General features: G+C 35.7%; 5 protein-coding genes across 5 annotated transcripts in view; all 5 read left to right on the plus strand.

The window, feature by feature from the left end:
• The first annotated feature begins 11,912 nt into the window (after positions 1-11,912).
• pla2g4f.1 (phospholipase A2, group IVF, tandem duplicate 1) lies at positions 11,913-24,486 on the plus strand. Its single transcript, XM_088421783.1, has 25 exons — positions 11,913-11,964; positions 12,489-12,561; positions 12,724-12,854; positions 13,573-13,701; positions 13,969-14,003; positions 14,115-14,157; positions 14,922-14,994; positions 15,097-15,233; positions 15,420-15,551; positions 16,103-16,143; positions 16,315-16,357; positions 17,062-17,116; positions 17,377-17,501; positions 17,760-17,849; positions 18,524-18,558; positions 18,714-18,852; positions 19,052-19,188; positions 19,371-19,593; positions 19,676-19,790; positions 19,982-20,119; positions 20,245-20,352; positions 21,815-21,994; positions 23,244-23,416; positions 23,495-23,681; positions 24,173-24,486. Exons 1-25 carry the CDS (start codon positions 11,956-11,958, stop codon positions 24,388-24,390), a joined length of 2,769 nt encoding a protein of 922 aa, XP_088277909.1. The 5' UTR covers positions 11,913-11,955; the 3' UTR covers positions 24,391-24,486.
• Positions 24,487-25,003: 517 nt separating this feature from the next.
• Positions 25,004-39,591, plus strand: LOC148420069 (cytosolic phospholipase A2 beta-like). The gene is made up of 26 exons (XM_088421985.1): positions 25,004-25,022; positions 25,124-25,188; positions 26,542-26,608; positions 26,718-26,848; positions 27,695-27,823; positions 28,110-28,144; positions 28,242-28,278; positions 28,846-28,918; positions 29,031-29,167; positions 29,330-29,461; positions 30,625-30,665; positions 30,785-30,827; positions 31,506-31,560; positions 31,657-31,781; positions 32,062-32,151; positions 32,939-32,973; positions 33,083-33,221; positions 33,566-33,702; positions 33,845-34,067; positions 34,165-34,279; positions 34,467-34,604; positions 36,248-36,340; positions 37,298-37,474; positions 37,864-38,036; positions 38,113-38,299; positions 39,191-39,591. The coding sequence occupies exons 1-26, from the start codon at positions 25,004-25,006 to the stop codon at positions 39,400-39,402; spliced, it is 2,808 nt and encodes a 935-aa protein (XP_088278111.1). The 3' UTR covers positions 39,403-39,591.
• A 1,249-nt stretch (positions 39,592-40,840) lies between these two features.
• On the plus strand, positions 40,841-53,149 carry LOC148420070 (cytosolic phospholipase A2 zeta-like). The gene is made up of 25 exons (XM_088421545.1): positions 40,841-40,985; positions 41,921-41,984; positions 42,114-42,241; positions 42,910-43,038; positions 43,631-43,665; positions 43,768-43,804; positions 44,040-44,112; positions 44,193-44,329; positions 44,489-44,620; positions 44,882-44,922; positions 45,018-45,060; positions 45,878-45,932; positions 46,289-46,413; positions 46,630-46,719; positions 46,796-46,830; positions 46,952-47,090; positions 47,473-47,609; positions 47,712-47,934; positions 48,045-48,156; positions 48,333-48,470; positions 49,051-49,143; positions 49,833-50,009; positions 51,173-51,345; positions 51,424-51,607; positions 52,544-53,149. Exons 1-25 carry the CDS (start codon positions 40,977-40,979, stop codon positions 52,753-52,755), a joined length of 2,721 nt encoding a protein of 906 aa, XP_088277671.1. The 5' UTR covers positions 40,841-40,976; the 3' UTR covers positions 52,756-53,149.
• A 4,532-nt stretch (positions 53,150-57,681) lies between these two features.
• On the plus strand, positions 57,682-63,087 carry kcnk18 (potassium channel, subfamily K, member 18). Its single transcript, XM_088421986.1, has 3 exons — positions 57,682-57,925; positions 58,119-58,265; positions 62,246-63,087. The coding sequence occupies exons 1-3, from the start codon at positions 57,697-57,699 to the stop codon at positions 63,085-63,087; spliced, it is 1,218 nt and encodes a 405-aa protein (XP_088278112.1). The 5' UTR covers positions 57,682-57,696.
• Positions 63,088-67,449: 4,362 nt separating this feature from the next.
• The window catches only part of slc18a2 (solute carrier family 18 member 2), an 18,517-nt gene continuing 13,877 nt past the window's right edge, over positions 67,450-72,089 (plus strand). Inside the window, exons 1-2 of the mRNA XM_088421386.1 lie at positions 67,450-67,556; positions 67,635-67,815. Coding sequence (XP_088277512.1) covers positions 67,683-67,815 — 133 coding nt within the window. The 5' untranslated portion in view covers positions 67,450-67,556; positions 67,635-67,682. The remainder of the gene's footprint in view (positions 67,557-67,634; positions 67,816-72,089) is intronic.

A 72,089-nucleotide genomic window follows, 5' to 3' on the forward strand; every position in this document is an offset into this window, starting at 1 on the left:
AAAAGACTAAAAATAAACATGTTTTCCATCGGTGGAGACGGTGGTGAAATTCTATATCAAAGGTAAAAAATGAGCTCATGATGCCGCTTAAACAAATCAGCTGTGCACGTTTTGCGCTATTAAAGGCTCCAGCCAAGGTTACGGTAGTATTGTAGTTCAAACAATTAATGTTACAGGTTAAGTGAGGTTTCAATTTTAAATCCGAAAACCAAGGACCTGACTGATTAGGATTATTTTTTTTAGCGTGATGCCAATTTTTGCAAAAACAAAAGATTATTGAATCAACTATATACAGTATATATATATATATATATATATATATATATATATATATATATATATATATATATATATATATATATATATATATATATATATATATATATATATATATATATATATATATATATATATATATATATATATATGCAATTCAATGAGATACTCAACACTTTTTTATGTTCCCAGATTTCATTAGGTGAAGGAAAGTTATGAGGACTTGCATCCATGTCAAACGTTTGTGTTACAAGTAGTTCAATGTGTGCCATATTAAATAACGATTAATGCTTGTTAAAAACAATTACGCTTAACTTATGTTGCGATAAATATGTTGCAAAAAACAAACAAAACATAAAAACTGGCATCCAGGTCATTGTAAAAATTAAGATTTGCTTAGTTTGGAAAATAAGATTCATAGATTCATAGTAATGTATGGTGACTTTCCCCCCAAAATTGACAATACAGTTTTTCACATATTTGCCAGAGTATATGCACTTATGAGCACAATTGAATGTGTTTAATTACAGTAGTAAAGACCTTTTTTTTATGAAAAAAACAAAAAACGTTGAATCTAAAGCAATCAAAGGAATAGCAGAAGTAAGATGGTTACTTCTGCTATTCATTTGATGGTGTCTTGTGGCGATGTATTATTCCATCTCTGTGCAACCTTGAAATCCAAAAGCACACTGAAAATTTAAGAATCCCTTCCTGTATGATTTTAGATGAGAGGTAGGATGAGCAGTTTGTGTAGCACACTATGAAAAATGACATGACTGTTTGCATCTCTGTGTACTCTGATTGCGAATTGTTATGAAAGAAAAAATATGTACATATGTAAAAAATATGTACACCTAGTATTACATTCTTGATAGACATAGCAGGCTCTTAACACAATACAGAAAAACGAACCAGTGTGGTCTCAATAACTTTAGTTATGTTTGACTCTTGAAGGTCCATTGGAATCAACAGAACTGTATAACATTGTTTGCATGTTTTTTTTTTCAACTACACGAACAAAAGAAAATCAATTTGTTCAACTTTACTGCTTTGTAAAGCAAACGTTGAGCTCATTAAAGCATCCATTGTTAATATGGCCACAGATTCTGCTTCACATTAACTCATTCAATCCCAATGACATATTTTTACATTTTTCAAAAGTCCAGACGTTCAGTCCTAGATTTTTTTTTTTTTTTCCCCCAAGTTTTTGGGTAAAAGAAGCTCCAAAACAGCTGGTACCAAATGAGGTATTAAAGTCATCAATTATTTTAGATCATTATTAAATTAATCGACCAAAAGTGATCCAATATGTTACTATAGGTCGTAATCATCTAAAGTTATTGATGACTTTAGTAAAAAGCTCATTTAGAAACCGGCCATTTTTTGACCCTTCTTTAGCCAAGCATCCAAAAAAACCTAAATGACTGTCTAAAAAAAAAAAAACAAACAAAAAACAAAAACGTAAAAATGTGTCTTTTGGATTGAATGAGTGAATGAAGATATCTTGAAGCGTGTGTCTCTTGAAAAAATAAATACAAAATCAAAAACTTGTGTCGGATAGAATAACTTTATTGTAATAGGAACCTAAAAATGTAAACCAAGGCAAAAATTTATACTGTGTGTTTATGTAGATCCTCACCTGATTTGTAGAGTTGTAACTGAGGGAACAACGAGTCGTTTCAGGATATGATCCATTGCTCACATTCACTCAAAAGATTCATATGTTTTAGATGAATCACTCACGTATAAATGCAAACTGTACATGGGGAAATTGTAAAGTAAGGCAGTGGACAACCTTGCCTCACCTCAAATTCCCCATTTACTAGATTGAGAAAGCTTGCTATTGCCTTCTGTCGCTCCACATCACCAGAATTCATTTTTCAGACAGTTTTAATATATGCTGTGCTCTAATCTTTTCTAGTTAGCCTAATGTAAATTGATAGGGTATTTGTGTGTTGCAGACACTATTTAGTTTTGCTGTGAGGGGGAAGGGCATACGTACATTTGGCTAATCAAGTAACACGTCATCTCCAGAGCATTTAAAATAAATTGTTTTAGTATTTTTATCATTTTATTTTGTTACTCTTGATTTAATAACTAATGAAAAAAGGCCCCCAAAAAACGATTAAAAATACAAATAAAATGTTTTCACTCTCCAATGTAGATCCACACACAATCCATCTGTCTTTCTTTCCTCAAGAGGACTTTAATGGCTCCGTTGAGCAATTTATTTGTGGGTTTGAGGTCCATCAGCAAGTCTCTTTCAATGGACAAGGAGGCTAATTTCTGAAAGCCACGCCTGTCCGCTCGTGTTTCTGCCATAAGTCTTAAGACACCTCCATGCCAAGAATGAACACTCAACAGGTGTCCCCAAATGTTTTTGAAAGTAGCATAGCTTTAGCTAGTGCCCAGCCAAAATTTGGTGTCTCCTTACAACTTTTCAAGTTGACAAATCTAGAATGGCTCGATCAGATGCAAACAACAGTCTTGTTCAGCAATTTCAATTGCAGCGTTTCTCAGAAGCCGCTAGCCACGGGTATTCACTATGAATGTTACCGTGTTACAATGAAAGAAAAATTATTGCTTTTATGACGGACAAAACCTTTTTCCTGGTGGGACAGACAAGCTATCACGGGAGTCAGCTGACCTGTGCTCACAATATCCACTATTTCTGAGAAGGTCTGTCTTGAAAATACCATGGCAAGTACATCTGCATTGTATATTCTGTATACTTTAAGTATATTCCGCCATCGTGGGTTAAAAAGAAACTGTGCAGCAAACAATCTTTTGTTTCAAATTCCTGGCATTTTGTGGCAAATTGACACCGTTGTACTCTTGGGAAAGTTTATCTGACCACAGGATATGTATGTATTGATTTCTATCTTGGCCTAGCTTGCTTGCTCTGAGGTCGGAGTCTTGTGAGATGATTGGTCTGAGCGCACTCAGTGAACAGGCTGTGTCCATTCACTTAGAGCTGACAGAACCGTTTTTTTTATTTTGGCAGATTTCAAACGAACCTGACAGCACTATATAGCTGAAAATGATTGAATAGAATGTTTTTATTCACATGTTAAATGAAAAACAAAAAGGCCTCAAGTAAGCACTATGGCTATATGTTATACAGAGAGCAGTTCAAGGTGAATAATTTTATTCAAAAATATTGATGAATAAATGTGCTTGTCTGAGTATGTTTAGGCCAGCAGAGAAGGCATTGCTGGCCCTCAGGGCCCAGCACTGGCTAATCACACCACATGTTACGGCAACCTATTGCTTGCTATTTCAATTTTTGGTTTAGGAGGTTTTAGCTGCATTTGTCTGATTTTATATAATCCATCTGGGACTTTGGAACAAAGTGCCACTACTGGGTTCTGCTTATTGCATTAAAGAGAAATGACTGTCCAATTTTTAGCACAAGGCAACAGCTAAAAGTTTGTTTGCCCCAGATTGGAAATATGTTGGAAATCAAACAAGGATAAACAAAATTGTCATCACCATCAGAAATATTGTGGTAAAATAACAGTTTCTGAAAAGTCATCTATTTTTCTCCCCTGCAATTACAGGTTTGGCCCTTGACTGTAAATTGTCAAATCCAAGAGTAAAGGGCAGTGGTTACAAATAACACCCTAATTCTAAAACAACCAACCGATGAAAACATGCACTCAAGCAAAAACATGAGTAATTATCTACCTTCATTTTGCACGATTGGACTTTGAATGCTAACTGGCTTAAGAATGACGAAAATGGTCCCTTTATTTAGCTCGTGCAAAAAGATGTGTTCGAAAACGTTCAATCCACGGTACAGAAAATTTCAACAATTTAGTAAAAGTGTGCAATACGGTCCTTTTATTATTTTGTGGGCTAATGGTAGTTTACCTTGTGATTGTGTTGCATACCAGTCGGTATTTTTAGTGGCTAAATCACTTTTATAGCATAAGCGTATGTGTGAGAATAATTAATGACATTTTCACCTGATGAGATCAAAAAGCTTTAATCTCAGTTGAAATTCACTCATACAATATGGTAGTACTGACTGTGCACATTCAGATTGGTATTAATTAAAAATATGTTCATTTTTGTGGTTGCAGTTTGGGGGCGGGGTGTATAACAACAGAATCATTCTAGTCTAAAATACCGATGAAAAATTTATTGTCAATAAATGTTTCCCAGTACAATTACCGTTCAAGATCATGAGGTTAATGTGTTGTGCTTCAACAAAGTTGTAACAACACAGAGCAGAAAATATAAATATATTTTTTCTGGCTGTTTTAATTTATCTATCTAGCAAGACGTTTCCCCAGTAATCGCACACTGTTCAATGGGCAGATAATTACCACCAGGGTGCTGAATACCCAGTATTAACATTCATTTTTTTTAAATTATGCCATTGGTGAAGGATGATTTGCAGCTATTTGTGTGCATAGGAACAAACACAACAGGATAAAATTATTCAACACTGGCTTGAAAAGGAGATTGTTAAGGAGAGAATATCTGTTTGTGTTGTAAGACCAGTTGTTTTTTTTTCCAACTTAAAAAAAAATTGAATGTACTGTGCTACAGTTAACGCATCATAAGAAGGCCCAAATGTTTAGCGCTAGTGTAATCCTTTGATATTGTCAACTTCAATAGAATAAGTTGGCTCTCTGTGCTTGTATTATTAAGGCTCAGAACTACTTAGTACTTTGTTGGAAAAGCCTTTTAGGTTCTCAAATACAAGGTAGGTTTCTGTGGAGAGTGCAGGCCTTGGAGAGCCGTGATGCCCGAGTGACAACATGGTAACTCAAGATGAATGGTTACATTCATAGCCCTTCTTTATGTTTAAAAATGTGCTGATTATGTTCCACGGTAAGAGAGCAAGCTGTTCTTGAACCCTCTAAATAGCTTGTTTTCAGCCATGGTGGAAGGCTACGCTGGCAGCTGAGCTCAGCTACAGCTCTGTGATGAAGGCTTTTATGGCTGTATGATTTTTTTTTTTTAAATATGAGTGTTAAAAAAAAAAAAAAAAAAGAAAAACATTTCTTTCACTCCAAAAATACAGCATTGAACCCGGAATCCATAAAACATTTTTGGATTTGATTAATATTTTTTAAAAATCAATCTGTCATTCCTCTTTGCAGTGACTTAAATTCTCAGCAGTTTTGACAGCTGAGTTAATCAGAAGATGCAACGAATATTTTGCAAATGAAAAATTTTGTCCAAAGATGGCAAAAAAATGCATTTTGGGTTTGGTATGAAAGACAATTAAAAGAAAAACAATAAGTCAGGGGCGGTATGGTGAAAAAGCAGCTTCAACACCCGCCTTGAGTTCAGAGTTCAGAGTTCAATTCCAGCTCTGTCATGAGTTTGCATGTTCTCCCTGTGGCTGCTTGGGTTCCCTCCCACATTCCAAAAACATGCATGCTAGGTACATTGAACACTCTAAAATGTCCTTAGGTGTGTTAGGGTGCGTGGATGACAGTTTGTCCCTGGGTGTGCAAAAGACTGGCAACCAGTTCAGGGTGTAGAAAGCCCATAGACACCTGGGATAGCCACCAGCAAGCCAGGCCCTCAAGTGAGGATAAGCGGCTATAGACAATGGATGGATGGAAGGCTAGACAATATGTCCGAAAATGGATGTTGCAATAACATAAAATCTATCAAGCATCTGTCTGAATTTCACTCAAACACACAGAAGGAGAAGTGTGTCATTTGGTAAAGCTTTTCAAAAAAAGAGCACCGCCAAGCTTCCACTTCTTTCCTGAGATTCCAGGTGAACCAAAATAAGACCGACCAAGGGACATGAACAACATCCCGTCCCACACCAGTACCGTGCTGCAAAGGCCAAATTCAAAACAAACATACCATATAAGACATGGGTGACAATGCAACACATGATAGTAGGCTTTTGTTTTGAAGTATACTTCCAAAACTATGTTAGCAGAGTGACTAGCTTGAGTTGCCTTTACACATACCAACATCAACACACCTCCATTAAAAACAATCGGATTTAATCGCTGATTAAGGATGCTGAGAAACCGCTAGTCAGTGACGCTGTCATTGCATGATATGGGAGAAGTATTAGCGCTAACCACTAACTATGAATGCAGTGCATGTGATGCATTCCAATACAATCGGATATAACAGACTCAGACAGAAAACAAATTCTGTCAATGCAGTAAAACGTTAATAACGGCAAATATCTAACTAATGTGTTTTTACTCTCAATGTATTAAAGCTGTATATCAAGAAGAATGATGGGGGTGAAATTACTTTGATATTTTACTTAATTGCAGTAAACGGTCAATCCAGTCAGTCATTTTTATCATTCCTAAAGAAATAACTTGGCTTCCGTCTCACATTCTAATGGTTGGTATGTTAATGAATCAAACCAGATAACAAAACTGCCCTTGTTATATAGAAATACAGAACCTCCAAATTGGTGCAAATTAAAATCAGTCCCTTTTAAACAGGTATAAGTAGAAAACAAGAAAAATATTGAGAGCCATACTGTACAGTATTATTCTGTTGTTCTCAAAAACTTACAGATCTGTGCAGGATACAAGTCAATGTGCAAGAATGTTTTTTTTTTCTTTTTTTTCTGTGTTTTGATTTTCAGCCATGCGTTTCTCATTTGCAGCTTTCGGTTTCAGCCAGATATTTTCTTTTAAGTGCATCGCTGCTAATAATCATTGTAAATTTTTGTGGATGTAAATTTAGGAACCTTAATTGATGTTGCTCTAGAAAACTCAATAAATTAGGTCTAAACGATACGAGCAATTCGTTTGACAAATGTGTTTACTTAGATGTGTGATATTGTACTGTGTATGATAAATACAAAATTGAAAATAAATAAAACCACCTTCTCAAAGTGCATTGGCTGACAGTAGGTTCCAATTGAAATGTCACTAATACGCAAATCTAAACTCTGTGTATGGCGTGTAGTGTGGCCATTGAAAGCATCTCAATGCTGTTGTACTAATCCGCTTTTGTCAAGAGCAGACAGCCTAAAAATCCACAACAAAGCCCGGACGGTAATTTATTTTTCTGTATGTTCTCCCTGAATAGTTTTAGGTGACGCTCTTTTGTCCCACAGATGGCGCCTTGCAGTAGTTATTGTCACAGGTGTAATTTGAGCACTTCTTTAATTGCTGCAACAGTTACATTGTCACTGGCAGTCATCTTAGCCTGACAGCAACAAAAGCAAGAATTATAAAAGCCGTGTAAATAAAGCTTTTTTGGGGGGAGAGCTTGTTTCGCTCTTTTACAGCTTAGCTCACTATTTGACAACCCACAATTTCTTTTAAACCCACAGCTGATGCATCCATTTTTGTTCATTTATCAGATTAGTTCTGCTGAAATCTTGCACACTACTGAGCTTTTCCTTTTATGTTTCTGTCTTGATTTCAAGCTCACAGACAAAAGCATCAAATGGTGCATTACATAGTAATTATCTATAAAACCATGTTTAAAAGCTAATTGAAAAAAAATGAAGCAGAAATATAGCATGCACAACCAATACAAAAGAAACTTAATGTAGGAATTCACTCAATTGAACTTGAGTGTTTACTCTCAATATTTTAGTATAATCATCTCAAACCCAGAGCTCGGGGACCATTTGTGGCCAACAGGATGATATTTTGGGCCCCCCTACTTGACATTACAGTTTAATTGTAGTGCAGCCCCACCAATAATGTCATGTCCAACACCTGTGGGCTACAATATGTCATTCTCGTGACAGCTTTTGGTAAAGTAATACATGCTTTCAAGTAAAACAACAGATAATTGTATAATTCTTTAAAAAAAAAAAAAATCTAACATTTCTTGAATTCACAGGGAAAGTTACATTGCTAAAGAAATTAAATATCTTTTTTTTTTTAATTGCAATTTTTGAGCTATTTCCCTGTATTGCATATAATTTTAGAGGGAATTTGGTGTAGAATTAGAGCAATTTTCAGAGACGTAAGTTTGATTTGGTGAAAATGCATCACATATATATATATATATATATATATATATATACATGTCCTTGGCTTTACTTGAATGAATGCTCTGGGAGTTAAGTGTTTTCATCAGTGGTCTTCATAGCAGGTCTTGCTTTTGGTTTGTCGAGAACAGATCATGATTTGAGAAATTTGCCAAGGATAGTTCATTTGTGAACAAGTGCACTGTGGACATAGACTTTTTTTTTTTGACCATCCTATTTTAGATAATTAGATATACACTCTCTCTCTCTCTCTCTCTCTCTCTCTCTCTCTCTCTCTCTCTCTCTACATATATATATATATATATATATATATATATATATATATATATATATATATATATATATATATATATATATATATATATATATATATATATATATATATATAAATATATATATATATATTTTTTTTTTCATTAATTCTTTCCTAAAACAGAAAAAAAACAGCATTTCTATTCTTCTGTGTTTCCTGGATATCGAACTTAGAGTATTGACAATAAAACATCCATGAATCCTCAGAGTCCTTGAAAAAATTGCTTCTACTGTGGTTGAGATGTTTTAACAGTTGTTGTACCAAACACATACGACAATTGTAAACATATAACAGTAACAATAAAAATAAAGAATCAATAATCCTACAAGGAAGTGTGCTGACTGAAGGAGACAGAACATAGCAAATAAATAATGTTGACCCACATGTAATCTTGACAGTGACTTCAGAAAAGAAACAGCCACTATCTATCTTCCATCTATGTTTGTCCATCCATCCATCTGTCCGTTCATCCATCCATCCATGGCAATACTGTATATCAGCACTATAATGTTCGTTGTCCTGATTCTATCTAAACATATGCACGCATTTATGTGCAATGTGCATCATTAAAATGTCACTGGAAAACATATTCTGAGTTTAATATGTTTTTAGAAGCACTGATATTAAATATACATTACAGTCCCACTGTAATGTTTCTGAAAATTGTTAAAAAAAAAAGGAAACTCAGAAAAAAATTCAATATATAACTATAAATATAACTACAAAAATATAAACATTTAATGTATTTATAAAACACGTTTATAAATTAATTGTTTTTTTTTTTATAAATACATTTATAAAATGATTCCATGAAAATATAATTAAAATGAAAAAACACAAAATAAAACACTTTCTATAGGTTGGCTCTGTGAATGTTTTGTTAATAATTTTACTGCATTTACTGCATTTACTGCGTTTACTGCGAATAACGCTTCAATTCTTTGATTTATGCATGAGATAGTTCTAAATGTTCTAAATGACACAGTGTTGAATAAACTTGCACTAATGTGAGCTGAAATTAATGAAAAAAAAGTGTTGCGATTTTTTTGTTGCTTTTTCCTTTTTATACTGGACTTGTACTGAACCGTAACCCCAAAACCCAGGTAAATAAAACTCTAAAGTTACAGCCCAAGTCACTATGTTTTGTTGTGACACCAAGCAGCTAACCCTTTAAGAAAAAAAAAGTCTAAATGGAGCAACACAAACAACATGGAGCAACACAAGTAACAATAACATCTAATCTGCACCATTGGCTCTATAATAACAACATTTGTTGTGCTTTTTATTATTTGCAGCCATGTTCATTAACAGTTTAATATTAAGGCAGTTTTTTTTAAAACATTTTTCCTCCAATGAACAAAATGTAATTCGTTATATATCCAACCCCGTTGAAAACTGGATGCACACTTGGCCAAAGTTAAATCATCCATGCATGGTAATTAAGCTATAATGTACTCAATACAGTGCACTGTACAGCGATGTTGATTTTCTAGCTGTGCTTAAGAAGCAGCCAGCGAGTTACATTATTTAGGTAAAAGTTGAACGGGTTTACTCATTTTCATACACCATAAACATCTGAATGTCACTGTGTGATAATCTTTCTAATTAAAACATCATTTCAATTGACTCTTGCTGTATGAAAAATGTCCTTGGGGCTACATTTACTTTCTTCCTTTCAAGAAAAATATGCGTACAAGTGTAATAAACCAAAGTGGGTATAAGGTCTAAGTATCTCTAATTGCTGAACCCTTGACACTATCTTTTTATTAGATATATGCATTGATGTGTGATGCCAGCGGTTTAAAAAGATTTACAAGGTACTGTAGCTCATGTCATTCCTCTTGATGGAAATGTTTTTTATGACCTAAATATCATTAGCCAAAGCTTTAAGGTGTTTTACCTAAGAGCAATTTCCTTGTCCCTGAAATCCCTCCAAAATTCTTAGATGATTTGTGTCTTGTTTGCAAAACAATAGTGAAAATAGTGAAAGTGCGGTTGGAGCTTCTTGAAGAAATGAAGAAACTCAAACCATCATTGAGTCACTTTGCCTGAATTGAAGCCAGGTGAGACATTAAACTATTGTGAGATTTGCTCTTCATCCCCCCTCATCTTTTTCTGTTTGACCAAAATATGGCTTTGTATTTAACCAGTATTATCATCGCTAAAAACAAACAAACAAACAAACAAAAAACGTGTCTTGGATATTTATCTGAAAGGGAAAAAAAACAACACTAATAGAGTGTTATTACACAAGCTTGTCATCAGTTCAGATTGAAGACGAGGCCATCACAAAAACCTTTCAAAATCCGAACAAAATGAATTAAAATCAAGCAAAATGGGATTAACTGTCAATTTTCATGCTCTTTTATCACATATTTTAATTCCATTTCTTAGGCATGACTGAAGAAAATTTATTTTTGAATTGACATGCTATAATGTTGTGATTCTATACTCTTCCAATGTACAATCCTAGTCACGGAGGCATTTTATTTATTTATTTATTTGTTTATTTTTACTGTTTAATACATAATTGCATGTGAAAGACCATTCCTGCTCCAAACAACAAAGTCAAGGTGCAGGAACATAATCAGTACGAAGAATTAAATTCAAAGTCTTTGGGGCCCTCATGTGGCCAAAGCAGTTGATCTTGTTTCACATTCTAATATTTGAGTCAAGGTTTAAAGCTCGTTTAGAAAGATCGATAGTGATATTACATTCTTAAGTTTATTTTGAGGTTATTTGTCAAAATTGCATCCCCCTTCTTATTCGAGATGTTGTAAAGGCATGTCCTGAATTTAAACTTGAGCTATACACGTCCTTGCAATGTGTTTTACATCAGTGCATGTTTCTGTAGTATCAGAAATTATTATTTGCGTTAAAAATTTGAAAGGGCTCACTCTTTAACTCTTTTAATCACAGTGTTATGTTCTGTGGTGTGTTTGTGTGTGTGTGTGTGTGTGTGTGTGTGTGTGTGTGTGTGTGTGTGTGTGTGTGTGTGTGTGTGTGTTTTGGTCAGTGTCTGGGTTTTCTGTTACTTTCTGTTCTGTTCTGGTTTTTTTTTGTTTTGTTTTGTTTTGTTTTGTTTTTCTGTTACTTTATTGGGCTCTGATTTGTCTTTGAACATTCTGACTTTTCTTTAGTGCTTCTTTAGTGTTCCAGGATGTAGTCTTAGATGTGTGTTACTTTAATTCACCCTGACACTGATTCAGTAGTGATGTCAACATGAAGGAATGTGCTGTTTTGCTGCAGGCAATCATTTGTCATCTTCTGAAAGCTCAGAAATAATCGTCCAAGAAACCCCCACTATATACACAGTACCTGCATGTATTATTTGCATCGTCAGTCATTTGAAGTCCATATGCAGCCCAGTGGAGACGTACAGTTGTTGTGAGCAGTAATATTCCCAATGGCAATGGTAAGTTCATTTAGTATCATTAAAGATATGCATAACAATAGTATTTTGATATGGTAATAAGTATACTGTCATTCAATTTTTTGTCAGTGTTGCCTCTTCTTACTGTATTGTACATCATTAAGTCACTTGAATTATTTACATCTTTTAATTGTTATTATTTTATTACTACATTCTCCTGCAAGTAATAAATATAAGTAAATTCATGCTGTTTTGTGCATATTATTATGGTAAGATTCATTTCATATTAAACTTTCCGTCTTGGTAATTATACTCGTATAGATTTTCTTGTACTGGTTATGCAACAATGCAACACTGTAGTTGAGAGTATTTCAGAGGAATACACTTTTTGAGTGCGGTATGATGTTACTTAATAAATATGTCATTTCAAATAGGAATAATCATTGTTATTGTGTAGTCGAATTAGAACGTCACATATGTTAATTTTATGGCTGCTAGGATAGCATAACACAGTTTTTAGATGTGTATATTTATAATATTGTCTTGTGTTTTGTGTGATTTTACAGAATGGGTCCATCTCCTCCTGGACACTCAGTGTCACGATATTGAGGGCTGAAAACATTCGCTCAACTGACTTGTGTACGTGAGAATATCACCAAATCGGAGGAATATTTTTATTTGCTAATTTTATTACTTTGAATTTTCTTTTCTATTCCATTCCATTTCAAATTGACATAAAATGAGATTTTGCGTTCAAACAACTCAACCATGCAGCTAATATATCCGTAAATTACCTTTCAGATTCCGAAGATGATTGCTATGTGACCCTATCTTTCCCACCTGCAACTGTTTTCAGGACAAAAACTGTGGCCAACAGCAAAAACCCAGAGTGGAACCAAACTTTTGATTTTAAACTTCATAATGATCTCAAGGTGTGACTTTTGAAGATTCCGAATATGTGAAATAGCTTTTATTTAGTCATTTTATTTCATACCATTCACTGACACGGGGATGCACTTTTTTTTAATCATGGTCACTTGAATACTTGATCAAATACTCGATCAAACTTCATGTATTTTCACAACCGGCAGAAGTGTTAAAAATGTCTCATAAGGCAAATACAAACAAATTGCCACAAATATTAACACCGTCAATGAGAAATAACTCAATTTGAACTGCTTGAACACAAATTGACACCATCATTCATGATTGATTTAACAATGCCATAATTTACAATTAGCTGGCTCATCGTTCTGGAGGTTATAAAGTGAAGATTTGAGCCCTTAATGATCTGCACTGAAACTAAACGCAAGACATGACTTGGCTGAGATTTCAAACACAAAAACATGCTAGGGCAAGCACATGCGTGTGCTCAGGAGAAGCCAGGCAGGTACAAGAGGCTTATGCAGAAGAGCCACGCATACTTTTTTTCTCACCAGAACATTTTAAAAATATGTTTTTCCTTTTATTTATAAATTTATAAATATATATATATATATATATATATATATATATATATATATATATATATATATATATATATATAAACACACACAATAGCACATTTGAATGTTCTAATAAGCCTTATAGTCATGAATCCTTTACATGTGTACGCCATACATGACTATTAATATTGTTATATGTGCTCAGAATACTCTGCAGATAAATCTGTATGACGAGGACCCCATGTATGACGACGTGATTCATCGAATCATGTTTGATATCAGCACTGTCAAAGTGGGGAAAAAAGAAATCAAGGAATTTGCCATCCAGCCTCAGGTACAGTAAAAAGCAATAATTATCCATGAGGATGGAAAAATGAATAGATTTTTCAAAAATAACTGCAAGATGGGCTTCAACCTGAAATTGGAACTCAATGTTCCAATGTACTTTTGATTGTTGAAGTTCTGAAATTAAATCCCCACCTTTTGGGAAAGTAGCATATATGCAAGTAATGTGAACCAAAGTGGTTACTCATGGACTTAAACAGAGGTTGACCATCACACAAACAAATTTCATAACAATCTTTCTTCTTTATGTCTAAAGGGTAAACTTTGGATTGCCTTTGAACTGCGGGAGAGGTATTTTTGTTTGTTTGTTTATTTGTTTCATTATATTCAATTAAACATTGCCAAAGCCAACATCTGAAAATGAATGGCCTTTTGTAATTCTTTTTTTTCCCTCTCCATTAGTGTTATGAAAGCAGTCAGTCCCCGTAAAGAGAGCCATTTGGTGGTAAGAGACAAATATAGGTTCATGGAAGAATCTATATCTAAAAATAGTCTAGTCTATTTAGTCTATAATTCATTTTGTTCTATTTAGTCTATAATTAACTTTTTTAGTAACGGTCATTTTTAGACACCCCATTAGCATGACACTTGAAAATATTTAAACAAAAAAATCAACAAATATTAGGGATTTGACATCTTTACTCTTTAAAAACTTCCAATTTTCATATTTGGGACTTGAATGAGTCAAATGTGATAACTTACTGGAAAGTTATTTTTTCCATATACATTGAAAAATGTCTTTACGGGTGCTGTTATCTGAAAATGACATCATGTGATCTGAAGGCTCAGGTAACAACCAATTCATCAAGATTCAGTTTATGATTGTCACATGACCAACAGGCGAGCCATGATTGTTGTCACCCGAGTCCTGAAGAACAGGTGATGTCAGGAAAATAAAATGGAGATATTGCTTGTGCATGATTATAATAATTTTGTTAGATAATATTTAATTATAGACAAAACATGAACATTTTACTATTAAACATGGCAAAAAATGGACAATGCTTTAAACAAGTTATGCACAAACAATGAAAAAAAATAGATTTTAAATGCATAGTCATTACTTTTCTTTTATGTTTAATTAATCAAACCTTTACATTAATCCTTTTTTCAGTAAAATCAATCAATATCGTACAGTAATTGTCGAGGATGATTGAAGAAAAACTGAGTAGTAGTAGTAGTAGTTATAATTGTTTTGTCATCCAACAGAAGGAAGTGGTTTCTTACTGGAAATTAAATGTTACCATACTAAAAGCCAAAATGAATTATTCCAGCGATTACTGTAAGTACAGCTTTCCCTTGGTGTACTTTGAACTCAAATATTGATCTTCATACTTCCAATGTGATTTTTTTGTAAGCATCTTTTCTTCCTCCCCTTATTCAGTTTCAAAGCCAGACTTTTACGTCAGTCTTTATCTTCCAACGGCCACTGCAAGGGTATTCATCACAAAAACAGTGTATAATAACTACAATCCGGAGTGGAATGAAACATTCACCTTCAGGGTCCCCTCCCATCTGAAAGTAAGTGCACAGAAAATCAATGGATGCCAGATGAAAGGAGGAAATGTTTTCTTCTAAATTATTCTTTTAAAGTCTGATGTTCTGTGTTACAGTTTATCAAACCTGCGTAACATATCCACGCTTGACACATGTACAGTAAGAGATGATTCAAATTGCGAAAAATATGAGAGTTTGATGTGTTTCCAGAATGTTTTGGAGATCAAACTGCATGACGAGGACACATTTTCTCAAGATGACCTCATTTCAACCGTTCTGTTTGACCTCAGCACCTTCACTCCTGGGAAGAAAAAAACAATGGCATTCACCTTCCAACCACAGGTAAAAAAACAAACGATAGTAAATCACAGGCAAACTCAGCCTCATTGCACTTATTTCTTTTCGCATATATATTCTCATATACCGTATTTTCCGCACTATAAGGCACACCTAAAAGCTTTAATTTTTTTTTAAAAGTTGATGGTGCGCCTTATAATCAGGTGCGCCTTATATATGGATCAATATTGAGATTGAGATCCGTAGATGGGGAATGAACTGATAAAGTAAGCTTTACCTGTTTCTTTTCTGTGTTTACAAATAAACATGGTTGGTCATATTGACATTGAGTTATTATGCTATTGAGAATTTAGAGTTATTATTTGAGTTATTATTGTTATTACTTTGAGTATTACTATATTGTGATTGAAAAAGTTTCAAAATATGTCATTAATTGAGGGTGCGCCTTATAATCCGGTGCGCCTTATATATGGAATGAGGAGTGAGTACATAAAAGTTATCAACTATTTTTCACAGAAATAACAGTTTCCCAGTACATTTCACAGTGCTTTTATTGGTTGAAAAACAATCCTTTAACTTCAATTTTCTTTTTTTAGACAACGGACCACATTTTAATACAGTTTGAGATGCTCCACAGGTAAAAGACTTGACAAATATCACAGTTTTCTTGCCACGTCTTTCAAACTTCATGAAGAAAATGCAACAGGATCACTTTGTTGACTTCCTGGTTTTCCTTATCCATTATGAAAGCTAATAGTTTGTAGTTTTTGTGATAAGAAACCCAGAATTTGTCATCTTTTTTTCCTAGTGAGGAACCACCTTGTGAATATCTCAGTAATGGCATCCTCCTGGTAAGACATCAAAAGCACCATGTAGACTTAAAACAGGACACATCGGGCCATGTTTTTGTGAGCAGTCTAACTGTGCACTTAGTTGGAGTTTTCAGTATTTTCATAGATGAATCCAGTTAAAAATAGTTGTTTGACCCTTTAAGGAAGTGAACATGGCTGACATATTGACATCCACCATACATATCAGTGCCAAAATTGCATCATTCAATCAGTGTCAACTTAGACCTGGGTTCACCTGCTCTAAGGGCTACCCTACCTTCTGTCACCAAACTGTCAGGTGTGCTGGGGGCATTTAATAGGAGTTGCCTTCGGTCCACCAAAATACACAAGATGCGCCTGTTTTTAGGATGAGCGAATACAATTTTAGTGTCTGAGTTAATCATATTTAACCTTTACGTGGTATTTTAGTCATTTTTGCCTCATTTTTTCTTGACATAATTCTCGCAGTATTTTACCTAATGGGTGGCACACTGCTGATAATGTGATAACTAAATGGTTGTGCCATTTCAAACGCCGACAGTTGTCACTGTCTGGGTGAAATTTCATCTCCCTGGGGAAAGCACTGAATGGCGTTCAATGCTTTCCGTTAAATGTGAAATGATTTTGGTATACAAAATACTGTACAAAAGTATTGTAGGTGCTTCCATTGGTAGATGGTTCAATAATACTTAAAGTACAGTATGTCTCATATGTTTTTCCTTTAGGCTGCACCATTCTCTGTTTTGGACATCGATGTTGACAAGCTGCTAAACAAATCTGGTATTGTATGTTGTGAGAGTCGAAAGTGAAAATATCAATTTTTTTCCCAGCAGTTCTAAACTCCTGATCAAATTCCTAATTTGTATCAAGGCTTCACATATATTGACATTTTTCACTTACAGTGGGTAGAGCAATTTATGTCAATATTAATCTACATACTACTGGTAATGCCGTTTGGAGTTGTGAGCAGTATCAAACTAGCGTAAGCGATGCAGCGATTTCATCAATTTCATGAATGTTATGCTCTCTGCTTTTCATAGATGTTCAGGGTAAAGTGATGAAGCTTCGGGGTGCCTGTCCTGAGAATCAGACTTTAGAGGCAAAGGAAATGAACAAGCTGCGTTTCTACATCAACAGAGACTTGGAGACTGAACTCGGTGTCTCAGTAAGTTTTTCTACGTAAACCGATATCTGTGGGTCTGTTCTTTTTTGGTATGCAACTTTCTCATGATCAATAGGTTTTCTTCTGAGGATCATCACTTTTAGTTTTGAGATCTGCCATATTTTATTATGTAAAATTGAACTTGTGTCTGAACTCAGTGAAGTGATTTAGTTCTAGACTGTCATCTGCGAATTAAAAAAAAAAAAAAATCTGATTAAAGTGAATGTTAAGAGCCATAGTTACTATTGTATTGCCTTTCAGGCCTCTGCTGATGGGATCACCTTGAGTCCTACAAGGCTTCAGCCACTACCAAAAGAACACACAAGCAAAGTTTCCCTTGTCGTTGATCAGGTAATACAGTGTCTTGCACATTTAGTTAATTAGATTAAGTAAATTTCCATTTATTTCAAAGGAAAACATTGCATTCATGTTAAAAGCTTAAAACTTGAAAGACACCAGTCATGCTTAAATTGTAAGACTTTTACAATTCATTTGTTTCTCTTATTTTGGCTTCTATTTGTTCGAACAGATAAAAGTATACTGCCACCAATTGCTATTTTGGCTTCTATTTGTTCTAACAGATAAAAGTATACTGCCACAGATTTTAAATTGAAAACATATTTGAATAATGGAAAAAGACGGATAAACTAAGAGATAGATAGATAGATAGATAGATAGATAGATAGATAGATAGATAGATAGATAGATAGATAGATAGATAGATAGATAGATAGATAGATAGATAGATAGATAGATAGATAGCTCGATCAGTTATGGCAGGGGTGTCCAAATTCGGCCCTCAAGGGCCACTGTCCTGCATGTTTTTGCAGGTTTCTTTCCCCAACACACCTGATTCAAATGATCAACTCATGAGCAAACTCAGCAGAAGCCTAATAACGATCCTGATCATTTGAATTAGGTGTGCCAGGTAAAAACATTCTGGAGAGTGGACCTTGAGTGGACCTTGAGGACTGAGTTTGGACATCCCTGTATTTCACATTTCCTGTGTATTTCTTTTGTCACAGGACACAGTGGACTTAAATGTTGAGGCACATGAATGGTAGGCATCCTCGTTTTCACTGTTATGAAAAAAAATAGAACCTTCAATTTTGATGTATTGGCAACAGGGACATTTCTATCTTTAGTATCTACAGAACACAACAAATAATCAAATGCTGACTCCACCTTTTCTGTTATTCCCTTGAAAATCCTCAGCGTTGAGGACAATATTGCAATTCGTATGGATTTTGACATTCCACAACAAGAAAAAGAGTATTTGAAAATGAGGAAGCTTATTGTGGGGCAGCAAATGCAAAAACTCTTCGGCCTGGACTCTCCACCATCACCAGATCAGGTGAACAGCAACTACTTTATGATGCAAAAGCAATATGCTGCATTATTACAGTACATTCTTGGCAAAAGGTTTTTGCTGTATAGAGTTAGACTCCAAAACCTCAACATTTACGGATGAATATGCATTAAAATATTCATGCAAAACAGCTCTGAGTCTGCAGCTATCATATCAAGGTGTTGTCTTCCTTTTATTTGTTTAGGTTCCAACTATTGCATTGGTGGGTTCAGGGGGAGGATCCAGAGCAATGACAGGCCTGCTTGGTAGTTTGAAGGGCCTGAGGGAAATACAAATCTTAGATACTGTCACTTATATCACTGGAGTATCTGGATCAACTTGGCAAGTTTATCTTTTTCCTCATTAAAAACACAAAATTTAACTGTTGTCTTTCAATGTTGTTAAGTAGCATGAACTGAAAATTTGTTTTCAATGAGGTGATGTGACTGGAAATTAATTGACTTAACATGCACAGTGATGATTTTCATCTTTTTATTGATGAATCTTTTTTTTTCTGTGATTAGGGCTATGACTGCCTTGTCCCAGGAAGCAAATTGGTCCCAGGATGGCATAGACAATACCATTGCTGAACTAAGGAAAGAGATATGTAAGAGTATCCTAAGTATTTTCTCTTCAGAGAAAATGGAATATTATAGGCAAGAGATGGCCGAAAAAATGAATGAAGGGCACATTGTGTCACTTACTGATATGGCAGGCATGATATACGAGCAAGTTGCTTTTGGCAAGGTGTGTAGCTTCGTATTTAGTCATATTTTTATTCAAACTGTATGTATATTTCCAATGTCATAATATGTGTTGACACTTCCAGAAAATTACCAGTACCCTCTCTGAGCAGCAGAAGACAGTAAATAACGGCCAAAATCCTTTCCCCATATACACTGCTGTCAATATGAAGGACATGATAGGCTTTGATTCAGAAGCTGGTAAATACCATTGCCTTTTATGTATTAGTTTGACACTGTCCAGGTAGTGTGCACATCCTTCTTTTTTTGCTCAAGCTGATTGAAAATCAATATAAATTTGATATGTGGAAAGCATGTAATGCAGTTCACGTAAAGAATATTTCAGTTTTTTCTCAAAGGATATTTATTTACTCTGTGTTACTAATTATCAGAGTGGTGCGAGTTCACACCATATGAAGTTGGATTTCAGAAGTATGGGACATTTGTGCGAGCTGAAGACTTTGGTAGTCAATTCTTCCTTGGTCATCTCGTCAAAAAACTCCCGGAAGTACGCATCCCTTATCTGATCGGTGAGGAAATACATCTGTATATAGGAATGTAAATAATATTTTTTTTCGTCCTAATGATAATACTCATAAAAGAATACAAAAAAAAAATATTGAAGGCCATGTTTGTTTGTTTTTTTTCCAATTAGGAATATGGAGCAGTTGTTTTTCAGTCAACCTGACTCAATTATTCATGCTCGCCACCGGTTCGGAAGCTGACTCTAAATCCTTGTTTGGACCAAACGTCATCAATATAGGTAAAGAGAATATCAATGTGTAAATTTAATTGTAATTGTATTATTCAGAATATAATAAGAATGCTTTGATTTGAAAAAACATTTTATGATGTTTTTAGTTATCAAACTATACAGCTATACGTTTTAGGGTTGTGGGTGGTGTTGTTTGATGCAAGGGACACTCTAAACTGGTTGCCAATTGCAGGGCACACAGAGACAAAAAACTCTTCACACTCACAAACACACCAAAGGGCAATTTAGATGCGTATTTTGGGGGATTTTTTACAAAATCGGAATCCCTGAAAATTGTGCCATTGTCTACCTTCATATGAATCTATTTCAATATGCAAGACAAATGTGGATACGGACCAATAGAATATAGTTTTTTTATGCTTTTTTTTTTTTTTTTTTGGTCTGTTGTATATAGCGAAACAATGTGCCAAAAACCCGATGTTGATTTTTTTTTTTTTTCTTCCTGCAAAGCTTTGAACTCCATAGCTCTAGGAATCCCCATTTTAAGAAAAACAAACTTTTGCATGCATACTTTCAAAACAATGGACGTCCATTTTTGACATCAAAATATTAATCATCGTCCATATAACTTCATCTGCAATGTTTGTTTTGATTTCACATTTTCCATTATCTCCTTTTTTGTCCGAGATCTCGTTGTTCTGAGATTTTGACTGCAGGATCTCTTTAGCAAAAAAAAAAAAAGCCACTTAAAAAGTGCTATCTTTAGGCGTGAAATAACGTCAACTCTGCAAATGTTTTAGTATCAGTAACAAGTCAAAAAATACACCATCAAATAATGAGCCAGAAAGTAAAACGAAAACTAAATGCTACAGAAGACGGAGAAAATGAACAACACAGAAATGTTGAAGCTAAGCAACCAAACGAAGTATAAAGCGGAGTTTTCTACCAATACGAAATGTTGTATCAGTTGTTGCAGTATTAAGAGGATAACGGATGCTACATGTAATTACATTCTCTTATTTTAATACATTTCACTATGACTTTTGTGAATATCTGTTGTTGGATTTCAGTCACATCTTCTAAATGCAGTTTGAACCTAAAACTTGCTTCGTCCTTTTAAATTGCGCAATTTTTGGGATGCCAAACAACCCTTAACTTTTTTAGTATTACGAGTCTAGTAACTCAACAGTTTCTAGAGGTAAAATGAGCATTGTATACTGTAGAGGGGATTTTTTTTTTTTCTTAGTAAGCAACAAGTGTGAACAAGAAGCTTTAGGAATGGTGTATCGCCTAAGGCAATCAACCCCTATTTAACAAATTATACCCACTGTGGTATTTGTTGATTATATAACTAGGACTGTTCCTCTAATTTTCTTTGGCAGCTCACGTTTGTTGAGTACAAAATGTAACCATGAATAACTACTGCATTTATGCTTTGAATGGAGTGGTTTTAAGATTAATGCTCCATGATCAAGTGAAGTGTTTTTTTTTTTTTTTCTCCCTTTGACAGACGCTGATAATGAACCTTCATCTCTTGATACACACCTCATAGATCCATCTGCAGATGTCTCCGGAATCATCGGTGATTTCTTGATGAATCGCCCAATTAGTTCTAAAGTATACAATTTCATGAATGGCCTCCTTCTGCACTCCAACTACAATACAAACAGCAACTTCACAGCTTGGAAAAGTATGTGCCTAATGTTTTAAAGCTCATCATTGCAGACTACCTATCAGTTGGAAATGTGACTTTGTAGTTTTTATAATACATTAAATCCTCATTGTAAGGTCATGCACTTTATTTACAGAAATCCAGTTGGTCCAAAAAGCTGCTGCTCACAAATGCTCAATGCGTGCCTCCCATTACTGGCTTCCTGTACATTTCAGAGATTTTTGAAAAAGATTATTTTATTTGCTTTTACATTTTTTAAATGGTCGTGCGTTACCTCTCTGAGCGCCTTCACCCCTACACACCTGCCTGGTGCCTCTGGTCAGAGGACCAGACGCTGCTGATGGTAACGAGGACTAAGCAGAGGCTCAGATGAGATTAAGCTTTTTCCCTCCCCTCGGTCTGACCTTTAGTTAAACGTTAGGCAAACCCCCTGTCTATTTTCAAAACTTCTCTTCAAGTTTTATTCTTCGGCCCTTAACTGCATTGCTTTAGTGTTTTATGGTTTTTGACAATTTTTATGTTATTAACATTCAATTCAAAAGACACATTTTTATGTTTTATTATGAATACAGAGATTCACATCACAGGTATATATATATATATATATATATATATATATATATATATATATATATATATATATATATATATATATACTGTATAGTGTTTAGCGACGGGATGATCTAAAAGTGGCTGGTAAATGAATGGAGTACTAAAGTGGTCAACTACTTTTGTACTTTATTACCTAGAGTAATCGATTACTTCTGGTAATATGTATGTAATCAACTACCTTTGTTATAAATGCTAATATAATCTGGTATTTTCAGTAACTATGCACTAAAATACTACCTTCACACCATCAATTACTGTAGCAGCAAATGTTCAGCTAAAGGAGGGTCTAATTATGGTACACATTATTCAGTTTGTCAATTAATTTAGTGACTAAAGTAATTTTAGGTACTAAAGTAGAGATTTCCTTAGGTATTCATGTTTAGTTCTTGAAAAAAATCTTATTTTATACTAAAATAAGGACTGGACTCGACTTAAAAAATGTAAAAATGTCTTCGGAATTGAATGAGTTACTTAAGGGTTTTAACTGTTTTGTAGGTTGGATCTTATTCCATGTAAAGCACTTAAAATGCGGCAATGTTTTTTTGAAGAGTAATGTGTGTTTTTTTACCTATATATTTTACATGTTGTTTACATGTTGGATTGCATCAAGTTCATACATTTATTGTCATATATTGTCTCTGATTTCCCCACGCAGAAACACACATTGATGCCTTTCCAAACTTACTGACACCTAGAGATGCAATTCTACAGCTGATCGATTCGGGTCATCACATAAATGTTGGATGCGCCCCCGTTCTGCGTCCAGAGAGAGAAGTGGATATTATCATATCCCTGGACTATTCCTGGAACCCAAATAACATCTTCAAGGTATAAGTGAAGCTCTTTTTAGCTGGTATAATTGAATGCGTCAGCTCCAATGGTGTCATCATACTCTCATGTTAACAGGAACTCAAGTTGACAGCAGCTTACTGTTCTGACCATGACATCCCCTTCCCACATGTGGATTTTACCACTCTGGAAAAAGCTCCACAGAGGGAGGTCTATATCATTGAAGATGTGGAGAACTCCAAGGCACCAATTGTCATTCACTTCCCACTTGTCAATATTTCATTCAAACATTTCAAGCAACCAGGTAAACAATGTCAACAAAAGTCAATGATTGCATGATATTTAATGCGCAATAAACTCACTGTAAGAATGATCATTGAAAATACAAATAATTAATACATTTATCATAAGAATGGAACAATTTCCTCAACCTTTGTAACTTGCTTAAAGGCGACACATGATTGCTTAAAGACTCACAGCAATTTGTGTTCTGTGCCAATAATGCGCACCAACAATATGACAATACCAATGTAAGCTAGCGCTAGTGATAAGCACTGAGGACATGTAAAACTAGACAGTTGTGTTTTTGGTCTGTGAGCACCACCTGAAAAAAACAATACTTAATATGGGTTATCTTTTATCCTGCTTTATTATCTTGTCTGTCAAATTGTCCATTTGCTGAACTTGTTTCTGTTTTGTTTTCTTTATTACGGTTACAGTATATGTTTCATACATTGCTTAAGGCATTGTACAACGGCGTCACAAACAAGGATTTCCCTCGTCTTGAATTCACAGGTGTGGAGCGCAAAACTGAAGAGGAAATAAAAGCTGGAGAGGTGGATGTGTGCAGCAGCAACTCTCCATTCACCACCAGCAATCTCACTTACTCACAGGAAGATTTTGACTCACTGGTGCGGTTGACTTCTTACAATGTCACCAACAACAAGGACAGAATCATGGAAACATTGCATAAGGTCTTGAAAGCTAAAATGCCATCAGAGAAAGCGATATAGGTCAGACATGATTGTTGTCCAACTTAATGAATCCTGCATTAGACATATTGTGGGTACAAAGCATGCGTATGGAACCACTTCCATGGCATGGATAGATGGATGGATGGATGGATGGATGGATAGCAGTCATCAGACTGTATTTGATCCATGTCCTTCCATGCAAGTTATTAAATTGTATCTCATCTTTATTTCAAAGTGCTTGTCCTGCCTCTTGTCTTCTAATGTTTTGTTTTTTTTAAATCCCTTGAAATTGCTGTGTTTACATTAATGAATTTACCTCAATCAACATTAGTTGTTATGGAAAAATAGTATGCTGAAAAAATATTTTTTATTGATTTAGTTTAATTAACTATGATTTAATTATGAACTGAGCCTGTAAGCGAGAAGTTCTGAGACTTTTTTTTTCGTAATTTCATTTTCATTTTACAGGAGAAGAACTGAAAAAACATCAAAATCGTCAAGCAACTTTTAAAAATTGTTGCAAAGGTCAATAACGTGCAGTGAAGGTTCATGGCTAGTGAGACACTAATCACAACTCACATGTTGACCTTTGAAATGATGCTAACAGGTTTGCTTGTTTTTGAAAACGCTCCTTAATTCCCCCCAACTAATAATGCAGAACCACCTTATAGGTAAAGGGAGTGGCTGATTTCTTAAAGCACAAATACACCCCCCCGCATCATTTGCATCATGATTATGTAGCTGTTATGCGATGGAAATCATCCATTTTCAGGGCAAACCCAGCGAATAGGTCCATTTGTTCCCTTCTATTGCGCTTTAGAATTCCCAGTGACAATGGTAAGTCTCATATGATTTCACTTCCAGAAATGAGCAATAATACAGATGGTACTGTGATATAATCGTTCATGTAACTGTAATCCTATTTTTGCTTTCATTTGCATGAGTACTGTGTTTATTTTGATCTTAAAATCTTCTATCCTCCAGGAAGCCTGCCTATTAATATCTTTTGACGCAATAGAGATACTCTACTGTCCTAGTATGCTCAGTAGAGGACATCGAGGCCTAAATCGCTTTTCTGTCTTGCTGAGACAAAATGTGGACACAAATGAGTGTCAAACTGCCTTCATATACTTCCATGCTGAACTTAATTGTCTCAAGATATTTTCTAAGGTCACATTTCACATGGTTTTGTATCAGAATAGACCTGTCGAATCAATCGAAAGACGTGAATCATTGGACATTTACAAGCAGTATATTGTACCTGAAAATGATCCTGGATTAATTTTAAGGCTTCATCATCTGGCTGGAACATTTGTGCCTAGTGTTGATCTTCTTTAGCACTCATGTACAAACATGTAACATATTTGGTGCATGGGTTTGAAACAGGGTTGTCCAAACTTTTTCCATCAAGGGCCGCAAACAGATCAAAGAAATCTATAAGGGCCACTTTATTTATTTATTTATTTTTTTGCACAATATGGCTAGTTTTGTATTATTTTTTGTATGTGACTGCAAGCTCAAAGTTTTCTTTTAAAGGTGATGGGGCACATTATTATTTTAATTTTGAAATTACTAACACTGCCTACTATCAAACTTTCTTTATTTGCTTTTTTTCAATAGCATTTTGTGCCAAGTCAAAACAGTTTAAGTATACGCCGCAGGCCGCTAAAATGTGCATGGCAGGCTGCAAATGGCCCCAAGACCATAGTTTGGACACCACTAGTTTGAAACAACTAAAGCCTTTCATTGCTTGAGAAAAATATCCCTTCTTTACAGTACACATTGACAGATATGTAGTACTATGTAGTAAACCATAGAAACATATTTTGTGAAAAGGTTTTCTAACATACAGCATTTGTTGAGATGTATTTGATTACTGTACTGTACAGATACATTGCATGACTGAATTGGCATTTTGCCACTAAAAAAAAACTAACCAAAAAAACATTTGAATATTACCAATACGATTCCAGGCATTACTTGCATGCATTTGCATTGGACCGTTCTAACAATGTCCTTAAAAGCATTTACTTGCAAATATTCAGCAAAAATAAAATGTATACAAATATCTCACACTGGATATTCAAACTATGAATTGAGATCGCTATCATTGAGATCGCTGGTTTGCAGCAAACAGTGAAAAGATCTACAAATAAATGTTTCTTTTTTTTTTTTTTTTTTTTTTGTGAGGCTGTCTCCTCCTGGAATTTGACCGTCACCATACTGAGGGCAGAAAACATACGCTCAGCAGACTTTTGTATGTGAATATATTTTAATCTGAACAGAATTGAATCCCATTGTTTATGACAACATTCATTTGTTTTCATATTTTACCCTAATGGTCTTATTGTTGATTTATCTTTCAGGGTCAGAGTCTGACTGCTATGTCACTCTGACTCTCCCACCTGCAACTGTTTTCAAGACAAATACTGTGGCCAGTGATAAAAACCCAGAATGGAACCAAAGCTTTGATTTCAGACTCCGCAATAATCTCCAGGTGACACCTTTGACCATTTGGTCAACTGAACTTTATATGGCGAGCAGACATGAAATACTGGAAATTACTATACCGTTCACATTAACTAGCTTTGTGAAAATTATGTTTTATTTACATACAGATGACTTAGTTAGGGTGCTAGAAATACAAAAAAAAAAAGAAAAAAAAAAGGCCTGTGTGCTGAGTTTGGGGCAATTGGTTATGGTTGGGTGGAATTATTGCATTTTGAGCACATTGAAAGTAGTCAAGAATTTGTAAAATGCAAATAACAATAATAATAAACAAGTAAATAATAAACAGACCGACCCACCAAGAGAATCAATTATGAAAAATATTAAATGAACCAAATTAAAACATACAAAGGTTCTCACTTGCTGGTGACAGTGCAAATTCCAAATTGAATTTTGCCTGAAAAACTCAACATCAAATCAGAATTATATCCATTGGTCAAGTGTGTTAAAAAACACAGGAAGAAAGGAATTTGTCTCCAGTAAATTAAGCTACTCAACTTCAGCCATTTGAATGATCCCATTTAGTATTACAGCAAGAATTTCAAAGATTTTTGAGGAATAAACTTAAAATTCATTTGATGTCAACACTAAAAAAAATGAAGTTTTAAATTTACTCAGTTTTATTTCATCAGATGGTTGTGCACACACAAAAAAATCATCTGGATCCTAATACATTTTTTGACTATAAAAACGTATCCAAATTCAGATGCTTTTATTACATGTAACCACTATTCAATGCAACACATTTTTTCAGTATAATTAATACGTTCAAAAATACATTTTGCCCCTTGCTGTCGATCAGATGCAAATGACATCACATGTGCTATGTTTCCAGTCTACTCTTCAGATTAGTCTGTACGATGAGGACCTTCTATGTGATGACTTGATTCAAACAATCAGGTTTGATATCAGCGCACTGGCAGAAGGGAAAAGGACAATCAAAGAATTTGCTATCCAACCTCAGGTAAATTGACAACACTTGGTTACGCCTTTTTTCATTATTCAGTTTCGCTCAGGTAACAAATAGGAACTCGCACTTCAAGCGCTGTTGCATGGATTTTGTTCTTATCAGAGATTTTGAAGTTCCAGCTCAGCTTTTTGGGGACATGAGCAATACTTCGAGGACATGCTCTTCTAAACACTCTATGAAAACTTTTTCCAAATCCATAAACTGCATTATATTGTCATATCAACTTTATTTACATAATCAACCATATTCCTTGACGAATATTTACTTGTTATGGTTATAGGGTAAACTCTGGATTGCTTTTGAGCTGAAAAAAAGGTAACTTTTTTTTTTGTTGTCATTTTCACTGTTTACACGCCATCTGAAAATGTTTGGTATAAGAGAAATGTGTAAGAGCTGTTTATCTTTTCTCTAGTGAGAGCAAAGATGTCAGATCCGTCATTCATTTGGGGGTAAGGCAGCCATTGATCTAGAGCAAAAATAACATTGAATTTTGAAATACTCATAAGGATTTAAGATTGTTTATGCAATTCAGAAAATAATCCAGACAATATAATCCAAGTTGATCTGTATCTAACATACGCCGTTAATAAAATTTAATGATAAACCTGTTAATTATTAACCCATTCACTGCCAATCCCATAAAATGTGATTTTTGATTTGTCAATGGCTGTGGATGAGTTAATTTATTCTCTACCAGCCTAGTAAAAATATAACTTTGTTGTCTATTGCTGTCAATGGCATTACATTTGATTTTATTCTGTTTAAACGTGAGTGATTTTTTTGTGGAAAGGCCATCTCTGTTTCAACTTTATTTTACACCATATATAAATACAGTGTAAGAATACAGTACAGTAGCATACAGGGAATTACATTCAAAATTGTTAATTTCACCAAATTGCACCAAAAACTGTGAAGTTACGCAGTATGTTCAGTTCTGTTGCTTAAAATAAGACCATATGTGGGCATTTGTAGCATTTTTCCTATTGGTAATTATTTCCTATTTTCTCCCTCAACAGAAAGAAGTGGTTTCTTTCTGGAAATTAAATGTAACCATTTTAAAAGCCAAAACACACACGTCTAATGATTACTGTAAGTACAGCTATGTCTCTATGTATTTTATAAATCAAACAATGCTTCTTCATGAATATTTTCAGAATGGACAGTTATTAACTTACTATCATCTCTTTGTTCATTATATTAGTTTCCGAGTCAGACTATTATGTCACTCTTTGTCTTCCCACGGCAAGTGCAAGTGCCTTCAATACAACAACAGTGCACAATGACGCTAGTCCAGAATGGAATGAAACATTCACTTTTAGGGTTCCCTCAACTTCAAAAGTAAGTCCATAAAAATTAACTACCAGACATCTGAGGAAAGAAGGGCCTGATTTTAAAAATAAAGCCCAATGTTTTTGTTTTACTTTAGATGTATTTATTTTACAGGAAGTATAGCAAAAGGCGATTGTGCTAACTACAGTTTGTTGTTCGGCGTTTCTCCAGAATGTTTTGGAGATCAAACTGCATGATGAGGACCCCGTTTCTCATGATGACCACATTTCAACAGTTCTGTTTGATCTCAGCAACCTCACACTGGGAAAGAAAGAAAGAATGACATTCAACCTAAATTCGGAGGTAATCAAAACAATGATTTTGAGAAGAGGTGAGGGGTTGTGCGGGTGAAGTTCAAAACTAATACTACTACTACTGGGATTTATCTGTAAAGTAACCAGGATTTTTTTTTTTTTTTTTTTATCACACCCATGACTGACAAATATAATTACGACATTTAAAAATAACCTCGACAAGTCATCTTATCAACCTGTGTGTTCAGCCACTGCCACATTTACCCTTGAGACATTATGTTACAAATTATGGAAATTCCTTAAATAATTTAATGATATCATAAAAGAATCAATTGGGAAAAAAAAAAAAAACATTAGGAAGCTGAAATTTCCAGCACATGATTAAAACATGTAAAATTTCAAAATGCAACGATTCTGACATTTCTAGGTGTTTGCAGCTGGAGGTGTGAGAGTTTGTGTATGAAAAAAATATTTTTACAAATTTTGGACCAAATAAAACCATTATAACTACAGTTTTTGAGATGCATCTTAAATAGGATTTATGACCCCAGATTTTCCTGTGATTTTTGCGACATTCTGTTGAGCGGCGGTCAAACTGTCAGCAAACAGATTTTTTTTTTTACTTATGTTCCACCTCAAGACAGTAGGTGGCGGTAGAGACCAGTTCATGTTTATGTCTAAAGTGTCACCATCGCACAGACTACATAGACGGACAATACCATTTTACATTTTTTGTGGGTGTTAATAAATTTAACCTAAATATGTATGGATAGAAGTGATGCCACGGAACACTTTGAGTGGTTGAAGGAAAAAATGAATTTTAATAAATAACTTTAATTATTACGTCTATAAAAGCATTTACAAAATTTGTGAAAAAAATGCAACGTGTATACAAAGCGTGTGCACAAGAAATAACAGTTAATAATTAATAATAATAATAACAATTTCTGTTGAGGTGAGAGAGATATCGTTATACTATTTTGGACAGTAACAAAAAAGAAACACAAATCTGAATTTGTTGTTTTAAGGTTACATAAATATATGGCTTGATTTTATTGGTCCGGCTCACTTGGGAATAGATATTCTTCCATGCGGCCCACAAACTAAAACAAGAGTGACACCCATGGATTAAATGATCAAAGATGTTAATTTGTCATCGATGCCTTTCTATGCCATGCTGCTCACTCGGATCATCTTTCTATGCTTTTTCAGACAACAGACAACATTTTAATTGAGTTTGAACTGCTCCACAGGTAACAGATTTTTAAGATATTGATAAAATTTTTGCTCTCAAATTTGAGAACTAAACTACGCTATCAAGTACCTGGCTCTATCTTTCCTTTTTTCATTTCTTTTTTCTTTTTTCTTTTAGTGAGGAACCACAATGTGACTATCTCAGTAATGGCATACTCCTGGTAAGACACACTGGATCAGGGGTGACCAAACTTTTTCCTTTTTTTCACACTTCTAACGCTGTCAACCATTAAACCTTTTCATTACTTTTTTGGAAAGCATTGCAGGTCATGTCAATGTGTCGTACATGCTGTAGTCAATGTGTACATGCTGCAGGTCAGTAAAATGTGGATGACGAGCCACAAATAACCCCCAGGCCGTAGTTTGGTCATCGCTGCGCGATATATTCAGTCATACGTTTATGGAATAGTCCATTTATTCATCCATATTAAGCAGTGAAAAAATAATGCTTTATCCATATTTATTAATTCTTAAAAAATCCATTTTCGACCTACTGTTGATTGAAAATGACTTTGCATGAGCACAAGCCTCTAGTAACAACATTGAAAGGCTCGCAGATGTCATAAATCGGTTGCTACTACCACCCAGTGGTTTCAAGGTGTCAACGCAAACATTTCCATTGCCCTGTTCACAAGTTGCCAAAATCAAAGTGGAAATGCATGATAAAACATACGGTTTTCAATATGTCCAGAATTGAGAATATGTCCAATTTTAAATGGCAGTAAATGAGCCTGACATGGGCGATATTTGACACATCGAGGGTGTACCTCTTGACCCCCCAAAGTTTCCCCAGGGTTTTAAGATGGATGCTTATTATCTCTAATGAGTCTTTTCTTTAGGCTGCCCCATTCTCCGTATTGGACATCAATGTTGACAAGCTTCTAAACAATCATGGTATTAAACCGTTTTCTAGCTTTTGCATTGTCAAATAGGAGTAGAATTGTGTTTCTGTTCAAGTATACCAGAAGATTTTCTCCATGCTTTCAATAGATGCCCTGGGTAAAACAATCAAGCTTTGCGGTGCCTGTCCTGAAAATCAGAGTTTGGTGGCAAAGGAAAATACTAAGCTGCGTTTCTACATTAACAGAGACTTGGCGACTGAACTTCAAGTGGCAGTGAGTTTCAGTTGCTCTTCTTGAGATTGAATAGATAATTTAACTAAGGGTTATTACAACATCCGTCGAAGACATTTGAATACAGTGGACTCCCGGGTTACAGCATCCCTGGCTTACGTTTTTTTCATGTTGTAATGTAGAATACTGAGTTTTTCATCCCCTCTTTACGTTATTTTCCCCATTTTGCGATAAAAACGACTGTCATGACCCAGGGGCTTGGCTGTATTTGTGTTGTTTTGTCTCTCAACCTCAACCTCAACCTCTTCACATTGTTTTTCAGTCGTCTCCCGTTGATACCCCCTCGGGTTATACAAGGCTACAGCCACCACCACCTGAACACACTAGCAAAGTGTCCCTTGTTGTTGATCAGGTAACAAATCATTTGTTAAAATATTAAATATGTTAATATGTTAAAATATTAACGCCGTATTTTTTAGTTCCTGTGGCAGAAACTCTGGACTCAAATGGCAAAAATATCAAAAGGAATTTTACATGGTTTTAATTTAAATGCTTGCTTAGTGGTTTATTGGAAAAATAGAAAATTCCTTCAAACACCATATTCGTTGTATATTTTTGGCATTCCATGTCAAAGCAAATCATCCTCTCAAATTCCCTCCACATACCGAAGCAAACAGTGTTGGAATGTGATGATGATGTGCAGAACCAAATCTATATGTCAGAAGTTAAAAAAAAAAAAAAAAAAATCTACGGGAAAACTGTGAGAAAAAAACGACTTTAAGAATGTGTCATAGTTGGTAGTTTTGTTCAAGAGCTGTATTCAACAGAGAAAATCGTATCAAAGGTTACAACAATTGCAGTGAAATATTTTTATGTGGAAATTTTACGTTAATTCAAAAAACAACTTAAATCACTTGACAACACTAATATACACACGTATATAATATATATATATATATATATATATATATATATATATATATATATATATATATATATATATATGATTAAATATTGTCGTAAGGGGCAATAAACTGTGTATATTGCATTATATTGTCGTATCAACATATACAGTATATGTGCGTGTATTTATTTATTTATGTATTTATTTGTTTGTTTGTTTGTTTGCTTATTCCAAATTGAAGGAACAGAAAATTATGGCCCTGGGTATAATGTTGAATGTTTCTCTTCTGCCACAGGACACAGTGGATTTAGATTTTGAGACACACGAATGGTAAACATCCTCATTTCTTTATGTTCACTGCTGCAAGTATCTACAATTGATCCCATCCGTTGAAATCACTCCGTCTGAGTTGTTCTTTCCCCCCAATGAAAATTGACAGTGCCGATGACCAAATTGCAGTTCATCTGGACTTTGACATTCCGCAACAAGAGAAAGAGTATTTGAAGAAAAGGAAGCTCATTGTTGCGCAAAATATGCAAAAGCTCTTTGGGCTTGACTCTCCTCCATCACCAGACCAGGTGCAGGAATAAGATGTGATGCTAAATATAACAACGTACAGTATGCTTTGCCAGTAGCATAATTACTTCATCCCTCTGTATGTTTTGTATTCCTTATCACTTATCTCAGAGGGCTGCATAACAACAGGCCTTACTCTTATGTATTTCCCTGTTTGTGATTGTTTTTGTGTGCCTCTTGGACATTTCAAGCCTGTTGAACTGATTACCATTGCCTTATATTTGTGCAGGTGTAATGACAATAAAGCTATCCTATCCTAATTCAAAACGTTGTAGCCCTCACCGGTATGCCTAGCATCCTGGATGCAGTTTCCTTTCTCTAAATCAAATGCGTGTTCATAATTTAGGTGCCAACTATAGCATTGGTGGGTTCAGGTGGAGGATCCAGAGCAATGACTGGCCTTTTTGGCAGTTTAAAGAGCCTCAAGGAAATTAAAGTCCTTGATATTGCGTCTTACATCACAGGGGTGTCTGGAGCCACTTGGTGAGTTAAGTAATTAAGTCATTCAAATGCATCACTGAATGTTAAAATGTGATTTAAAAAAAAAAAGAAAAGAATAAGAATTGGGTTAGGTTTTATACTGGAGATGTCATTTTAACATTACTGCCATTTTCATTCTGAACAGGACAATGGCTGCCCTATCCAAAAATACAAACTGGTCACAAGACAGCATAGACCGTACCATCACTGAAGTAAAAAAACAGATATGTAAGGATGTACTGAGTATTTTCTCTCTGGAAAACATTGAATACTACAGGCATGAATTGGAAGAAAAAATTAGGCAAGGGCATATTGTGTCACATACTGACCTGGCGGGCCTGCTATATGAGCAAATGGTTTTTGGGAAGGTGAGTACTTGCTCATTGAATCTTTTTTTTTTTTTTTTTTAAGTTTACATTTTTAAAAACAATAATAATATTCAGATAATTGTTCAACACCTACCAGGAAACGACCAATACCCTCTCTGAGCAGCAAAAGACAGTAAATGGCGGCCAAAACCCTTTCCCCATCTATACTGCTGTAAATATGAAGGAGAAGATAGGCTATGAACCAGATGCCGGTAAATATTGGAGGCCTTTCTTTTAATTTGCTATTTTATCAGGTACGTGGGTTTACTTAATGTCCAGTCTAGTTTGTTTCAGTTGAACAATAAGCCATGAAAATGTAAATGTTGGCAGATGAATGCAAGAGCATTTTTTTTTTTCCTTCTTAAAATCAATTTGCTCTCTCTTACCATCAATAACAAGAGTGGTGTGAGTTCACGCCCTATGAAGTTGGTTTTCAAAAGTACGGGGCTTTTGTGCGAGCCGAGGACTTTGGCAGTCAGTTCTTCCTTGGTCATCTCGTCAAAAAACTACCAGAAGTACGCATCTCTTCTCTGATTGGTAAGAAAACAACATTCATATTGTCATTCACGCAGGCCATTGAGTTCTCGAAGTGGGCGTGTGACAATCGTCTAGTTAGAAAATACTTGCGTAACTAGATGAAACGATGTCTGGAGAAATTGTGAGTGAATGCTCAAAGTTGAATGAAAATGATAAAATATGGAATGCATTGGAATCATGGAACATATTTTTTTATATATTACATTATATATTATTATTTTGAATACTGTGAAATGATATTGATCGATGTGGAATCAAATAGAGAGATTCTGAATGATATGCAATTATGAAAAATCCGAAATCATTTGCTTTTTTTTAATACCGAAGATGGTAGTTGTAAAAAATGTGATGTTTCGTCAGAAAATAGTGATATTGAAAGTAAAAGTGAGAAAAATCTGAATTTGATTGACAAACTCTTCTTTTACCTGAAAATTGATCAAAGAATAGTAGTAATAGCAAGGATTTTTAATTTGATTTTGTTTTTGGAAAACAATTGTACTGGTTATGAGCTGAACAGTTTAAAATTGAAACGGTTGGAGTTGATCAAAAAATGTGGAAAATGGAGGGAAAAAACAAAAATTTGAGATGGACTGTTGAAGGTGTCATAGGCAATACATGGATTTTGTGGCTACAAAATGCAGAATATTTGGAAAAGTGTGAAGTTTTTGAACGAGAAAAAATGGAAGGTGTGAATTGTTGGCATTTCTTGAAGTAGTTGAAGGATGAAAAACAGTGGAATAAGAAATGATATGATTGAAAAACCTGTTTTTGGTCAAAATGAAGAATTATTCTATATGTGGGATTGTGGGACTGTTGAGAACCATTGCCAAGGTGAATTAAATGAGATGAGCATTTTATGATTTAAATTGGGGAATTGTGAGATGAAAAAATGTTAAAAAATGTGAAAGTTAGGAGTAAGTTAAACAATAGCCTAGGAGGCTTCAATTTTTTGAACATGTTCAATTTGAAATGGTTTAAATCGGTCAAAAAAACTGTAGATGTATAAACACAATAAGTATTAAATCTATGTTACATTGACAGATCTTCTGCATAAAAGTCCATTTTAAAATCCTTTCGTTGTGCGGTGAGGAAAATAAATAAAACAGTGAGGTAAAAAAAAATGTTGACATCTTGGGACAAACAGAGACTCCGTATAGCGCCTACCTCCTACATACACGACAACACTCTCCGTTTGTCCCTGACTCAGAAATTCAGCCTCTAACAAATACCAAACAAACCACCAACAGCGAGTTGGCCTTGAGGAGGCTGCACAACCTCTTGTACAACTGAATGGAACGTTAACGAGGGAGTTTTCCACTCAACAGCTGCTGTTAACTTCTCTGCCAGGCATCTTAACGACCTACAGTACCAAAGGGAGATAGCATCTCTTCATTTGAGCCATGCTTCTAACAAAATATTAAATAGTTTGGTTTCCATGTCAACACTTAGGCTTGTGCTAACCGAAGCTGTGCATGAAATGATGAAGTCTGGATGGATCAAAAGTCAAAGCGAACAACCAGAACTTTTCAGTTGTGATCCTTTATTTAAGGATATGAATTTGGTTTTTGCTACTGTGTTATCAGTGCAACCATTAAGCAACGAAACCAACAACATGGGTTTGTTTGTTTGTTTATCTCATTAAGGAATATGGAGCAGTTTCTTTGCAGTCAACCTGTCTCAACTATTCAAGCGCTCCACTGAAGACACTTGTTGTGAACCAGATATCGACAACATGGGTAAAGCTCCTGAGGGAAAAAATAAATAAATAAATAAAAAAATATATATATACAGTATATATATATATATATATATATATATATATATATATATATATATATATATATATATATATATATATATATGTATGTATGTATGTATGTATGTATGTATGTATATATGTATATAAAAACGTTTGAATTTTATAAAAACTTAATCTAAATAATTTTAGTCACATTTTTCAACAACTACTTCCTGTGAAGCTTGTAAAAATCTCGGGATTAACATAAAATCTCAAAAAAAAAGTCATATTTTGTTTCAAATCTATAGGTGTAATAACTTTCTCTGATCCTATCGTGTAATTCCATTACAATTGTTGAAGAAAACAACAAAATCTTACTCTTTTTCCAATGAGCCATTGAGTAACCTTTTAAAGTAAAGTTAACCTTTTACTACAAATGTCCCTCTTTGTCTGCCTTTGTGCCAGTGACTCTCCACCCTGTTTGGTTGCCCGACTCCACTGAGGGAAGGTAGTTCTTTTGATCTTCTCTGAGTTCGTTCAAACTTGCCAGAGGGCGCCAAAAAGTCACTAGAGGTCACCAAATTGTCCAGCATTCGCCCCTCAATCGATAATACTCGTTCACGAGAAAAACGATTGATAAAAATGAAGTATTTGTCCACAGAAAAATATTAAAGCGTCCTCTTTTGGTGTTACAGTAGAATTCTGTTCATAAATTATAAATAAATAAATCATTAACTTAAATAGTGATAAATATTTGCCCCCCCCAAAAAAATAAACATAAAGACTCATACCTGTTCTAAAAAAGAAATAATTATAAATTAGTATTCCTCCACAGAAAAATATTCGACTTAAGACTCCTCAATAAACATATGAAAGCGGGACAGGGAAGGCAAAAATAAGGCTGTGTTTGTCATGTGTACTGTAAGTGTAAACTTTTTTCCCCCCCTTTTGACAGGGGCAGATAACGAGGTGCCTCTTGATACACAACAGATGGATCCTTCAACAACTGTCTCCAAAATCATCAATGATTTCTTGATGAATCGTCCATTTAGTTCTAAAGTGTACAATTTCATGAATGGCCTCTTTCTACACTCAAATTACACTACGCATAGCAACTTCACAGCCTGGAAAGGTACACACTTCTTATTACAATGTTTTTAATGGCAATAAGACATTTATTCTTTGTAGTTAAATATGAATTAACAGTTACCTTGTTTATACCTGTTGAGATCGTAAACTTGACTTCAAAATCAAATAAGGCATTATAAGAGGAATCTGGAAAAGCCTGTTTGTGTTTTCTGCAACAGTTCCCAACCAGGATACAGAAGAGGGAAAAACATAGCAGTGCCATTTTTCAGACTTACAAAAAATACAAATGATTTGCTCACATTGCCTTATTGTTTTTCCCAGTGTTTTTTTTTTTTTTTAATGTTTCCATTATGATTCTGTTAAATCTATCCCGTATTAGGATGAAAGTCGTGTACTTGATATTATGTGCCCATTTTTTTTTTCTCCTTCCAGAAACACACCCAGATGCCTTTCCAAACTCATTGACACCCAGTGACACTTTCTTGTATCTCATTGATGCCGGTCATTCTATTAATATTGGCTGTCCCCCTGTCCTACGTCCAGAGAGAGACGTGGACGTTATCATTTGCTTTGATAATTCTTGGAACCCAGACAACACCTTTAAGGTAATAGTGAACCTCTTTTCAGATCGTTCGTTTCAAAGTAATTACATTGTTGCACGTGTTACTCTCATGTTAACAGGAACTGAAGTCGACAGTGGCTTACTGTAAAGACCATGACATCCCCTTCCCTAATGTCGATTTTACTACTTTGGAGGATGAACCCCTGAGAGAGATTTATATCTTCGAAGATATGGAGAATGCAAGGGCGCCACTTGTGATTTATTTCCCACTCGTCAATATTTCATTCAAGAATTTCAAACAACCAGGTAGGCTCATTTCAAGAGCTGGCCTCCAGCTGCATATACGCAAATAAATGACGGTAACAACAGTGCAGTAACTGTTTGGCAAACTGCTAATGTAACAAAAGTGGAAAAAGTGCAAAAATAGTAGAAAAAAAAACAACAAAAAAAACAAAATGTGCAACTGATCCTCATTATCATTTTTAAACATGTATCCCCTGTGAATTTTTTTTCAACCAAATACCCCCAAAGAAATTGTGTCACCAATGTAAATATAAGAAAATAATCAATTGAAAAATAACAAAATTAAATAAGAAAATAAAAGCATACAACATTGCGCAAATGTGTCACCATACATATATTATATAAAGATAAATAATATATAATATGAGACCTGTTGTAATTTACATAGAAAAAAATATATACAAAAATATTTAATTTACTCTTATTTTGAAAAGACAAAGTGCTGTGCCAATTGCACTAATTGGATGGAATTGGAATCATGATCAAAATTCCCCCAAAATTATAAAATACAAATTGTTGCAACCTTATATCTGATGATGTGGCACAGCTATGAATATGGGAAATTAATCAGCACAACTGTATGTCATTTTAACTGTACTGACTTTTTTTTTGTTGTTTTTTTTTTAATTTCAGTATATTTAAATGGGGACATTGGCTGCCCAGAAAACAACTTACAAATAAAAAACCTAGTTTACTATTAATATTATTATTACTATTATTATTATTATTATTACGGTAGTATCAATATTATAGTAGCAAAAACCCTTCCCAGGTCTACTGACCATTTTCTTAGTACGACCTCCATGATCTCACGCAACTGCTTGCAGATAGATGCACTTCACGTTTTATATTAGAATGAGACAAACGATGAGCACCTTCCTTTTAACTTTGTAGGTGTGAGACGCGAGACTGCAGAAGAAATCAAAGCCGGACAGGTGGATGTGCGCAGCAGCAATTCTCCGTACACCACGGACAATCCCACATACTCAGGGGACGACTTTGACAAGCTGGTGAATCTAACTGCCTATAACGTGGCCAACAACAAGAAAAGCATCATCGAGGCTTTGCGTAAGGTCTTAAGAACAAAAATGGCTGCCGGGATATAAGGGCGAATAGTACAGATTAATTCATTCAACATTGAGTGATTGAAATCAGTACAATCAATTCCCATTCAATTCAATTCAAAACTATTTTAAAAAATACATGATAGAGTATTTGTGAGGATCTGGACTTTGTTGTTTATTCATGCTCACATTCGAGAGGTTCCAGATTTGAATTTTAGACTGATGTCTATATGTCGTGAATTTGTTTTCCCTGCACTTGTGTTGTTTTACTCCGAGTTCAAATAGCATGCATGTATACGTGTAGGTGAAGACTTACACAGTTGAGGTTAGCTGTTTCTGGGGCAAGAGCATTTAGAAATGAATTCATACTAAATAAAATGTATTGCAATTTCATTGTTTTTTGCCTTTTTTTGCTGTCAGTCCATTCAGTCAGTAAATCCATTCACTTGCCAAAGCGGAGGGTCGTGCTTATTTGCGTCTTCATATTCTCTTGCAACTACTGATCTGTAGTTAATAAAGGTGTGTGTGCTGGCTTTAACCTTTTTTTTCTTTTTTTGACCAGACGTATACAAGTACAGTATTGCTGCCACTTGCTACTCACTCCAAGAAATTTGAATATTACAAAATTGACTACCCAACAGTCGTACAAATGCCCCTACTGCTTTGAGAAGCTAGCCAAACTTCAACCTTATACCATTTGAAAATAGATTGTTTAACCAGAGCGTGAGTATCAAAGATGTTTGTTTGTTTTGGGGTTTTTTTTGTTTTTTTTGTAAGACAACACCATCCAGTATTGATGAGTCACTCCAAATACGCCCTGCTTGCATTATTATGAGGCATCATCTTTTCATCTTCAGGTTTCATATTTTATAGCTCATATTGATTTATATTTCATTCCTCTTCAATAAGTATAAAAATGGGAATTTGTGGCTTTGGCTCTACCATGTTGCAGAGAATGATGTATAATAGTTTATAAGAATGTTGAAATTAAGGAGTGATCAAAACAATACATTATTTACATTAGCTGTAATAGAGTACAGGATCACTCAAAAGACATTTTAAAACGTTTGCCTTTTTTATTTTAACATTTACCCTCTCCAAGGCGTCTGCCATCACGATTTTGCGACCTGCAAATTCATTAAAGGTGTTCCAGTACACTGTTCCTGCTATGTGGTAATGCTGCTCCATGTTTGCCTTGCCATCCAGCGTCTTATATTAGATGAAGAATACAAGCCACAAATGAAATCCAAGATCTTTTTTAAATCAGATTTTTAGAAATAAAGGTCAATTCAAATGACCAGTGAACCTTTGTATCTGCGAATGATTGCAAACGGGTGTCTGTTTGTCCTTTCCTTTTTATATTTGAGCCTTCCTCATTTTTTACTGTGCCTGTTTTGTTGTCATCGCCTTCTGGAACCATGACGGAAGTTATCAGCTACCTGGCACAAACAGCATTTGGATCAAGGGAGTGGTTGGTTTGTTCAAACATAAATGCATACACCCACTTAACTTGCATCATTACTAGGGAGCTGTTATTTCATTTAAATAACTAATGCTCAGACAGAGCGTCGTAAATAGGTCTGTTCAATCACTTCTATTTCTGTTTTTCACTCGCAATGGCAATGGTAAGTTTAATATACTTTCATTTTGAAAAATTGTGAGTAGTCATACAGGTGATACTTTGATATTTCATCTCAATGCAATACTATTTTGGTTTGCATTTGCATGATCGCTGAGTTTACGTCATATGAAGACCTTTTTATATCATAATGAGACCTAGCCCGTTGTTTTTGAGTTGGAGCTAGCCTACTAAGTCTGAATGTGCTCAGTAGAGGACATTCCAATGATGTTTCATGTGTTTGACAACTTTGTGGTCTTGCTGTGACAAAATGGACGCAGATTGGGTTCATAAATACTGTGAGTATTGTTCAATTATAGTAAAACCATGTTAAAAGTACTTGATGAGATTCGGTGCTGATCTCAGCTCTCTCAAGCTATTCTCGGGTCATATAGGACAGATGTGACTCGTTGGACATTCCTGGACAGGATATTGTACCCGGCAATTTTCCTTGTCTAATTTTAAGACTTAAGCATCTGGCTTGAACTCTTGTTTCTAGTGTTGTATTACTCCAGCACTCACGTAGAGACATTACTGTATTGGGGGGATTGGATTTCAAAACAAATAAAGCCTTTCATTGCTGGAGAAATATGTCGCATGAAATATGAGAGCTATACGCATTGGCAAGTCTGACAGTTCCAGCCAGCCCACGCACCCTCACCTACCTGTCAGATTGCATTCCGTTTCGGGATAGGCACCAATAATTGGGAATGTGCACCAGCACATATACATAAATATTTCAAGCCTTGTGTGATTATTTACGCTAGACTGCTTAGACGATTGCAATTCCTTACATGTCCTCCAAAATCATCTCCAAAACGTACGATTATTTATTTTGCTAAAGTGTAGAGTCTACAATAAATACTACATCAAGCCAATGAGTTATTTTGCTTTATTTATTGGGTTTTGTTTGTTTGTTTGTTTATTTTTGCATGTCTACAGACCACCTCCTGGAAACTGAGTGTCACCATACTGAGGGCCGAAAACATACGCTCAGCAGACTTTTGTATGTGAAAATATTTGAATCTGAGAATTCATGTCTACATCTTTTGTCTTCACAAATGAATCGTGTAGCTAAAATACCAATTCCGGTAAACCCTAACCCTAATGGTGTTATTGTTGATTCATATTTCAGTGACAAAGTCTGACTGTTACGTCGTTCTCACTCTCCCACCTGCAACTGTCTTCAAGACAAATACCGTGGACAATAATAAAAATCCAGAGTGGAACGAAAACTTTGATTTCAGACTCCACAACCTCCAGGTGAGACTTCAAAGGTTCCACATTATGGTTCTCTGAACGATATATGGAGAGCAGAATCGTCTTTTTGAAGAAATATGTGTTTTATATACACATTTTTTCTACGTGGAATTCAAAAACACAAACACACTCAAACACAATCTATGTATGAAGCAAAAGCATGACTTATGTGCCAGCTCTGGGGCAATTGGTCATTGTCAACATTTAAAAATGTGTCAATAATTAATTAAAAATTAATTAAAAGGCCAACCGAATGGTTTACCAAATATATTGATTGATGAAAAATATTAATGTACCCAAATAAAGACATATACGGTTTCTATCCGAGTTGAAAATATTCAGAGTTAATACATAATTCATTTTGAATGAAAAATGTTAACATCAAAATCAGAATTGTTTATGCACCGACTTGAATAAATAAATTTAGGTCAAATCAATGCAGCACTTTTTTTAGTGTACATTATTTTTCATGCACAGATAATACCTTCAAAAACACATTTTTCCATAGCTCTAAATGACATCACATGTGCTCATCGCACAACTCATCTTTTCAGTTTGGACACATCGCATGGACCAACCAAGAAAAATTATGAATACATAAATATCTGTGCACTGTTGCATTCGTTTCATTTGAAAAGCTCTTTCCTGTTAACACTGTGCTTTGTTACCAGAGCACTCTCCAGATTAGTCTGTACGATGAGGACTTTCTACGTGACGACATGATTCAAACAATCAAATTTGACATAAGCACACTGACAGGAGGGGAAAGGACAATCAAGGAGTTTGCTATCCAACCTCAGGTAAATAGACGAAACCTGGTTACGTATTTTTATCTTGTTCAGTTTTCCTAAGGTCTCGAATATCAGTCAGAGGTTTTAGAGTTCCAACTAAACTCACCTCTTTGGAAATGTGAACAATACTTGTGCTCGAGCTGTAGTAGTGCACTTTGAAGACTTGTTCTTCAAAACACTTGGTGTGGTTGTTTTTCCAAGTCCAGTGTGAATTGTTGACTCTCGGACAGAGATGGTTATAGGCAGCGCAAATTCATAAAAATGCAGTGCATTCTGCAAAATGTTTGCCTTTTACAACACTACATAACCATATTTACCATTTTGCATGTACTAGTTGGAGTAGAATTTTCACGAGGGCACAAAATAGTTCCTGAAAGTTTTCCATTCAGAATGACATCATCATCCAGGATACATTAGAAAATGTAAATATGATCAAATATTGTTGTAAAAATACAATTTACTATCTATATTAGACTGCGTTTTAATCTTGATGCCATAGTTTCTCTGTGGTATGCAAGTTTATTTTTATATCAATGCAATTTACACACTCCCACCTGCATGTGTATTCCTTAATGATTTTTTTTTTTGGTACCATCTATAGGGCAAACTCTGGATAGCCTTTGACCTAAAAAAGAGGTAATCGTTTGTATTGTTTTTTTTCACTAACATCTCATCTGAAAAAAAATGGCAATTAGAAAAATATATATGAACTTCTTTTTATCTTTTCCTTCATGACAGCAATTATGTCAACCCGTTCACAGACATTCATTTGAAGGTAAGACATCCTTTAATGGAGTGCAAAAAAATTGTGTGGTTAGCACACTGACACAGACATTTGAAATTGTTTATGCAAAAAATTCAGAAAACAATTCGAGCTCCAAATTGCATTGAAAACTGTCAAGTTATACAGTATGTTCAGCTCTTTCGTTAAAAAAAAAAAAGGCGAAGAAATTGTTGGCATATGTGGCCTTTTTCTGTTGGTAATTATTTCCTATTGGCTCCCTTAACAGAAGGAAGTAGTTTCCTACCGGAAGTTAAATGTGACCGTACTGAAAGCCAAAACACACACTTCTAGCGATCACTGTGAGTACACTCATCTTTTCATGTATTTTGTAAGTCAAATGAAGCTTCAATTTGTAACATCTCTCTGATCACTGTTATAGTTTCCGAGTCAGACTATTATGTCACGCTTTGTCTTCCTACGGCGAATGCAAGTCCTTTCAACACAACAACAGTGCACAATATTTCCACTCCGGAATGGAATGAAACATTCACCTTTAGGGTTCCATCCCTTTCCAAAGTAAGTCCATGAAAGGAGCAACGTTTTTACCATTAAATCGTGTTTTAAAGTCTCATGTTTTTGTGTTACATCTTCAAAGGCTGTGTTTATTTTGAGTGTAATAGGAGATGATTTCAAAATTGAAGGCTGTGCAAACTAAATGGTTCGATGTTTCCCCAGAATGTTTTGGAGATCAAACTGCATGACGAGGACCCCGTATCACATGATGACCACATTTCCACGGTTCTCTTCGATCTCAGCAACCTCAAACTCGGAAAGAAAGAAAAAATAGTGTTCAACTTAAATTCTGAGGTGATACAAATCATATTTTCAGGGACATCAGAATCTTAGTTTCATATCAATCACAGAATCTAGTGTCACACTCAAAACTAATACTGGGAATTACGTATGTGAAATAATCAGGATTCTGTGCCATACTCTCATCCAACAGACAAAATTCCAGCACTAAAACACATCATCATCATTATCATCATCATCATCATCATCATCATCATCATCATCATCATCTGATGAATCTGCTCAACCTGATCATGTTTTTATGCTTTTTTTCAGACAGCGGATCACATCTCACTTGAGTTTGAGAAGCTACACAGGTGACAGATATTTAATATATTGATAAAATATACACTATGCAATCAAATACCCCTCATATCACTTTTCTTATTTTATTTATTTTTATCTTTTTTAGTGACGAGCCCCAAAATGACTATTACAGTAATGGCATACTCCTGGTAAGACACACTTTATCAGGGGTGCTCAAACTTTTTCCTCTGAAGTCACGTACAGAAAAATAGAAATAAATAAAGGCCATGTTATTTTGTTGTTGTTGTTTTTACTGTAGCAGATTAAACAAACAATTACACTTGTCTATATACTTAAATATTTAAAACCGAACTGCTAGATCAAGGCTTTCTATTAATCAAGCTAAGGCAATTTAGTTGTTGTTTTTTATACTTCTAACAATGTCTATCAGCAAACATTTTCATGATTTTTTTTACATAACATTTTGAGTAATGTCAAAAGTTTATTTTAGCATATGCTTTTTATTGGTAAAAATGTAATACTTTGTCTGATCAATTTGATAATTATATTATTTTCTATACGAAAATAATACCTTTGAAAAGAACTTCACATGTGCTCAAGGGTTTGGTAACAACCAATCGCAGCTGACCTGTTAGTCATGTGACATTCACATAAGCTGTAATCATTTTGGCCTCGGTCGAGCCGCCAGCACGTTCGGTAATTTTAAATCACAATCTGTTTTAAAAATATCAATTGTACTTGAAAATTCATTTAGTTTTAATTATAGACAATAAATTTTACCATTTGAAATGACGAAATAAGTGGACTGTCCCTTTAAGATGAACACTGCAAATCCTGGTGCTCAATTCCAATGCCTGCATCTGTTTTGTTTTTTTTTGTCATTGGTTTATCCACATAAACAATTCAGAAGTAAATAGAAATGATATGTAAACAGGGTAAAACTTTTATTTTAAGTTTGCATGTTCAGTGATGTTTATTTTAATGTCTAATGTATATTTTGTTTAGGCTGCTCCATTCTGTGTTTTGGACATCAATGTTGACAAGCTTCGGAACAATAATGGTATTGTACAGTTTGCTAGCGTCTGCTTTGTCAAATAAATGTAAGAGTAGTTTACGATTCTGTTCCTGCTCAACAATACCCTACTTTTGAATTTAAGACTTGTTAAGAATCATAATTATATTAGATCAATCACATTGAGTATTTTAAGACAAATTTTGCCAATTTTTCATCTTTTCTGGCTCTCGAGGACTCAATCTCTTGAGACGTCATGTCTTGTAGGATTTTTTTCTCGTCCCATCTCTTGTTACGACTCTTTAACTTGTGACAAAAGTCAAACTATTGAATTGTGCGTTCAGTACAGCCCTTAGCATCAACAATAATTGATTGAATGATTTTTTTTTCAATCATTTCAATAGATTTTCGGGGTAAAACAATAAAGCTTTGCGGCGCCTGTCCCGAGAATCAAAAGTTATTGGCAAAGGATACCTCCAAGCTGCGTTTTTACATCAACAGAGACTTGGCAACGGAACTTAGGGTGATGGTGAGTTCCCAATTTTTACTCTTGAGGTTACACAGACATTATAACTAGGAATTAATTATTACTCCTCTTAAAATTAACTAGAGAAGAAGTCAGTCTGTAATTTGTGTTTGTTTTAGTTCTAGGCTGCGACAGTATTTGTGGCTTTTCTCCTGTAAACTGTAAATGGAGAGGATAACGCTGTATGGCCTAACCTCTGCATACTGTATTATTTTTCAGTCATCTGCTGTTGATAACCCCTTGGGATTTGCAAGGCTTCAGCCGCTACCACCTGAACACACTGGCAAAGTGTCCCTTGTTTTCGATCAGGTAACAAATAATCAGTCTATCAAAAACAGTTTTATATATATATATATAAAGTGCATATGTATCTACTCTGCCACAGGAAACTGTGGATTTAGATGTTGAGACACACGAATGGTAATCATCCGCATTTTCTTATGCGCTGTGCTAAATGTACCCAGTATCAAAAATGTATCTACAGGCACAATATTTTCCGATCGCTTTCAGTGATTGTGTTTTTTTCATGGAAAATCTGCAGTGTCGATGACAATATTGCAGTTCGTCTGGATTTCGACATTCCACAACAAGAGAAAGAATATTTGAAGAAAAGGAAGCTTATTGTTGCCGAGAATATGCAAAAGCTCTTTGGGCTTGACTCTCCACCAACACCAGACCAGGTGCAGAACTATTTAATGATGCGAAACATAATGTAGATATGACAATATCTAAATTATAATATAATCTATGAGAGACATTCATCTTTCCCTTTGGTAAATTATTTTTACCTGAAGTATCTTACTGGGTAGAATTCAACATCAGAAACTGCGGTTCACAGTTGAATATTATAGTTGATAATCCAAACCAAAATCATAAGACTAATATATCCAATGAAGGTGATGACCGTTTAACTGGAAAATGAATTGGTAGGAAAGCATTGTATCGGGGATTTTTCTGAATCTGAAAAACTGACAATGATTCATCAGCGGTTGACCAGCATCCTGCAACATATTTTCTTTGACAGTTTCCCATGTATAAATCAAATGTATATTCATCAATTAGGTGCCAATCGTGGCAGTGGCGGGTTCCGGGGGAGGATCCAGAGCAATGACCGCCCTGTTCGGAAGTTTAAAGAGTCTTAAGGAAATAAAAGTCCTTGATACAGTGTCTTACATCACAGCGGTGTCGGGTTCTACTTGGTGAGTCAAGTGTTCATGTCATTAAAATGCATCTCTATTAATTACCTTAACAATGAATGATAAATCTTTTTTAACATTCTTGGCCATTTTAATTGTGAACAGGACTATGACTGCCTTAACCAAAAATTCCAACTGGTCACAAGACGGCATAAATCCTACCATCGCTGAGATAAAAAAAGAGATAACTAAGAATATACTGAGTACCATCTCTCCAGAGAAAATCAAATACTACAAACGAGAACTGGAAGAAAAAATGAAACAAGGACATATTGTAACACATACTGATGTGGCAGGCCTGCTATTTGAACATGTATTTTTGGGGGAGGTGAGTAATTGATCAGTGAATGTTTTTGTTTTCAGTTTACTTGTTTTTTTTAGTAGAAAACATATATAAAAAAATGTCAATCTAATCTTAATATCGTTCAATACTTGCAGAAAGCAAACATAACCCTCTCTGACCAACAAAAGACAGTAAATGAAGGGCAAAACCCATTCCCCATCTACACCGCTGTCAATATGAAGACGATAGGCCATGAACCAGAAGGCGGTAAATATTTTTCTTTTAATTTGGTATTTTACCAGCCACGGTTTATTTACTTGGAGTGAATAAAGATTGTTCAAGTTGAACAATAACCAATGAAAATGGATATGTTGGCACGTAAATGCAAGAGCATTTTTTTTAATTATTTTTTTTATTTACTCTCTGTTCCAACAAATAACCAGAGTGGTGCGAGTTCACCCCCTATGAGGTTGGCTTTCAAAAGTACGGGGCTTTTGTGCGAGCTGAGGACTTTGGCAGTCAGTTCTTCCTCGGTCGTATCATCAAAAAACTTCCAGAAATGCGCATCCCTTATCTGCTTGGTAAGAACAATCATATTCTCATTCTCAGAGATAGCATGTATGTAAACGCCCAGCTGGAAAGTACTTGATCAAGCAATTCCTGGAAAAAATTGCATGTGAATACTGAAAACTGAATGAGAAATTATGGAAGCATGTGGAATGATGTGGAATTCGTTGGAATCATGGATCATAAAATATACAAGAGAAAATATGTATCAATTTGGAAACAAGTGGTGAGAGATTCAATGATATGAAATTATGAAAAATCTTAACCAATTGCTTTTGTTCCCAATTCAGGGTCAAGCGGTTGTACCAAATTTGACATGAAAGCAATTTGAATCCAAAATCTGAGTTTTTTTGTTTTCGTTTATGATTATAAGGAGATTCACAATGAGAAGCGGTCGAAATCTGGGCCATTAGACACCAGACGTTCGAATTTGGTCTGTGTTGATTTATGAACTATCAATCGTGGATTTTCTTCTTAAATTCAGCTCCAAAACCATCTTGGCAAAAATATGAATATTGGTTTTGCTACAATGATTTGGTGACCAAATTACAAACTGCATGTTTTTTAAAAAATATTGTGTTTGTTTGTTTTTAGGAATGTGGGGCAGTTTCTTTGCCATGACCTTGGCTGAAATATTCAAGCTCTCCCCTGAAGAGAACTGTTGTGAAACAGATATCGACAACATGGGTAAGTAACTTCAAATTTTGACTAATCAAAAAATTATTTGTGATTAATTACATTTCATATGGAACTTGTAACAGATACTTACTGAGTAGTTTTGGAATTAACATACAAACAGATCAGATTAGAAAAAACATCATTTCATTTCAAAGACTGTTGTAAAAACTTTGATTTTTTTGTTGTAACCATTTCTCTAAAATATACCTGTTGAACAATCAACCATCAAATCTGACTGCAAAGTGTGCATTTTTTTTTTTATTTTCCATTGAGCCTTTGAGCTACATTTTAAAGTAAAACTACGAAAACGTCTGTCTTTGTGTTTGTTGTGGTGATGCACCACTCTACTTGGTTGCAATGTGATCAAAGTTCAGCAGTCACAGAAAGTAAATAGAACAGAATTAACATAGTTAATTGTTCTTAATGCTTTATAAAATTCCAATTAATCTCCAAAGACTTTGGCAGCCCTATTGTTGTGTATTTCAATTTTTAACTGTTTTAGTGAAAACTATTTAAGTAATGCAGACAAAATGTAATATATCCAGTACTATATACAGTATATATTATATCCAGTACTTGTCCATAGTTTTTTTTTAATTATTATTATTTTAGGAAAATATGCCGTCTGACACTTTAAAAAAAAAAAAGGGTCTGTAATGTGTATTTTAAGTGTAAATGTGTTTCGTTCCTTTTGACAGAGACTGAAAATGAGATGATTCTTGAAACGCAACTCTTGGATCCCTCCAAAAGTGTCTCCGGAATCATCAATGATTCCTTGATGAAACGCGTATTTACTTCGAAAGTATACAATCTAATGAGGGGCCTCTTTCTCCACTCGAATTACAGTACCCATAGCAACTTCACAGCCTGGAAAGGTACGCACTCCATTTACGAAATTCTGGTTTTGTCTTTTACATTCTAAATCTCACTACAATGCTTAATGAGTACAGTGATCCAACCTACTTCTCGGTTAATAGGGGGTGCCACCCCCCATTAACCGCGAAGTCTAAAACCCGTGAAGTAGGGTATCAGTTCATAGATTTCTTTGTACGCCCCAATATAGCCACAGTAACCATAAACAATCAATAGCATAAAAACTCAAGGTCAATTAGCAATTAGATGACTAACTATAAAGTGCAACCTCTACACAAAACGAACACATAAACAGAATAAACACTCATCGCTTACGAAACATAGGCATTAGCGTGCGTTATCAACATAAATGATAATAAACTATAAATATGAGCTTACGTTGTCATTCACTACGTCACCGTAACGAGCCGACTGACGCACAGAGAACGTGAAACAGGAAACGGAAATGCCCGACAAATTAAAAGCATGCATTTCAAAATAAGATAAAAGACATTACGAACTCTAACGCTTGAAGAATTCTTAACATAGTTAACTAATATTACTTAGTTATTTGATGAATACAGTACTGTATCATGTACTTTTTTTGCTTTTTTAATTTTTTTTCGATTTTTGCGCATTTTTTAAATTATTTTTTATTTTGAAATATTTTTAATTTTTCCAGGAAAAACCCGCGAAGTACTGAGACCGCGATATCTGAGACCGCGAAGTAGGAGGGATCACTGTACATGGATATGAAGGGAAATATATGTTTTATTGTTTGTTGTTCTGTAAAATACTAATGCTTACCTTGTTTAAGTTGTTTATGATGACGGATGAATTCCTCAAAGCCATCCGGAAGTCATTTTCCATGGCCGTTTTTCATCCTCACCGGCGGGTTCGGGGATTGCTGGCACTGACCACCTTACAGCCACAACTCTGATCCACTCTGACCTCTGATCTCACTTGCTCAAGCTCCTCCTGACAGAGAGATACAATTTTAAAATTTACAATAAATCCTAACTTCTATTTACAATGAATGCAAATTATTTGCTGATATGGCCATAATCAGGACTCTCTTACATTTATTCCGTATGTGGATGAACGTCGCATATTAGTTATGATGGTTTAATTAGTTACTCTCAGATGAATACATTTCTTCGGCTCTTTGTTTTTCCTCTCTTCCTAGACACACATCCCGATGCCTTTCCAAACAAATTGACACCCAGCAACATTTTCCTGCAGCCCATTGATTCCGGACATTCCATTAAAATCGGCTGTCCCCCTGTCCTACGTCCAGAGAGAAAAGCGGATGTTATCATTTGCTTTGATAATGCTTGGAACCCGGACAACGCCTTTAAGGTAAAAGGGTACCCCTTTTTATTTGTTGTATGTTTCAAAGTAATCATATTGTTCCAATTGTTACTCTCATGTTAACAGGAGCTAAAGTTGACAGTGGCCTACTGTAAAGACCATGATATCCCCTTCCCGTCTGTTGATTTTGCAACTTTGGAGAAGGAACCTTTGAGAGAGATTTACATCTTTGAAGATCAGGATCGCAAGGCGCCGCTCGTGATGTACTTCCTACTTGTCAATGTTTCATTCAGGCATTTTAAACAACCAGGTATGCTCATTTCGAAGTCTTTAATCCAATTGAATCTGCAAAAATAAATCAGGGTTACTTTTCATTAACACGTGGATAAACGACTTATGTGACAAAAGTGTAAACAACGTAAGAATATATAACATAATTTAGCAGTAATAAATACACTACATGTATATATACTTACAACAACAAAAATGGGCTGGAGTGTTTTCCAACTAATTTGCTCTTAATTTGAAAAGACAATTGTACTGTGTTGAACATTTGTTTTAATCTGCATTTTAAACAGTATCAAAAAAATTGAATTAGATTTGCTGATACCTGGAGAAATCCTGTTGAAATCTCATGCAGTAGTAGTAGTATTAGTAGTAGTAGTAGTAGAAGTAGTAGTAGTAGAAGTAGTAGTAGTAGTAGTAGAAGTAGTAGTAGTAGTAGTAGTAGTAGTAGTAGTATTGTTATTATTATCATTAGCTTATACACTGCCAACCCATTCAAAATGGATCTTTGGCTTCTGTAACTGTCAGCGGTTCCCAGTAAGTAATGGATCTTGACGTCCGGGGTCGTCAATGGCACTGAATGAGTCATAAAAATCATGTCTGTTTCTGACAGTTCTGTCATGCACATGCACACAAGTGGCCTGCTGGAGATCAATTTGGAAGGCTCCTCCTTGAACAAAAGAGCAGATACAGTAACTTGTTGGGTTTTTGCCTTCCCAAATCCTCCCCAGGTGCGCTAATCAGTTTCTTGGTGTGACCTCCATGATCTTGCAGACAGGAACTGTAATTCACTCCAACAATCGTTATTGTTTCCTCATCCGAGTTTGATGGCCACTCACACTTAGTTTTGATGACTGTGTGTTCGCTTAGTAGTTTTATAGATCCATTTGGATCAACAAAAATATTTCATGTTTTATATTAGAATGAGACAAACTATGACACTTTGCTTTTAACTTTATAGGTGTGAGACGCGAGACTGCGGAAGAAATCAAAGCCGGACAGGTGGATGTGCGCAGCAGCAATTCTCCGTACACCACGGACAAACCCACATACTCAGATGAGGACTTTGACAAGCTGGTGAACCTAACTGCCTATAACGTGGCCAACAACAAGAAAAGCATCATCGAGGCTTTGCGTAAGATCTTGAAAACAAAAATGGCTGCCGGGATATAAGGATGAATAGTACAGAATAATTCATTCAATTTTGAGTGATTACAATCAGTACAATAAACTACAGGTAATGCAAAGTAGAGTATTTTGGTGGGGATGTGAAATTTTTGTGGGTTATTTTTTAGGCTCACTATCAAGGTTTACCAGGTTATATTTTTGGTTCATGGCTTCCATTATGGAGTTTTGTTTTTCCGGTATTTCTGTTGGTTTACACGGGCTCCAAAAAACAAATGATAAATGATAAATATGAACAGCAAAAACAAGTTGTAATCACAATACAGTACCATGTTTTATTTCACAGTCCATTCTGTCAGTAAATAAATTCACGTACAACAGAAAAAGATTGTAGTGCTTTGTTTATAATGACCTGTATGTTAATAAAGACACATGCACTGGTTTTCACCTCTTTTGTTTTGTTTTTTCATGTGATATGTACAAGTACAGTTTTCTTGCAACTTTGTAGTCACACCTAGAAATGTTAATATTACGGAAAAAGTAATATGTCATATACGCTCATCGACCCCCCCAACGGATGTGTAGGTCCCTACTGTATTACAAAGATGGACAAACTGTGATATATATATATATATATATATATATATATATATATATATATATATATATATATATATATATATATATATATATATATATATATATATATATATATATATATATATATATATATATATATATATATATATATATATATATATATTGGATAACCTGACTGTGAATACACATTTTTCTTTCTCATGTCAGTCAATAGGGTTAAAAAATGTGTTTTTTCCCAAACGTCTCAGAAAAAAAACTTAACAAAAATTAAAAAAAAAAAAAAAAGACACATGATTCATTATCCCAAATTTAGTTTGATGCTTGCAGAGGGGCCATAAAAGGAGGTAAGCTGCCACCAGTCACTATCTTTTCTTTAAAACCCAAGGTGACATTCTGACAGCTGAATATTTCATTTTGGGACAACTGTCGAAAATCACGACCACTTGACGGCTCAACCCTCCCATGAAATCCTAGCTGGTTAGGAAACAATGTATCTACATAGATCATTGGGTTTAATAACTATGTGCTGCATTGTCAGTGTTATTTATAAGATTGTGAAAAGAAATTCAAACAAATCTGTGTTGAACCATTAAAATGTCACCAAAACATCAAAATATTTTTATGTGGCCAAATGCATTTTAGATATAATATCCTGCTATTATTTCCGGTCAACACTAGGCCATAGCAAATAGCAACTCATGTTGTAATTTAAATGACACCAAAATCTCAAATCAAATTACCCATTGTGATGATTTGACATTTAAACACACAAACGTAACAACAATTTAAAAATAACTGTAAACTTTGGCGGTTAATGCCCTAAAAATGACTTGTAAACTTAATGGGGAATGTTGCTTTGGGGTTGAGAACAAAGAGTCGTAATTGCTGGATTTCATCTGTACAGGTGTTAAACTTCCGCAGAGTTTAAAGTGTTCAAATCTCAGATGCTAACCCTACTTGCTATTGGAATTTGCACAACAGTGGTCATTTAACACTTCCTGAAAGTTTTTAGTCAATATCTTTTTCCTTAGGTACCTCCTATGAACATTTGAAAGATGAATGTGCCAAAGGTTTAAATGTGTTTTTCGCAAAACTCAGGATAAACTAAAATGAAAAATAACAGTAAATTTCCAGCTGCTGTTAATTTGCATAATTTCTTCAATGAAAACCAGATATTACAAATTCAACTTTCAGTCTGTTAGGGCAGAGCAGATGTGGTCAAAACGTTAATTTGGATGTTCATTCTGGGTGAATAGAGGCTCTCAGTGAAGAAAATTGAGACGTCGTGGTTGTGAGTCTATAGATCATTGGGTTTAAAAATTGTAGTCAAAAAATGTAATCCGTCTAAATGACCCAGATGGTTGCAGTACCAAATCTACTCAGCAGAGAGCGCACTACCTCGCATGTTTGAGTAGAACAGTATTTTGGGTCGATACACTTGTTTGGTTCTTTTTCTTTTTTGCGTGACAATAAATGAGGTCACATCAATAGATTTGCCAAGGAAAAAGTTTTTAACAAGGCCTTTAGAAATACAGGAGTCTTCTAGATAGACTCTTATGGAGTTGGCCTACACATGGTCACCTTATTATAGTCCATTTCGTCAAATTAGCACCATTACACTTGGCACTGCTTGCCTTCTCTAAGGCATGAGCTCCATATATTTCTTGACTAGCTTCAGAGGTATGATTTCTTATGCCCACTAATGTATTGAGTTGACTCTTTTGCCAGCCAAAAAAAAACAAAAAAACTAAACCCTGACAATAAGCAGAAAGGCTGTTAACAACAAACATGTTACCAAACTGTGTTGTTTATATGGCATACATTTACAGATATTGTATATATTAGTTAATGGTTTTGCTTTTGTTTCTTTTTTAACACACTATCTTAAGCTACCTTTATTATATATATATATATTTTTTATAGATGTGTGTTTTGTTTTTTGTTTGTTTTGTTTTGGTTTGCCGGGTTTTGTTTTGTTTTGGAACAGCAAACTATCGTTTTTGTCGTCAAATGTGTGTTTTGTGTAGTTTAGCTTTAGGGTGGCTGTGGCTCCGGCAGGTCATCTAGAGGAGGAGAAACTCTCGTAGTACCATTTTAAAGGGGGCTGTCGTGCAATTCTGGAGAGACAGAATGACGCAGGAATATAATGTAGATCCGGAAATATACTGGTCAGACTATTAAGTGCTGGTCAAACATAATTAATAAATTAATACAAAGTCACTTAAATAGCTATTAGTGCTTAGTATGGCTGACAACACCCACAAAAACAAAGGTTGATGCACAATTTCAGCAGAAACGCACACGTTAACTGTATCAACACTTAAATTGCATTTCCAAAAAATACGATGAAATAGAATGCTTCAGCCATGTAAATGAAACGTTTCAGGCTTGCGATATTTTCAGTGATCCCTGTTGTTCTCTTGTTCTGACTTGCCACCTAAATATAGATCCTCCAAAGCACCTGTTGCCCTTGGTGCTTTCAACAAGGATTTATATATTTGTGTTGTTATGTTTAAAAAGCTTTTTAACAAGCTACTTCTGACCTCAATCAAAAATAGTTAATAAACCTGCTGCATCAGCGTGATCTCTTTTTGGCATCAAGTATCAAGGATAACAGATGTTCTGACATCAAAATGAAGAACATCATTTTCAGTGATAGACTATGGCCATACGTAGCTACTGGATATTGTGTTTAAAAAAAAAGTATATCACATCCTAAGACAATGATGCAAATGTGATGTGTCATACTGTTGCTTTGAAGATCGCGTTTACTAAGCATTACACCGATGTCACCTTCCTTTGCAATGCAAAGTCAATGATATGTGATGATGTATTCTTGTATCTTAGCTGCCGTGTCACTTTTTTGAAATGTCTGCTTTTGTCTTGCATGTTGTTGATTATTCAACAGGTTTACACAAAAGTCTATTTCTGCAATATTATATGGTGGGGCGGCGCATTAGGGGCCAAAGAACAACTCATTACATGTTGGGGCTCATCCTGAAAAAGGTATGAATACAATATTTATGTTCATTTGCATTACATGGTAAGGCATAATGTAACGTTGCACATCCTGTTTTTGCTTCTATTTTGAAACCCATTCAAATGACTTCTGATAAACCAATTAGCTGATTGACGCTAACTTTACCACAGCATCATGCGTTGCTGTCGTTCCATGTAACCCTTGTGACTGTTCTGTCTGTTTAATGTATTATTTTGTGTTTAATGTATTATTTTAAACGAACAAGGTGTAATATAGTGTTGTTGTTTCTAATTGTATAATAACCAGTTAACTGCTTCCTTCAACTCACTGGTTTAGCACATTTTGAGTCACTGTTTTAATAAGAGTACTGTTTTAATAAGAGTAGCATATAAGTTAGTTCAAACATTTGGAGGTCATCTCTGCCACTCGGTAATGGTATTAAACCACATCATAAAACTCTTCCAAGATTATTTTTATATAGTATTTGTGATAGATATTCTTACTGAATAGAAATATGCTTGCAATATGATAGAAAAAAAGTAAAATAAAAAGTAAAAGATTATTATTATTATTATTATTATTATTATTATTATTATTATTATTATTATTAATTTATACTTTTTTTCTTTTTAAGAACAGGTCTGACATTTTATGGTGATCATTTTTTGTGGACAAATATTTATTAATTTATTGAATGATTTATTTTTGTGAACATCTCTAATATAATCCCAAAAGAGGACACTTTATGCTTGATATTTTTCTTTAAACAAACATGTATTTATCATTCTTTTTGAGAACAGGTTTGACACTTTATGATGATTATTTTTTGGAGACAAAAGCATAATAATAATAATAATAATAATAATAATAATAATAATAATAATAATAATAATAATAATAATAATAATGTGATTTCCTTTTGATAACAGATCTATTCATTGACCCAAAAGAGGATGTTTATGTTTTGTTTTTTTTAACCAAAAATGTTTGCACTAGTTAAGGGGTACTTGTCTGAAAAACTATTTCACAGGGGTACGTCACTAAAAAAAGGTTGAGAACCCCTGATTTAAACTACGTGATAAGTGATTACTCGCTTGCTTGAAGAAAAAAGTTTGGACACCTCTGCTTTAAGATACAGTATATGTCAAAATAATACAGAGAGATGATTGTACATTAATCTCTGGGCTGGAGTAGCGGCCCAATGGGAATTCACATGTCCAGATTACTCACTCGTGTGTGTGTGCGTGCTTGTGTGTGTGTGTGTGTGTGTGTGTGTGTGCACGCGCTGAGCAGACCCAGAACACATTTGCAGAGCGTCAAGTCAAGACGGGCGCATCCCGCGCCAACTGTCGGAGCTCTGCAACACTGGAAGAAGAAGAAGAAGAAGAAGGCGGTTGAGGAGGGAGAAAATGAGATCTGCACCAGATGAGCAAGCAGAGAGCCGCATCAGCAAGCTCAAGGCGTGCATTGAGTGGTTTTGGAAGCTCCTTCCTCACATAATGCTCTGTCTGTCCCTGGTCGTTTACGCAGCGCTGGGCGCACTTTTGTTTCAATACATTGAAGGGAGAGCACCCCCCGCCAAACAGGAATACCACGGCTTCCTGGAAAACATTATCCGGCATGTCCAGAATCTCTCCAGTACGTTTGAAAAATACCGCTTGGTTTGCATTCTAATTCATCAACTTTATCACATCTATTGCTCTTCTTTAATCTCAAATTTGAATGTATGGATTGTGTCTTAACTAAATGTTCTTGTGCATATCAAGGATACGCACGTTAGGTTGTCCCTCACGCCAGTTAATCTTAACTTTGATTTTTATTTTAATGATAGATAATTCATCATATACCCACCAAAACATAGTGGACGAATTGGAGCATAAAATGAAAGACGGTTTTCAGACCATATGGCTCCAAGAACCTGACAAGTGGAACTTCTTTGGCTCCATGTTTTTTGTGTGCACCGTCTTCACAACGGTTGGTGAGTGCATGGTCATTCCCTTACAAATATGAGTGAGCATTGATTATTTATGAAGTTAGAAATGGCTAAGGACAAACACATGGGAGAACCTGAAATCATAGTCATAGTTTTTTTTACCTATACCAACATAATTTCATTGTGATTCTTTCAATATATTTGCATTCATTTTTGAGCAGTTTGATTGTAATGTCAAAAACCTCATAAATGGAATCAACTCATATTAATATTAATGATGTCATATTGTGACGTGCACACCTATCAAAATGTGAGTCGATAGAATGATAAATTGTAAACACTGATATCATTTTATTGTAATAATCCAGAATATTATGAATCAAAATAAAGCAATGAAAAAGGGCCAATTCGCAACCACTATTGTAAATTTTTAATCTTTTGACTCACATGCGCATAAACCAATCAGCAAACGTTTTGTTTGTTCAAGCAGGAAGCATGTCTTAAGTGGAAAATCAATAAGAGCATTTAACTCTCCCATTAACGCCGCGTGACTTCCCTGGTGTCATCGTCCTGTTTGTATGTTTGACTTAAAGTTTTGACTCGTGCTTTGATGGAATCACCTCTTCCTTTCGGATTTCCTTTTTGTGATGCCTTTTTCTGTCTGTCTTAGATGTCATGGCACCACAGAAAGAATGCACATCCATGTTCGAATGTCAAGTTTCTGTGATGTTAACTCTTTCAGCGCCAAGCGTCATCTGAAATGGCAACGTGCCAGCCGATCTCCCGCATTTTGACGCATCTTTCAAGTCCGACAGAATATTGTTTTGTATGACTATTTAAACATTGATAGTAGCATATGAAAGATTGGATTCCATTCTTTACTCCTAAAAAGAATTGAAGATTCAACCTTATTCCGTTCTTTAGTAATCGCTGCAAAACAGTGACTTTGACACACACACAAAAATAGTAGCATTTAAAACATCTTCCCTTTGTTAAAACATGAACAAAAACAATGAAAACGTGTTTTTGATGGCATAAGTTTCCGTATGTACACGATATATAACTACATTAAAACAGTGTTCAATTGGCATAAAATTAAGAGGAACGCTGGCCATGAGTGCCATCTATCCATCCATTCAAAAAATTAAAAAAATGTAGTTGAAGAAGTCTTGTCACTGGCACACAACAAGTATTTTACATGACGAAAATTATCGTCCATGGCACTGAAAGAGGTAACTCATTCAATCTTGAAAACAATTTTTTACATTTTTTAGTTGAGACATTCATTCCAGTTATTAATTTATGTTCACGTGTTTGGCTGAAGGAGGGTCTAAACATGGGTAATACTAAATGTATTAAATACTGAAGTAATTAATTTAGTACCTAAAGTAATCAATTATTTTAGTACCTTACTTAATAACAAGTAATTGATTACTTTAGTACTTAGTTCATTTCGTAACATGATTTTTAAGACTCTCCTTAGCCATATACTGTAATTGAAGGGAAATGAAAAAAAATATGAATAGGTATCGGTGATTGAATGTTTGGATTCTTAAAAAAAATGTAAAAATAAATCTTTGGGTTTAAAAGAGTTTTATATGAGCTCAAAATGAATCACATAGTTGGCCATCAAATAATAAAATACAGTTATTAATACAAACTCTGAATTAATTTAACATGGATTGAATACCGTGTGAGACTGCGAAAAGATTGTATAGAAAAATAGTGTGAAGATTTGAAATAGGAAAAAGAAAAGCCAATACCCCCCAGCTGTCCATCATAAGTGAGAGGCAGCTGCTTTTGGATGGTTGGAATATCTGAGAAGCCTACAGCATGAGAAACCTAATCAAGGCAATCAGAGGGATGCCTCCTTCGCTAAAATTTGTCATGTTGACCAAATTTCAATTTGAATTTCATGTCAGTAAAATCTTTAGGAATATTCGGTACACCTTTTTGTAAAAATGGCCAAAATAAGCGCTTAATGAGCAAAATATGAACAATTTCACAGACAAAATATACATTGGACTGCTATATTTGTGTTAATGTGACTACAACATCTCACCATTTACCGATATTTGTCCTAACAACAATGCGGGAGATTCAAATGAAGGGCACTTAAGTTGTAAAAACAGCAAACCTATCTCAGTGACGTCATGTACTTGGGTTCATTCTGGATGACCGAACCTCCCTCTCTGCAAACACGGGTACTCCCCCCCCCCCCAAGCCAACCAACCCCCCCTTGCACGCCTTTAAATCAGCTAATTGCTAATGGCCAGCAACTCAAACAAGAGAGGAAAATGCTTTTGCTTTACATTACCACAAAGAGCTTATGAGAGCTGGGTTGGCGTTAAAGGCACATTTCCTTCCTGTGTTTTTTTTTTGGATCTTATTCAGCTCTGCACAAGCATCATCATTAGGTCAAAACCACAACACCACACATCATTTCAGCACACTGTCAAGTACATAATTGACTCCCATATGAAAGCGCATTATTTGAAATCAGTTTATTGGAATCTTTACGTCAGCATTTCTCAACCGATAATTCAGTTTGTTAAAGTGCTCAAGAGGAGGGATGCGGAGAGGAAGATACCGGAGGCATTCCGCATAGAACATATTGATACAGCGTACGAGTGGTTTAGTCAAGACCACACAAACTGAAACCAAGACATTATCGAGACCAGAGTGTATTTAGACCAAGGCAAAAACAACATTTTGTAGTTCAAGACAGACACAAGTTTTGGAGGTCAGCAGAGGCAAGGCCATGACCATGACCGTGACTAAGACCTTTTGTATGTCAAGACTGAGTCAAGACCAAGGCTTTTGGAAGTCAAGATAGAAGAGCGAGACTTTTGGAGGTGAAGACAGAGACAAGAGCGAGTGTTTTGGAGCCCGAGAATGAGATCAAATGAAAACCTTTGCAGGTCAAAAAAAACAAGATAAGATCAAGTCTTTTGGAGTCTGAGATCAAGGCGGCAAGGACTTTTGGAATTTGATACTGAGACAAGATCAAGACTTCGGAGGTTGAGACCAAGATTAGACCTTTGGAGGTCAAGAAGGAGAGAAGATCAACACACTAGGAGGTCAAAAATGGGACAAGACTAAGATTTTCCAAGGTCAAAATTGACACAAGTTCAAGACTTTCGGAGGTCAAGACAGAGACAAGACCAAGGTTTATGAAGATCGAGGTCAAGACAAGACCCAAAATTTTTGAATGTTGACACGGAGACAAGACCAAGACTTTTGGAGTCTGAGACCAAGATGAGATCAAGAATTTGGACGTTGAGACCAAGACAATATCTAGACTTTTGGAGACTGGGAATAAGACAAGACCAAGACTTTTGGAGGTCAACAGAGACAAAATCAAGGCTTTTGGAGGTCAAGACCAAGACAAGAATAAGGCTTTTGGAAGTCGAGACAGAGACAAGACCAATGCTTCTAAAGTAAAAGGCAAGATCAAACATTTGATGGTCAAGATAGAGACAAGACCAAGACTGTTTGAGGTTGAGCCCAAAACGAGATGAAGACATTTGAAGAGCCAAGACTAAAGTCAAGACTAATTTTAGAGGCAGACAGAGACAGCGGACAGAAAATAGAAGCAATCACAATTAAAAAAGTAGAAAAACAACAAAAACGCATACTGCTTTGTTGGTTTTGGAATAGCACAATGAAATAAATCTCAAATCTAACCAAGGGGTTGTTGTTTCATTAGTAGTATTATTGGTCTTGACCGGTCTTGATCAAAAATCCAGTGTCCGCAACGTCCGACAAGACCAAGTAAAAATGCCTACAATCCCGAGATGAGATCGAATTCCCTGTAAAAATGCTCTTGAGACCAGTCTGGAGACATAAACCGATCTTGAAAACTACAACCACTTGTGTATACTACATTATCTATGGTGGGTAATTGAGTTTGAATTAAATTGGAACGACGTTATATTTTTTAGGACTTAAAGAGCTATGTTGTACACCAGTTTGTTTTGTACTCTTGTTAAGATACTCAAAGTGTCGGTTTTGTTCCTTCGCAGGTTATGGGGCCATCTATCCAGTTACCCTTCCCGGTAAGGTGATGTGTGTCATGTACGCTATGGTGGGCATTCCGCTCATGCTTTTAGTCATGCTTGATATCGGAGATTTCCTTGCCACACTGCTGACCAAAGCGTATGTTCATATCCACGCCTTCTTCAAAGTCCTGGACTCACACGGTTGGTCCCAGCTGAGGGCTAAGAGGAGCGCAAGGGAGTCCAACCGTCGGACGTTGGAAGACGGTACCACTGTTTTGAGCCATGACATTTCACTCCACCAACGACTCAACATCAGGAGAGCGTTGCGATGTCACAGGAACGTCAAGTCCAATTCCATGCAGACCCAAAGAAATAGAGAGATTTTTGAGAAGATTCTCGCCAAACGCAACCTTCTGCGAAAGGCTCCGCTGCTCAGGAGCGTGTCCTGCCCGGAACTTTATCGAACCGCGCCCCTGACGAAAGGATTTTCCATTTCGGACGTCACAGAAATAGGAGATACTATGGATACGCTGGACGTACCATTTGTGCTCATTCTCGTCATATTGTTTGCTTACATTTTTTTGGGAGGTTTGATTCTGCCGGTGTGGGAGACGGAAATGAAAGGCTTTGACCCTTACTACTTTTGTTTTATCACGCTCACCACGATCGGTTTTGGAGACATTGTGCCTCATCATCCCAATTTTTTCATGCTCACCTCCCTCTTCACCATTTCCGGCATGGCCATCATGTCCATGGCGTTTAAGCTGAGCCAGACCCGCCTTGTAAACTTCTACCGCCACTGCATCAAGATCATAAGCATCAGAACTAGTAATGACGACAAGAACAGAGTCACGAGTGTTCGCTGATGTTTCAAAGACTGAAAATGTCTCCTTTTGGAATGCCGGTTTACTTAGTAGCATGAGTAAATTACAAAAAAAAAGTGCATGTATCACTTTGGGGTACCAGACTCTTGTAGGCATTTTGATACGGTATCTGTCATGTTCTGCGTTTTTGAATGCTGATGACGCCATTTTGTTTGCACAGTCCTCTGAGGTTCGCTCATGTTGTATTTAGATGCAGCGTCAGTTGAAATAGGTGCCAGGGTATCGCCTTACTAATTTATGAAGTTGTTATCATAGCACTTTAGCCTTGCTTGTTGCCTGTTGGATCTCATCTCGTCGATATTTTTTGGTGTATGCACTTGTTATTTTTATTCCCCACTGTCCGTGTTCATCCTTACATAGGTAACAGTCCGTTGTTTGTGTTTGCAGTCCATGTGTTTTTTTGTTTTTTTTGCAATGTTTTTTTTTTTTTTTTTTTTTACCGTGATCGTTTTTTCATCACTTAGACCAGAAGAAACATTTCTGCTGGGCAAAATGTAATTGTTTTTTTTGCCCCAGAAGTGCAATAAAACACAGGAGAATGCTCTGCCTGTCAATCCACTGCATTATAGTTAAACAACCAAACGTTGTGAGAAGACCAGCCGATGCTTGAAAATAAACCGTACCGTAACAAGTAATGTATGACATGAGCAGCCTTGGTAAGCCCTTTATTTTGAAGTTCCTCCGAGAAGTATGGTCGCAACAATGATCCTCTTGATAATTGACTTTTTTCCTCCAATGTAGTGTGATGTCATGCAATCGACCAACACTACCTTGCGGCTGACTGGTCATTGAGCAACCCTTATATTTTGAGCACCACAACTGTTGTGCTGTAAAATCTTTAGGAACAATTTCCTAAGGCTGTGTCTATCCAAGGAGTTCTCACAAAAAATTTACAACGTAATGGATGGTGCAACTTTGTTGAATTTGTAAGTTGAGGCTTTGACGATAAGTCGCCGTTGTCCAGATGTTTGTTCTTCCTCACCCATATTTATTGTGGAGAGTGGCCGTTTTCCATCACCTAAATAAAGAGCAGGAACCAGTTAACTTCTTGATTTAAAAAACAAAAAACAAAACTTTAGTAACGGATGACCCTATTTTGTATCTTGGATGTCACAGCTCTTTGTGATAAATTTGAGGTGGGTTTCGACCCACAAATAATATATTAACCTACAGCTCGAGATGACACTCGAGGACCTGATGAATCTCACCATGTGTTTGGATAACTTGATCTCGGTGACAGTCACTGATAGCTGCCTGTGGATTTTCTGAGTGTTTCTTCGACAATTATATGGACTCCTGGGATCAAGTCCTTTCTTCCTAGCATCATACATCTTCATACTCAAGATGGCAGCAGAGGAACCCATGCAGCTCGGCCGAGGATGACTTACCAACAGCAGAATGCAGAAGGCAAATGAGGTTATGACCTTGTGTGACTGCAGTCCTGATTGGTCAGCAAGTTCCCAACTATCTGACTCTTTCTACTTCGTATTTTCCTGACAGCAACTTTCCAAATGTTTGGTTGGCACCACAGACAAGAATCATGACCCTTTTGGCTACTAACAATATGAGAGCACAGTCGTCGCTGCATTCTGCAACTAATCACTGGTAAGTTTTTACAGTCCTTGTGAGTACTCCCAAAAGCATTCTGTATCATCTCAAAGTTTGAATTAATCTTAAGGGAAAGGATGTTTGTAGAGTTGTCTTCAAATCGAGCCGTCGCTGATGGAACGTCCACTTTCGGCGAGCACCTCCACACTTTCGGTGAATGGTTTATGATGTGAAGCCTTGTAATACATGGACTGAGAAGGACCATATGTAAAAGATGACTAGTTTTGAATAAGGAGCCCGTAACTATGTATATTAGGCTACGTCAAGTATTTAATCTTAAAGAAGCCTGCATAATAAGGTGTAGCAACTTTCTGGCATGGCTCCGTTCGAATGTCTATGCTTGTGGATATTTCTCATTTATTCAGGACCTGGATTCCAGGTCATTCTGATAACTAGGATGATGCATCAATTCGAAATCAATATTTAAGGAAGTATAATAATACAATGTATACGCAACATGTTGTATAACACCAACATGCATTGATATACAGTAAATTAACAGTACCTATTTTCTCTCCACAGAGGTTATTTTTTAGAAGCGTTTTTTTACCAGGAAGTTCGAGGACATTGTTGGTATGTTTGTTTGTTTGTTTTTTTGTTTATGTCGAATTTGCCGTTCTTTCCGTTAAAAATTCCCTTGCAGCATTTACTGATTAATACGTCCTTGGTTGTGCGTGTGCTGTGGAACCAATCCAAACTCACTGGTCGAGAGGTGGGTGTCACGCAAATCCACGCAAGGACGTGGAGAACATGCACACTCTAGAAAGGAAGGCCAGAGGCTGGATTTGGGACAGGTCTCAGAACTGCAGAGCATCTCGTAACCAGTCATCCACCTTGCCACCTCCAGTCTTTGTCATCCTTCATACGAATGAATAATTGGCGTATTCCAGATTCTTTATTTCCTATACAGAGCCTGTGATCACAGCATGTATGCATTTTTTTTGTCTGTTTTGTACTGTGCAATGATAATATCTAATGTAATCCAATCTAAACATGGCACTGTAGTATATCCATTTGAATGGAACCTAGAAACTGTAAAGTCTACAATGGGCGCCTGAGTTAGGAACTAGTTGCAGTGCTCTTCTTTGAACACACGATGGCAGTGTAGTAACAAGAAACACAAGCGCGAGCATTGAGTTGGTTATGAAGTCGAGCTGCCATATATTTTGTCTGGAGCCGAAAAAAATAAAACAATTTCGTGATTATAACAAATGATCGTGGCTGTGATTTCTTAGCATTGTAGCAGTCATAATGATGACTGCGTTGCTTGATTTATTCAATGTACAGCGGCTCACCTGTTGAGTTAGGTCATGTGACTTTCGAACGCTGAGCGTTGATTGTTTGTTGCTTGAGCCTTGAGCTGCTGCTGTCACTTTTGTTCGAAAGCAAATGGAAAAATGGCCTCCTCCAAATTGGATAAAAACAGCATTTTCTCCAAAACTTTTTTTTTAATACTCAGTTTAACCCTAGTCTAACACTTTTGTCATGTTAAAAGCTGATCTGGACTTAACTTAGTTTCTAGCCTTTTGTTGGCTAAAAGCTGATCTGATTTGGAAATGGAACTGAACAATAGCCTTTTTTTTTTATCATGCATCATATTTGCAGGTGGCAAGAGCGCCAATGGTTGTAAACAAACACATGTTATTTGACCAAGGCAGAGTCACGCGATAACAGCTAAATGGCTTGCTTGAAGTCTTAGGGAAAATTGGGAGCCACCATATACAGCATATTTTAACAGGTAAGTTGAAACTGATATATTTGGAATAAATGCAGCCATAGCTAACATGGTCATTAGGGAACTGATAATAATTTTAATGTGCTCTTTTTATGCTAAAATTGGATAGCACACTGGAGACAGTAGCCATAATGTTTTACGAAATTACATTCCTTTAATACATTCATTATATTCACTCAAACGTTTATCGACTCACAAATAAAATGCCATAAACTGACTCCAAAAAAAGCCTGAAAGTGTTGTCCAACTAGTTAGCTATTTAAATTTAGTATTTCTTGTATTCTTTTGACTCATTTTAATTAAATAAATGTGATGCTTTTTTCCCACAACACCCCGTCGCTGTCTACTTTTTTTTTCAATACCAAGTAAAGTGAAATGTAATATTTTTTTGTAATCTTTGACTCAATTAAATGTGATGGGGTTTTTTTCTCAAGGTACAGAACACCACGTCGATGTCGCCATCTTGTGGTCAGGATGAGAACTCCTATAAGGGACAACCGGGAAATCCAAAATAAAGTCGCGTCGTTTTCCTATTTGTGTCTCGTGCTCCATTCTGTTTTTGTTTCTGAGATCAAAACTGAAACCTAAACTGTTTTGAAACGTTTTTTTTCCTTATTCTTTCCAACCTTCAAACGAGTAGCAGTCTAAATTGCGGTGTGTCAATGTTTTCAATTCTAATAATTGTTTCCAAACGTTATATCTTGTTACCTATCAAGAGATACACGAGCACGCTTAACAGAGAAAAAGGAGGATAAAATAGCACAATTAATGGAATTCCCTGGCCAGGTCATTTAACCTGGTTTTCGTGCCATACAAAAATCAAAAAGTGTTTTCCAATCACTGCAAAAAAATGAAAAGAAAAGAAAAAAAGCGCACTCAAAATGTTGAGGATTTCCTAGTCGCTTGCTACGAGTTTGCTCTGTTTTGAGATTAATAACAGATCCAACAGTGTCATGATTATTATGGTGGTCTGTCTGCCTGTGTATCGTCGTGTCTAATAGGAACCATCACGTAGCATGTCGTATGACGTCAGCAGCTAGTAGAAAGACACAGCGCATCAGCGGCTGCACGCTCCTCCAAGGCTGCCGCTGACCTCTGCGCATCCCAGGTAAGATGGGACCCATCACCTTCGCTCTTTTTCGCTAGAGTGCTTTTTATGGCTTTTAACACTTGTTCCTCTGCACAGGACCACGTGTCACCCACTCGCCCGGCTAATTTCGACGGAATTAACACCATGGGGAGACTGGACGCCTTCCGACAATTTAATTTACTTAACTGGCTCAGAGAGGAAAGGCAATCGAGGAAACTTATTCTCTTCATTGTTTTTGTGGCTCTCTTGTTGGATAACATGCTGCTGACTGTGGTCGGTAGGTGTAAACGTTACACACACGCCTTACACTTTTTTTTTTTTACTGTAACATTGGGCGCAACAGGTGTCCGAACTCCTCCGGGGCTCGGCAAATCACCGATGCTTCCCATGGTTCGTTATCACACTTATCGTGCTTAATTAAGTCAACTGAAAGGTGCAAAGGTCAACAAAAAGGATATTTTATAAATAGGGGGTAAATCTGTTGCATATCATTTTCTTCAGTTCTTCTACATAAATCTTTATTATGACCACTGGGGAAATCATTGTCTTCTTCATTTACAATGATAATAATGCTTAGTTTTGATTTACTTCATGTTCAGTGCAATATACATTTGTGCGCCCATTTGCGCAAGTGTGTGAGTGCATATAAACACATTTGCTTGATGTGCCTGAAACACTTCTTTGGTTTTATGTGAATGTGCATTCTGAGGGCTAGTTAAATATTTTACATTCTGAGGAAAAATATTCCGCCTGAGTTCCTTGACGAAAAAAAATAAAAAGATCCCAGGGAAAAGGATTTGTTTTTGCCAAGTGACGTGTAATTGGGTAAAATAAGGATTGACATCTTTTTTTTTTTTTCAGGCACTTTGACACACTTTCTACTTAGACCAGGGGTATCAAACTCATTTTAGCTTGCGGAATTTATGGACGAAAATCTATTCCCAAGTGAGCTGGACCAATAAAATTAAAACAGCAACTTCAAATGTATTTGTATTTTTTTTATTACCATCCAAAATAGTAAAACATCACTATTAACCATATAACATTATCATCACAAATAATCATAGAACATTTAAAGTTTTTTTGTTTTGTTTTTTGATGGGGGGTGGCTAGGTGGGGCAGTGAATAGCACGTCTTCCTCACAGTTCAAAGGTGCAGATTCAAATCCACCTTGCTCCGGCCTTTCTGTGTGGAGTTTGCATGTTTTCCCTGTGCCCTTGTGGGTTCTCTCCGGGCGCTCCAGCTTCCTCCCACACTCCAAAAAAAACCAGGTGAACTGGACATACTAAATTGTCGTTTGGTGTGATTGGGTGCATGATTGGTTTTTCGTCTCTGTGTGCCCTGCGATTGGCTGGCAACCAGTTCAGGGTGTCCGCCCGCCTACTGCCCAAAGGCAGCTGAGATAGGCGCCAGCAAGCCTTGCGACCCTTGTGAGGATTGGCGGCTCTGGAGAATGGTTTATGTTAAAAAGGTTACAAATTTAGGCATACCTACTGTATACCATTTTTATAGACGATGATCCTATTTATAGTCGGCGCAACGAGTGGAAACGCATGAAAGGTTTTCTCTTTCCTAGGGGGTCTTTGCAAAAATTTTTTGAGAAGCACTGTGTCACATTGACCCAATTAGCGATTGGGTGAGGCCTTTGGGTTCTTTTTGATTCAGCGGTTTTTAGAGTGCCCCCTTTCTTCAGTAAATTTGTGTGAAATCACAGCAAAATGATTTTATAATCTAATCATATGGATATTAAAGAAATCTGCTGTGATCGGTCATACATTCAAATTTCATGAGGACATAATTGTGGCTTTTGTGGTCAGTATGTGTCATGTGGCTGTTGATTTGATCATGGCTCTAACAAGAAAGCACTTTGTCTGGGAAGGCAATATATATATATTTTTTTTTTATAGAGACTTTATGTGACTCTTGCTCCGAATGCACACATCCATTTTATCTTTTGATTTTCCAATATTGGCAGCCTCTGCCTGTGTCTTGTCAGTTCTTGTCGTGAGCAGTGCTGCATTACCTCCCCTTTCCCTGTTCCTCTAAATAAAGTTGCTTTTCCTGGCACTGGCGTGGCCTCGGGGGTCTGAGGGTGCTGAACTGAACATCCCTGCTTCGAGTCTGCTTGCAATTGCTTGTTGCATGTCATTTCTCATTTGCGTCTCGCCCTGCTTTCCTGTCAATAAAAAGCACAAGGCAACATGTGCGAAACTCCGGCGCAGTATGAATATGCTGCAAATGTCAGTTATGTAATAAAATGACTGGAATTTACTTTACAATGTAATGTTTTTATATTTTGTTCAACAGCTGCCTCACGCTTCTACTGTTCATTTATTAGTTATTATGTAGCTCTTTTGTATCAGTTCAAGTGTGAATTTTAAGACAAAAATTTGTGGTGAAGGTTGCTAGATGTGTGAGGAGCCTTAGTCCCGTTTGCTAATTGCCACTAGCCTCAAGTTGAAGTACTTGTTTCCTTCTGTATGATCATCATGGGGTCAATTAGTATTCTGAAGAAGGTCTGCATTGTAAAAATTGATCTTGTCACAGGTTTTCCACCACAGGGGGCATTTTGTTGGCTAATTGTGAGCAGCCTTCAGAAAAACTGGGATACTAAAATAATATATGCAAATAATCCTCTACATGAGCTATTTGGAACTTATTTAATCGCCAGTCAATCTAGTGACAAGTAGTTGGGCTAATACTTTAGCTGAGGGGGTATAAGCCCAAAGAACAGGCTTGATTTTGACGTGTGAAGTGTATTTACGCATACACAGCACCAGGTGGTGCAGTTGTGCTCTCATTGCCAAAGTCTGTGCAGAAATGATAACTTTTTAAATATCGGTCAACATTTTTTTTCTTAATCACAATAATGATTAATCTGGAAAACAACTAGCTCAATGTTTTATACCTTTTTCTTCAGGATAAAATGTTATATGTGATATTGACGCTCCTGTGTTAATATTCCAGATCAGTTTCCATGTATTATTTATTGATTTAATATTGTTTTTTTCCACATTTTTCTGATTTCAATATGTTTTTTTTTTCTTTAGGCACTTTGATGCTTTAAACCTGTTTTTTTAAACTAATCTTTAACCTGTATAAACCCTGTAAAAAGTAGTGAACATTTGTTGAAATCGATAATATTATTGTTATTATTATAGATAATGGTCGTATTTCAAGTTGCCGTGGCAAGTGGGGGATTTGCAAAATGTTTTCTCTTTCCTAATGGGATTTTTGCAGAAAATAATTGAGAAACACTATTTTAATGCTCGTCGCTATCTTGGATCACAGTTCAACAGTCCTTAATAGATCAAAGGACTCACCGTGACCCCTCCATTTTTGTTTGGTCCTGATGCTGTACCTGTCAAGTAAAGTTTGGATCCTGTAGCCTCTGCAACTTCAATTGGCGTTCAGTGGTTCAGATTTTGATTTGTGAAATAAATAACAAACTTGTTAGCATGTCCACCTCACATGCAGAGGTCATGGGTTGCATTCTGGCTTCAGCCTTCCTGTGTAGAGTTTGCATGATCTCCCCATGCCTGAGTGCATTTTTCTCCCACATTCCAAAAAACACTTGTGGTAGTTACTGTATATTCACCTCTCCAATTTGCTCTTGGGTGTGTTTGTGAGTGCGAATGGTTATATCTCTCTATGTGCCCTGTTATTGGCTGGCAACCAGTTAAGGGTGTGTCCTGCTACTGCCCAAAGTCAGTTGGGATAGGCACCAGCAAGTCTGCGACCCTTGTGAGGATATGCGGCTCTGAAAATGGATGGATGGATGTTTACATATAAGGATGGATGATGAATTGTTTCCACGTGCCCTCTGCAATGTGTGCACAGCCTCGCCATTCTTGTATGGTGCATTGAATTAGTATTTCTATTGAAGTTTGAGATGTCCTACTGTGTGAGTGGTCATTAAAAGCATCTCCAGTCAACTTCATGAGCTTCTCCACACGCACACACAGGTAACAACCAATCACTGCTCAGCTTACTAGCGTCACATGACCAAACCCAGAAAAGAAGTGAGCCATTGAAAAATGTTTTAAAAGGTATTATTTGTACATTAAAAATATTTACTTATTAAATTAATTTTACACAAAATAACTTTTTTCTTGAAAACAGAAGATGAAAATAGCAAAATAAGCCGAGTCTTGTATTTAACATATTATTAAAAAAGTAAAACACACTTATCCTAATACAAAATACAGTAATACTGTGTTAAAAGAAATTACCAGTACTATTTCATCAACTTGTTTTTTTGTTGTACAATCAACAACCGCTATTTGCGAGGACTTGGGACCGGTCCAGCCCAATAATTGCAAAAATCTAAATTATTCACAGCTAATGAAATACATTAGGACAAATTCATAACAGTTGAACCCTAGAAATTATCTTAAAACTCCAACATCCCCTTCCACACACACACCCACAAAATATTATAACATTTTGGAGATACATTTATCTAACTCTACATGCTATAAAACTTGGATTATTAACATTCGCAGAACATAACGTCATTGGAGTGCACAAGATTGCATCAGCTATAATGTT

This window comes from Hippichthys cyanospilos, chromosome 8 (assembly GCF_059441005.1).
Source record: "Hippichthys cyanospilos isolate Australia breed blue-spotted pipefish chromosome 8, RoL_Hcya_1.0, whole genome shotgun sequence".
Lineage (NCBI taxonomy): Eukaryota > Metazoa > Chordata > Actinopteri > Syngnathiformes > Syngnathidae > Hippichthys > Hippichthys cyanospilos.

Bases quoted from the DNA above. Each gene is read 5' to 3' on its own strand.
- pla2g4f.1 (XM_088421783.1), top strand. The intron at 16,144-16,314 runs GTAAAAGACTTG...TTTTTTTCCTAG, and splicing joins CAGTTTGAGATGCTCCACAG to TGAGGAACCACCTTGTGAAT. The intron at 18,559-18,713 runs GTAGGCATCCTC...GAAAATCCTCAG, and splicing joins AATGTTGAGGCACATGAATG to CGTTGAGGACAATATTGCAA.
- LOC148420069 (XM_088421985.1), top strand. The intron at 26,609-26,717 runs GTATGTGAATAT...TTTATCTTTCAG, and splicing joins CATACGCTCAGCAGACTTTT to GGTCAGAGTCTGACTGCTAT. The intron at 33,222-33,565 runs GTGCAGGAATAA...TTCATAATTTAG, and splicing joins CTCCTCCATCACCAGACCAG to GTGCCAACTATAGCATTGGT.
- LOC148420070 (XM_088421545.1), top strand. The intron at 41,985-42,113 runs GTATGTGAAAAT...TTCATATTTCAG, and splicing joins CATACGCTCAGCAGACTTTT to TGACAAAGTCTGACTGTTAC. The intron at 46,414-46,629 runs GTGAGTTCCCAA...ATTATTTTTCAG, and splicing joins CAACGGAACTTAGGGTGATG to TCATCTGCTGTTGATAACCC.
- kcnk18 (XM_088421986.1), top strand. From the start codon at position 57,697: ATGAGATCTGCACCAGATGAGCAAGCAGAGAGCCGCATCAGCAAGCTC. The intron at 57,926-58,118 runs GTACGTTTGAAA...TTTTAATGATAG, and splicing joins GCATGTCCAGAATCTCTCCA to ATAATTCATCATATACCCAC. The intron at 58,266-62,245 runs GTGAGTGCATGG...GTTCCTTCGCAG, and splicing joins CACCGTCTTCACAACGGTTG to GTTATGGGGCCATCTATCCA.